Source organism: Ammospiza caudacuta, chromosome 3 (genome assembly GCF_027887145.1).
Source record: "Ammospiza caudacuta isolate bAmmCau1 chromosome 3, bAmmCau1.pri, whole genome shotgun sequence".
NCBI classification, from domain to species: Eukaryota; Metazoa; Chordata; class Aves; order Passeriformes; family Passerellidae; genus Ammospiza; species Ammospiza caudacuta.
In genome coordinates, this window is record NC_080595.1 from 1,829,688 (window position 1) to 1,901,401 (window position 71,714).

General features: G+C 47.3%; 1 protein-coding gene across 1 annotated transcript; it reads right to left on the reverse strand.

Moving 5' to 3' along the window:
* Nucleotides 1-51,589: 51,589 nt before the first annotated feature.
* Nucleotides 51,590-59,927, reverse strand: BMP2 (bone morphogenetic protein 2). The gene is made up of 4 exons (XM_058801945.1): nucleotides 59,847-59,927; nucleotides 56,898-57,323; nucleotides 55,738-56,096; nucleotides 51,590-53,564 (listed from the first exon to the last, which is right to left on the reverse strand). Exons 3-4 carry the CDS (start codon nucleotides 56,087-56,089, stop codon nucleotides 52,720-52,722), a joined length of 1,197 nt encoding a protein of 398 aa, XP_058657928.1. The 5' UTR covers nucleotides 56,090-56,096; nucleotides 56,898-57,323; nucleotides 59,847-59,927; the 3' UTR covers nucleotides 51,590-52,719.
* Nucleotides 59,928-71,714: the final 11,787 nt, after the last annotated feature.

Sequence of the window (71,714 nt, forward strand, 5' to 3'; positions counted from 1 at the left end):
AAACATTGCATGCTGCAATAAATCCATTATGGAGTCTTACCAGAACAAACTGATATTCCCATGGGGCCAATTTCAAGCTGGAAGGATTTGGGTTGGTTTTTGCTATTAATATTCTTTCGTAATGGAGAAGGCATTTTTCAACTGAATGAAAAACTTTGCCTCCAAAAATGTCCTGTTTCATTGAAAGATTTAGAAGTTTCAACAAGAAAAAACGAACACCAGCAATTCAATGATTGCCTGAGTGAGAGATTTCTTCAGTGTTCCCCCTCTCTCCATCACCTCAAAAAAGTCAAAAAGTAAAATATTAACTGAAAGAACCAAATCCATCCGTGTCATCAACGTTTTTCATTGGGGAGAGCCACAGTCCCTGGCTACCTCCATCATTTACTTTGCAATAATGATATGTTTATGTGTTAACCCCAGAATTAGCTTGGCTGAGCCAGGAATGCCCACAAGGAGTCTCTGAGGGACAGATTTGTACCTGCAGAGCAGGACTGGGAGCAGTCACACACAGGCACAGGCAGGGCCAGCCCAAGAGAGAGAGTGCCCTGGATTTGCAGAAGCAGAGCTCAGCAAAGCTGAATGGCACCATTTAGGCCTGAAAGGAGAGCCCAAGTGCCAGCCAGCACAAGGAGATAAGGAGCACCCTGGAGAAGGGCACAAAGGTGGCACTGATGAGCAGCGCTTGGCTTTGCTCCCACAGGGGTCACAGCTGGGTCCTCTATTAAATTTTTCTCAACACAGCAGTATTGAGAATTATACCAAGTTACTCATTAGTATTTGACAGTCCTGGCATCAGCAAAGACAGTCAAAGGCTCTGTTATCTCTTTTTATAAGCTGGAGAATTTGGCTCTGAGGAGACAAAGGTTCAGCAGAGCATGTGGGGAGTATCACTCATGTAAGTAAAGTGGTACCTTTGTCTCTCTGAAGGTGCATCCTGGGTTTAGCTACAAGAGCCTCCATCTGGAAATACCAGTGACTGGTAAAAATGTTTCTATTCTGAATTTTAAAAAAAATTATCTATTATACTAGAAACTATTTCCATTTCATTAGCAGTATCCTTTTGGAGCTGAGGCTCCTGAGTGCAGCGTTCAGGTTTGTCACACTAAATCATCAGTGTGGCAAAGCTGCTCCCAGTCATTGCTCTGTTTATTTTCAGTGTCCCATCCTATCAGCTCAAATTGAGTTGGGAAGAGGTAAAGCAAAGACAACCGGCAGTTTTTAAGGTTGCACCAAGTAGAAGGTAAGAAAATATAATAAATTTTATTTCATGCCTTCTTGCCAATTGCTAGAAATGTGCAGTCCATATGAATGCATATAACAAGGAGGGAATGTTGGGAAAACCAATAAAGATTTTGTGGTCTTAACTATAATGAATGTAGTTTGATATAGAGTCTGTTTTTCACTGCATGGCAAAATGAATCATAAAATACTGGACCTTGAAACTCCTGCATTTTTTAACAATAGCCTGGGGACAGTTTACAGTGTAATGAATTGTAATTAACCCACCTTCAAAATCTTTTATGAGTATTTTGCCAATTAGCTTCGCATGCTTGCTAATGACTCATGGCCAGCGCATGTCTTTACAGAGCAGGGTTTACAGCACACACCAGCCCGGGAAGGCAGCACAGGGACTCGGCATGGGGAGGGACATGCAGGTAAGACCCAACCAGTGCTAGCAACCTTCACATTTCTGCCCTCAAAGAGCCTCTGCTGCTCTCCCAGCCCCAAAATAACTGCAATAATGTATAGCGACGTCAAAAGGCTTTGGTTTCCAAAGGATTGCGAGGAATGCGAAGGGCTGAGTCCTGACATCTGTTGTTACTTAGTACTAACATATATAATGCTGCTAATTGCTGAGCCATCTTTGTTTTCCTTACTTAGCACTAGGGTTAGAATTATTTTATTTTTGTGGTTCATGGCTTCCTGCCACTTGCAACACAAAGTCCACTCTAAAGAAAATAAAACAACTACCAGGCTGCCTACTAACAGTGTGTGGAGGGCTGGGGCTGCCTCTTCCCCCTCTTCTGTTTCAGGTTGTGTTTTGGTTACTTTTGGGTTTTTTTTAGAATTAAGGTAAGAAGAGACAGCAGAGCTGGGACCTGACCAGTGTCACAGCAAAAGGCCACATGGGCCAGTATCCCATCTCCCAGTATCCATCTCCCAGTATCCCATCTCCCAGTACCCATCTCCCAGCACAGCCAGGAGGTGATGCAGGCAGAGCAGAATCCATCCCTCCCCTGCTGTACCCTCCTTGCTCCAGGCAGTCCGTGGTTTATGGACTTCCCGAGGCAGAGGCTGCCTCCAGACCAGTGTGTTTTAACAGCCACCCATGGATCCATCCTCCTCAAATGTTTTTGATCCCTTTCTCAAGACATTTATAACTTTTGGCCTCCGCAACATCCTGTGGCAATGAGTTCCACAATTTAATTATGCTTTGTACGAAAAAGTACTTCCTTCTGTTGGTTTAAACCTTCTTGTGTGACAGCACCACCAGGTCCCTCTAATTCTTAGGAGAACCAGTGAACAGCCAGCTCCTATTGGCTTCTTTCTGTGTCAGTCATGATGTGACAGACCTTTACTGAACCTCCTGCTTCTGTCACCCCTGTCCAGCCTGCAGGCTCCTCATCTGCTTATTTTTCCATCTTTGTGGAAGCTGTTGCCCATCTCTCCTCATGTTGAATGCTTTCCTTCCTGTGCTTTCCAGTTCAGCCCAACTCTCCTGGAGTTCCATGGCCAGAAAACTCTAGCATGGAGATGCAGTTTCACTGAGGAGTGTTGTAATGATGTTTTCTGATTTGTTCCTGCCTCTTTGCCAGGTCATTCCTAACATGATTGTTGTCTCTTCTGATGGACTTTAAATGATATTTGCAGAGCTCTCTTTGCTCAGTGTTATTTTTAGGGCTCTGTGTGTGGAAGTACAGTGAGGGTGAGTGTTGTGCATGTGCTCTGCCTGTGTTGACCCTGCCCTGCACCAGGGACCCTTTCAGCCGTACTTTGTGGCCACATTTGCATCATCTGCAGAATTTCTCTTCTCTCTGTTCATCCTTTTACCAGACTATTTATTGTTTATGAATATGTATGAAGACTATCAAATTAGTATTTCAACAACAGCTCAGTTCTAAGTAACACATGGAACCTCTCTCACACAAAGACGTGTGGCAGACACCAGCCAGGGCCTTGAGGGGACCCACCAGTGACCTCAGTGACTGTGAAGGTTGAGAGATTTATACCCGTCCTCCAAAAAGGAGCTTTTAACCCCTTATAGCTGCAGGAAAGAACTTTCTTTTGTCATCTCCTGTCATGAAGCCTTGTTGCGGATAGTTTTTAGGGATTTATGTTTATTGGCACAAGTCTCTGAACTCCTCTGAGCATGTTATCAATATTGAGTGGGTAAGCAGGAGAAATCAGTGATAAGAAGGCCCATCTGGTGTGTCAAGTATTTCATTCCCCAGTCAGGGATGTGTCATTTGTTGGTTTATTATGTTTAATAACTCGCAGTCTGTCCCTGTTGGCTGTGCAGACCATGGGCACAGGTTGGTAAGAAAGACTCAGCTCCACCAGGTACAGAATCCCTCCTGTTTAGAGGTGACCTGCACACCTTTGGCACTGAACTCCTGAAGTTCACCAGCCAAACCCCCAGAATGTGTCCTGAATGCCCAATTGCAGGAGAGCTGAGAGGTGGGCTTGGCTTGGGGTGCTGCTGGAAAATACCCAGTGCTGCTCTCAGATCCCTCCTGTCATGGAATTCTCAGCTGCACTGGACGTGAGCTCACCTGAAACTGCCCTGCTTGCACACTCTGGCTGAAGAGATTTTTCCCTTTGCCAGTTCTCCTGGAGGCTTATCCCTCATGGCAGTGTGAAACCCCACAGGGCAGTTAGCATTGCCAGGCCATTTCCTTATGTCACTAAATGTCACCTCTGCTCTGTTACCCCATGTCATTCTCACTTCCCCGTCAGTCTGCTGCCCCAGGGTTTGGCAGGAAGGGCCAAACTTGTGATAAACTTCACCTCAGCTTGTGCCTCATCCTTGAAAGCCCTGTGTTTGGGAAGCATCGCTGAGCGCTGTGACCCTGCCCCGGCTCTGTTGTGGTGCCATGTGGAGTTATGAGGAGTTTCTGAGTGTTCCCTCTCTGGGTGTTGCTCCGTGCACCACTCTGCACCTGCAGAACCTGTTTGCTGGACAGGCAGATAATCCACTGCAGAATTGTATCACAAACATGACCCTGGTGCTTGCAGAGAGCCTCAGTGGAAGGGGAGCCAAGATTTACTGCAGGAATTGTACAGTTCTTGTTGTGACTCTTCAGAGTCGAGCACCATGTTTGGACCACAACTTTTTCCAAAGAAAAACTACAATATCTGCATATTTCCAACCACACTGATCCTGCTGTAGTGACCTCAGTTGCAATCCCAAATCTTCAACCTGATTTTCCTCTTCTTAGTTTAGCAGGAGCTTTTCCTGTACTGTGCAGGACTGGACCATCTGCATACATCCAGGTCATGGAAAAATATTATTTCTGTACTAAATGAGATCCGTGTGTCCCCAGTGTTGAGGGACTGCATTTACAGCCCCAACCACTTCCATACACTTCCACTTTTCCTCACAGGGTCCTAATCCTGAATCAGGGAATGATGGCATTAAATTCAATCAGGGCAGGGTTATTGTACGTGTTATTTTATCTGATCTAACATGTCACAAAAATGTGTTGAATCTCTTTTATTTTAAGAGCAAAATAAAACATCTGGTTATGTGATCAGTGGGAATCACTAGACACCTACACAGGAGAGCTGCAAGCATGGAAATACTCGGATACATATTTGAAGTAACACCACAGTTTTTTTGGGTGGGATTCTTTGCCCTGCTGCACTATGTCTGGACAAATAATTTGGATGTTGGCCACTCAGGTAATGTAATCCAAAATCCTGTTGCCCGTGTTGCAAACAGAAGAGGAGGAGAGAACATTTCATTCCTGTCTCAGGCGGAGCAGAGCACAGCTGTGGTGTTTCATGGCAGGCAACAGCACTGCTGTAACCCAGCAGAGCACTGGTGGGGGGTGTGAACTGAAATTATTGCTCTTCTGCCAAAGAGCTGAGGCAGAATGAGTTCTTTTTTACTTTTTTTTTCCCCTCCTCATTGACTCCAAAGCATAAAAGCAATCAGTGTTCCTGCAGTGCAGTAGGAACTGCATGTGACATCAGCACCCTGCCATGCTGGAGCTGTTATTTCTGTGCACAGAGAGGGAAGTCTAACGTGGCTGGGTGGGAAGGGATGGAGGTGCAGGGGCTTCCAGACTGTCCAGCTGAATCTCCCCATCCTGCTGCTGTGCCTTTCACCAGCTGCAGGGCAGTGATCTCAGCACTGAAGCCAGTGCAGGTGTGCTGCATCACACCCTATCACACACCCTATCACAGAATCACTGAGGTTCAAAAAGACCTCTGAGATCATTGAGCCAACCTTGATCACCACCCTGTCAACCAGACAGTGGCACTGAGTGCCACATTCCATCATTTCTTCAACAATTCCAAGGACCCTGACTCCACCAGCTCCCTGGGCAGCCCATTGCAATGTTTACCAACCTTGCCACTGAAGAAACTCCTCCTGATGTCCAGCCTGAACCTATCAAAACTCTCAGGACAGATCCAATCCCATCACTGATTAGCATCTCCTTTTTTTATCTTCTTTAGCACTTAGCCTCTAACACCTGGTGGAAATTTGAAAGGCTGGAAGTGTCTACTGCACCCTTGAGTAAAACGCCATCCATTTTACAACAGACCAATTCATGCATTTGTCTGTAAATCCCACAGTGCCTCTTTGTTTAAATGCTTGCTCCTTATTCAGGATTATTCACTGAAGTCTTTTATTCCTGACATCCCCCACAGTTTAGAAAAAAACTTTTCTCCATGTTGACAAGCTGTACGTGAAGCAGCTCCTCAGGATGGGGCAGCTCAGTGGCTTCCCTTGGATGTGTAACACTCAGCTAAGGACAGGTTTTTTGGGAGGGTCTTTGTGGTTACCTGCATTCTTTTGGGCTAAGCATTCATTTCTTAGGCAGAAATAATAGACATAATTTTTATATTATCTTTTTTCCCTGAAAAACAGATTTTCTGTTGTCCTTTCCAAACAGTAGCTGGGAACCTGGCTCTCATTCCAGCCTAAGCCCATCTATGGCATGTATTACCAGTCCTGCACCACTGCACCCCTTTGCCTAAAGAGTTCCTCTTTCATTCTTTATTCAGAGACACAGAGCTACATCACACTCTAAGTTACAGCACTGAGTGACCCAGGGACTTCTGCCAACTTGGAAACAAGAGATGAACTAAAGAGTTTCTATTTTTGCATTAAAATGAAACAGGTGGGAAGGATGCGTGGAATTTATCAAGCCACATAAATACTTTTTTTCATGTTAAAATTTGAATGGAATGGAAATTACAATCTTCCACTGTTTCTGCAGAGCAGCAATATTGAGTTTCTCCTTACTCAGCCTTTAACAGTAAGGACCCAGGTGCAGTGGAGCTGGAGTTCTGGAATTTGCTTCCTAACTCCATCTAACTCTCTCCTAGGTCTGCCCTATTTTGAATTATTGCTCCGCCTGGCACAGGGGATGTTGCTGGCTCTGGAGAGAGAAGTCAAGTCTTGCAATAGTTTTTTTATAGATTGCTAGCTGGAGAATAAGAACAGCAATGAGCTGCTGGATGGCAGAAATCAGTGGTTTTCCCTTTTCCTACCTGATTTATGGCAGTGAACCTCTGCTCCCACGCTGAGTTAGGTGCTTTGGCTCCGCCCAGGTACTTGCAGTGTGTCAGCACTGAGCCAGCGTGAGGTGGAGAGACCAGAGCCACGCCAAAGCTCTGCCTTTTGAATCAGACCTCTCCCAGCCCCTTCTACCTCCATGGCAGAACAAAACCTGAGGGAAGTGCCCCAGCTGAGGTGGAGCGTGTTCCTAGGAGGACTTACTAAAGTAAAGCCTGCATCCAAAATAGTTTTTTAAATTATGACATAGTACAAATAAGACAGACTCTACCAAACACTTGGTTGTCCATTGCCCAGGGGGTAAGAGCAGCTGCAGCACTGGTTGGACAAATAAGTAACCAAATGGATGGACAGACAATCTAACAGACTCCTGATGCCTTCACTCACCCTTAATTAACGGTGTCCAGTAAATAGCCCTGACTCTGCCATTATTTTAGAGCAGGTAGGTATTGATCCAGTACTGCAAATATTGCCATCAGCCCAGCCACAGACTTCACCCATGTGAAATCCTACTGGAATCAAATGGATTTGTCAAACTGCATCTGTCCAGCTCAGCAAAGAGCCTGGGACCATGACCATGAGCTTTTCCAGTAAAATGTCCTGCATGGCCCATTCCATGGGAATATGCAATGTCTGCACTGCTCTGTGCCACAGGCACCAGAGCAGGCTGCTACTGGCAGTAAGCTCCAAGTCTAAATGAGCTTTAAAGGGGATTCAAACACTTCTCCTGTTATCAAGCTGCATTTTTAATTCAAAATAAGAACAGCTTTCTGTTATGTTAAGGTTTGGAGGGCTGGCCAGTCATATACATACATATTTAATTTTTTATAATTTTGTGCTTACTGGTTGTTTCTTGGTTTGCAACAGAATCTGGAATCCAAAGAGCAAAGTATTTGCAAAAGCTCTATGGTTTCAGGGTCTTTGCACTCCCAGCAGCAGGAGGAGATGAAAAGCTCCCAAGACAGGCTGTTCTCCTGAGGCTCCCAGCCCAATTTCCAGGAACTGGGGCAGGTCCAGTGCATTCAAGGGGATGGATTTTCCTTCAGAGGGACGAAATATTCAGGTAGGACTCAACTATGCAACCAAACCATTGACGTTTGCCTGTCACTTGTCTAGACACATGTTTCAAAAGGGAATGAAATAAAAGGAAGAAAAATACCCTGTCTGGGAATTCTTACCCAGAGACTTGCACAGCCCAAGAGCTGGGTAATTCTCCTCAACTGAATAAACATCAGAGGCAGTCTGAGAGCAATTTGGCTCCAGAACAAATATTGTTACTGAATTCTTTGCACCTGCAGTAGCCAGGGAAATGATAATACAGCCTCTCCACATCTTCCTGAGCCAGGCTTTGGAAAGCTGCTGGGAAGCATCTCCCATCTGCCACAGCACAGAGGGCTGTGTGGGCAGGGCTTCAGTGAGACCCTGCTGGAATCATCACATCCCAAAGGGAAGTGTGGGTGTCAGCCTCTCAGGGACCAGTTACTGGTGGCCTCCTTGAGGGACTCAAGGACCAAGCAACCGGGGAGAAGAAATGAGCTGTGGGTAATGGTCTCACCTGGTACCACCTCAGGCACATCAACACAGCGATGGCTGATGCCCCTGTGAGCACAGAAATTTGAGCTCATCAGCACCACAGCTGCTCAGCTAACATGGCCTCAAGACAGATAAAAATAGGGGGTAATTTGTATTTTAAGCTGTTTCTCCTATAAAAGAACTTTTTCCCTGGATGAATCCTAGGCAGAAATAGATTTTTCTAATAAAGAGAAAAATGGGTTTATGCTACTCTTTGAGAATATTTTACTGTATTTGCCCTTATTTTTAGTAAATTTAGTGAAATTGCTGTGCTTCTGTCTTGTATCAAGACAGAAGCACAGCAATTTGTGCTTCTTCAAGTTATTTGCATTTATCAAAAGCACAGGAAAAATGGGCAAACTCTGTGTTCCACTGGAATGGTTTGTGCACAGTACAAAAACTGTTGCATCCCAATTTGCCACCCTGCATTGCACTAGCTGCAGAATTCAGTCATTTAGTCCTGTGCAAACCCCAATAACTTGCCTTTTAAATATATAATAAATAAAGATGCATTTATTTATTACATGAAGCACATGTAGTGCAACAGGCTGGTGTTGAGGTGGCTTTGCTCACTCACAGCCCCAAATTCCTGCACAGTGGCAACAAGGGTAGGAATTTTATACTGTGAGGAACTCACTGCCTTAGGGGGGTAGTTTTGAATTTTGTCTTTAAATTTTACCTATAAATACACGCACAGGGTCCTTGTTTTCAGTCATCTCAACATTCTCAATCTCTGTATCATCTGGCAGATTTAAGAACAGGTCATGACAAAACAATTTGAGCTAAGAAAAAAATGGGTAAAGCAGTGAAAAGATCTGAAGACAGGGATCAGATTATTAGGAGAGAACAAAAAAGAGACAACACTGAATTACAGAGCCTAAATTCAAAAGAATTATGCCAATTTCAGTTAGCTAAGTAGCTGTAAAGACTACCAAATATTCCTTATGATTCTTAAGCATATTAACAGATAATTATTCATATCTGTCCATGAAAATTAACCCTCACAAGAATGCAATTTAATCACTGCAAATTCAGATTGGCAGAAAAAGCACTCTGGGCTTTGTATCACTTGACTGAGCTTAGCAAATGAAAACACAGGAGATTTGGTTGATCCTCCTCAAAGCTTTAGGGATGTGACATGATCAGAAAGGAGCAGGACGGTCTCGTGATGAGGTTTTGATTGTGAGATGGTGCTGAGCACTGCCTGGGCTGGTGAGCTGTGCTGGGGGATGAGCCCCGGCATGGGCAGGACCCCCCTGGCCTGTTCTGTCCGTCTGACAAGGAGCAGCACGTGCCCTGGCAATGGATGGATGGTGCTGCAGCAGCTCACAGCAGACTCAGGAGTGAGCCTGAACTAAACCTGCTGCTTTCTGCCCAGACAAGGGAAGGCCTGCAAAAGCCAGTGTGTCACGAAGTGTTCTGCTCCCCTCACCACGCTGACAGAGCCCCAGTCACCTCACCCACCTGGCACCCCCAACCTTTCATTCCTGCTGAAGGCATTCCCCTGGGAATAGCTGGAACATGCCAAGCTCCCTGAAGGAGCAGCGCTGTTAGCAGAGCCTCTGTTAGATCCAGCCCAGACTTCCCCACAGTACCACATCACAAAACCATCGTGCATCTGGCCCAAATTTAAGGCACAGTTAGCGGAATTGATACAAGAAAGAAACCAAGGACTGAATTAGTATCCCACAAGGTTGTTTGGGTTTTTTTTCCATGTCCCCGATGAAGTGAGGAGCCATGTGGAGAAGTCCTGTGTCCGCCTCCCAACCCTTCCCAAACGCTCTCTAGGTTTTACACCCTTTCAAACAACTTCATTACCTGCCCTTTTTTTTGTTGCCAGGAGAGGTTAACAAAATTACCGAGGGATGAAACATTCTTGAAACATTCTTTCTGGCTCATCAACCAGGATTAGCAGATGAATTGCACTGGGTGGTGCACACCTAAAGCAGAGGGGCCGTGGGGCTGCACCATCACCTGGTTCTCTGCAAGGAGTCACCACAGAAAGCAGGGTGTGGGTCTGGAGGGGAGGCAGAGGGACAAAGCCCCGAGTGCTGGGGCTGCACTGAGTGTGACCAGGGCTGCCATGAGCATGGCACACTCTGGGAAATCCTCCCCAGCACCTGTCCCCGTGGGCCTGCCTGGCTGCAGAAGGGCCAGGTGAGCCAGCAGGACAGAGCTCCATGCCTTGGGAAAGCTCAGCTCTCCCTCAGCCCTCCCCTCCTTGCTGGGGAAGGCTGTGCTCCTTGGCAGCACCAAGATGTGCCAACCAGGTGGTTCCAACCCCCAGCAGGGCATGGCCTGCTCTGCCATTCCCTATGAAAAACAGTGTTTCCAGCTTCCCACCGAACACTCTTCCTACCAAAATTTTTTTTAATAAACTGCACAGGTTTTCAGGACCTGTGACTTTGCACAGCAACTTTGCACCTAAGTTTGTTCTCTCCTTTTGTCTTTGCTTTTGATCTGTCACAGCCAGTGGGTTATAAAATAAAGCTCTGCACATCCCTTGACAATTATACTTATTAAGGTGGCCCTGGCAACCCAAAACATCTATGGTCACTGCAATTTAAAACATTTTGTTGCAGTCTTGAGTATCTCCTGAAAACAGAAATTAAAATGATTGGGAAACACAGATGTTTTATAGATTATATGTGTGTCTTCTAGAGGTAGTAGCCAGCTAAGCAGAAGGTAAGGGGAAAAAAGCAGAGATTAAAATCTAGGTCAGAACAAATGTTGGACAAGAGCCCATGCTGTCAAGTCCCAGGCGTCCTGCAAGAGAAGGAATGAAAGGGAGCAAAAAAGAATTCTTTTTCTTTTAGAGGTGGAATAGTGGCCTTTGCAAGCATCCCATATTATGGAAAAAAGGACATTTCAGAAATGCTATTGCTCCATTCCATCATCTTCTTCTAGGACAGCCATTACTGGCATATTACAGATGCTTTGTTACTTGTGCTGCTGGCTTGTGCTTGTCTTACCCTGCCCCTCACCTTTGGTTTGCTGCTCCCCGGTCTCACAAAACACCAAGGCCTTTGGCCTGCTCAGTCCTCACAGAAGCAAAACTACCCCCTGCCTCTCCTCCAGAGCAGCAGGACTCAGGTGCTCCCATGCACGGGTGGGCACCAGCAGCAGGACCTGTTTGCACTCCCTGTGCTCCTCTCTCAACGTGTAATAAGCCATGGGCACTAGAGCCAGTTTTCTGCAGATCCCAAGCATTTGGGTGCTGCAGATTTCACACCAGTTAACCCCACCAAAGAGGGACGGTGAGCCCTGTGGCTACTGCAGGAGGCAGGACCCCGAGCCGGCCCTGGCAGGGTGCAGGGATCAGAGCGAGCCGAGGCACAGCCCCTGCCGTGCCCACGCCTCTGCCTGCAGTTGGAGCGTGCCCAGGTGCCAGGGCTGGTGTCCCGGGGAGCAGCAGCAGCCGCTGAGCACGGAGCTTCATGCTTCGCTGAAGTCACGGCCTTAGGCTACGTTTCTTTCAAAAGCAGCAGCATTATTTTAAAAGCTTCACTTTCAGAAGTAACTTAAGCACTTCAATAGTAAGTCTTGCTGGCTCACAGTGAGGTTTACACCCTTAACTGCCTTAAGTTACCCCTGGGATAGGCTCCAGGCTCCCACCATTTCTCTGCTTCTCTGACTGAGCTACCAGATCTTCAGGACAGGGACTCTCCATAAGATTGGGTTTGAATATCCGTGCCTAAATCGCTGGCTTGTTTGGGTGCCAAGATGTCCAAAATAATGGTTGGTCTTTTTGTTGTGGGGCTGACCCTGCATTGCTCGTGGGGCCAAAGCTCCTCTCACTTCTGAAAGGTGCAAAGAAAAGCAGCCCACCATCTTGTTGCCAAATCATTCTCCATGGGAGATTTGATTTGAAACTCACAAAATACCAGGATTTATGAGGAACTGGCTGCAGTGTGATCATAAGAACATACCAACATTGTAGCTCCCCATCCTTTGATCTTGGCACTTTAATGATTAATTAGTGCTAAAGCACTGGAAAAATACCTCACTTGAGGCAGTTTAAAGCTTCTCTTTGTATAGATACAAACTATGACTCACATGAAAGGATAACCCAGAACTGCAAGAGGGTGAGATTAACGCAGAAGCCTCTGGTCACATGCAGATGTTTGCCCAGCTGGACAAGTGGCACAGTCTGCTCAGCTTTAGGGACTGTTCCCATTAACTGCCTACATTTTCCACCATGCACTGCAAGAAACTCTCTCACCATGGAGGGAAATCCGTCCCTTAGAAAGAGACACATGTTCAGGGAGGTGTGAGCCTTAAAGCATCACATCTTATGGCAACTTGCATAAAATATTCCTCACCTGGGGTGGTTGGAGAGAAGCCATTTTCCCCTTCCTCTGTCACAACTGTGCATTTAAATACTTCCAAATATGCTCCAAGGTGTAGGTCCCACTGCCACCAGTGCTCAGGACAAGGCATTACATGGGAGAGAAGGCTTTTCTTGTATAATCCTGCAGAGTTTATGTGTACTGCACCAAAAATTGGGTGCTGACCTTTCATGTTCACAGCCCTGCCTCTCACCCTTCTCCAGCCATCTGTCCCTGTGCATGCAACCACTCAGGGACATGGGACAGGACGAGAGCACTCAGCCTAATCAGAAATGGCTGAAGTGTCCCCCAGCCAAAACCCACTGCAGACCCCAGAACTGAAGCTGTCTGTAGCCTCTCTTCTCCCAGAGACCTGTGGGCCAAGCCCCCCAGCACTGGGGTCCCTCCAGGCTGGATTTCCACCTCTGCCTGCTGGTGGGAGCAGCCACAGCTTCCTGCAGAGGGACCTGTGTCCAGGGGCTGTACATGGCCTGATAAGCCATGAGATCCTGCCAAAATAAAGTGAGTACAGCCCTTTTCTTTACCCCCCTTCCAGATGAGTGCTGCAAACACCTTCTGATTTCTGTCAGGTTTGCAGCACTGCACATGGAGCCTGCTGCTCACAGCCTGCAAGGGGAGCTGACTTTGTTCTGGGACAAATTTCAGGAAAAGTTTGCTTGGGGTCTCTTTTCTATATGGGAACTCTAAAGTGAAGTGTTTGACTTGGACTCACCAGAGCAACAAAGATGCTTTGCTGAAGATGCCATAACACCACTTTTAGTTTGGATCTCTCCCACCTCCATCACTGCCAGGCTCTGGGCCCTCACGATAGGGCACCATCCATTAGGGCACAGTGAAGTTAGGATTTATTTCTGCATGCATCCAATGTTTCCATCCACAGCATGGGATAACCCTGAATTGATTTGCTTTGAGATCATCACATCAAAGGTACCCTTGAAGCACAGATCCTCAGTGCTTTATTGGCAGTTAGTAGGTTTTAATATTTGCTAGCAGAGCTACTGGAAGTGCTCTTGGTGGAACCTGAAAGGCAGAAGCATTGGCTGGACTTTGTGTTCCTTACAGGAACTGAGGCTGAGCTCAAGTCCAGTGGAAGTGCAGCTGAGGTGGAGCACAGGTAACAGAGGGGCAAGGCCAAAGGGATTGTGACACATCCACATCACATGAAACAGGGAAATTGGTTTTTTGGATTTAACAAACACACTTGGCCTCAGAGGAATTCCACACAATCCCCAAGTTGAATTGAAATCTGAGGTGGGAATACAGAATTCCTAACCTGTGTAATGACAGCTCTCTGCTCCCAGTTCTTTGATCCTGTCTCAGTTAAAGCAGAAGGGAAAAGCTGATATAAATAGCATTAGCTAGGAAACTCCAGCTAGGAAGATTTCTAAGCATTCAATGTGAATTTTGGAGGCTGCAAGGAGCTCCTCTTCCCTCAAAACAGGGCATTGGCCTAAAAGAGGTGGATACCCAAGGACAAGGGACTGATCTCAGCCAAGCACAGTCATTGCTCAGACCCTGGGTTCCCACATTAGCAGGAATGTCAGACACTAGGCTGGTGCACAGAAATACAGGGATAAGAAAGGGAGAATCCATCTGCTTCTGTCTGTCTGTATCCTTTCTCTTCTCCTCCCTCAATTCCATCTAGGACTAAGGACCTTATCCCTTCAAACAACCTGTCAGAAACGAGACTACTTCAGGGTAAAAATTTCAGCCTAAATGATGAGAAAGGTTCTTAAAAAGTCTAGGAATAAATATATGAAGATCCTTACTATTATGCACACAACAGCAGCTGCTTTCATCCTAAGCTTGGATGAAAATTGCAGGATGAAAAATACAATTCCCAGATGGATAAGCAGCAGTTGTCCTGCAATGCAAATGAGCCAAAGGAGGGAGGGCAGGGAATCATGGAGTTGTGCACAACTTCGGCTGGTGGCTTTGGTATCTCCCTCACCACAGACAGCCCAAAGAAGCTACAGAAGAAAGCATCTCCATGCCTGATTGCCAAGTAACAGAGGATTCCTGTGCAGAGCAGGGCGAGGGACACCAGGAAAGGCGAGTGCAGCACGGGGAGATGCAGGGTGTGCTCACCTTGTCCTGGCAGGTCACAGCTGCTTGCCATCCTCAGGAGAGGCCATCACCTTCATCTGCTTCCATCTCTTCTGGCTACAAGGAGCTGAAGGGCCAGGAGCTGGCCTTTGCAGCAGGGCTGTGCATGGAGCCCAGCATCAGCCCCACTGCTTGCCTCGTGCTCTTCCAAGCATCCATTCCCATCTCCCTGTGGCAGCTCCTTCAGGGAGTGTGATCTGAGCTTTGGGTCTGCTGTGAAACTCTTAAGTCTTGGCAGATTCCTCATGCCTCTGATTTCAGAGAGGACACCTCTGCAGGTCTGGGATCCATACTGGAAACTGGCCACTGCTTGTAAGACATGAGTGCTTCGCCCTAAAAATAGTTATCAGCGCATTCAGAGCTGGAGAGAACAGAAACAACACTTCTGAACTCAGCTCTGAGCACTGTTTACCCCTTAGGATATCCAGTAATGTTTCCTTCCAGGAGTAACTGCTGGGAGATATCCACACATCTGCCTCGCTTGCAAGGATGTCAGGAGAAAAGCTCTCAAGGAAGGAAGAGCGGTATCTTACATCACACCCTGCATGCAGGGAGCCCCAGGGCTTTGGCATACCTTTGTGAGGAGCACATTCCTAAATCGAGGGCTCTCTCTTCACAGGAACACCCTATCCTCCAGCACCAACACACTTAATCCACAGCCCCACGGGCAGAACTCCCCACCACCCACAATTCCTGGGTGATGCAGTGGATTCTGTTTGTAGCCAGATACACCGCTGGCAACCAACTGCTCACCCAGCAGCAAAAAAAAGCAGTGGAATGAAGTCCAAGAGCCGTGTCCCAGTGCCAAGTTCCCCAACTCTTCCTCCATCTCCCTCCCTCTGTCTCCAGAGAAAGAAAACCAAAAAGAGGTGGCATGCTCAGCACATTGAAGTGCTCTGAGACTCAACTGAGTCATCCACGCATTGTTTTTCTTTTCAGAACTCAATAAACCAGGATCTGCCAGTATTTCAAGACACAAAATGCAACAGGAGTCTTTAGCTCCTGAGGTTCCATATTCTCTAGGTGTTCCTGTGCATTTCCCTGTAACAATTTCAATGGACTAGTCCCCCTTTTTTTTGTCCTGGTTCTCTTTGAGAGGTTTATCAGAACAATCCAGACTGGTTTTGTAAATTTGAGTGCCACTGGTGATGCAGATAGTTTTTTAGTTTGACACAATTTTTGGAAGGAGGAGATTCCATTTTCATGTATTTTTCTTAGGTTCATTCCAAAAAAAGAAAGCCAATCCCTGCCCTATTTTGGACAGGTGGAGAAGAAAAATGGATGTAATGGACATGTACCAAAACACATGCTGCAGAACCAGGCTCAGTTTTGTCTGGCAGGAGGCCCTGATGTGTGTGAAAAAAGAGAAAACCCCCAGCCCCAGCAAGAAGAAACAGGAAATCCCAAACCCCAGCCTTTGGGGGCAAGAGGTGAATTGGAGCCCTGCTGGCCTGTGCTGCTCTGTGCTGAACTCCCCGTGGGCTGGTGCTGCCTGGGAGGAGCTGTTCCCTGGGCTGTGGCAGCCAGACTGGTTTGGCGACTGCTGCATTTGCTTCTCCCTGGCCCCCCGCACTCCAGGTGCTGCCCCTCATAATCCTAATCCATCCCCATGGTGCAGGGCCCTGTCCTGCCTTCCTGCACAGCACTGCAAGCAGCTCCTGGGTTTTCTGTAGGATCAAGAGGAGGAAGATGATCCTATGGCTGCAGGGAAGGATTAGAGGTTGGAATCTGTGCCCTATTTCAGGCTATGCTCTTGGGCAAATTGAATTATCTATGCTTTCCATAGTTCCTTGTAAAGAAACTTTACACTTGGAGATGAGGACATTATCCCACTTCCTTCCCCCTCTGAATTAAATATCTGTCAATTCCTTGTGAGATGTAAAGGGGCCAAAATCCCACACAAACACGCCTGCAGATACTTTTCAATGGATTTTATACCTGGAGGGTCCCATTGAAATGCAAATATTGGGCCCTTCCCAATGAAACAAGTTTCTGTACCACAGATAACCTAAGCTACAGGAAGTAGAATAGTCCATATGGAAATAACCTTCCCATTTAAAACATGATTAAAACGAGTACCTTTCAGTGCACCTGGAGAGGGATTGGAGATGGCAAGGCACCAGTGGAGCACAAAGCCAGAGGAAGTGCCTCTTGGAGCCACCTTTCTGTGCTGTCTCCAGGTCTTGGGAGCTCTGGAGAGACTCCAGCAGGGCCATCACCTGCCCTGAGCTGGCAGAGGAAACAGGGGGACCTGAGCACCAGAGGTGAGAGGATCCATCCCAGCTGCCACAGCCCTGTCAGAGGTAACAGCCAATCCTGCTGGAACTGCTTCACCCAGGCTGCTGCTGGAGGTGGCAGAGGCACCCCAACAGGAAAGTCTCAGAAAAGAATCTGCTGTACCATCTCCTGCCATCAAAGCTGAGTCAGAAAACTGGATTTGTGTGTGTGTTTTCCTCAAGACACACAGCCCCTACATGCTGAGGACTCCAGCCAACAAAACTACTGTTTGGTTCAACTTGTTCCTGGAAGCGTGTGGGACACTGACCCCGGTACCTCAAAGCAAAGTCACAGCTCTTCTGCAAAACCTGTGATCATTTTTTCCCAAACAATGTCCCATTCCAGCAATGGCAAATCTCTGTCTAAAGGTGCATATACCATTTTTCATCAGTGTAACAACAGACAGGGTTGCAGCTCGTTTAATTAAGGAGCCTAATTTCCCTCAATTGTCTGTTTAGGCATTACACAAGTGTTTCATTTCAGAGTGCATTATTAGTACATGAGGCTCTAAGCCTAAAAGCTAATTTTTAACCTAACCTAATAATGTTAGTAATAACGACCTGTGATTATTGTCTTGTGAATCAGAACCTATGATACTTAAAATAATTAGCATCAAAGCCTAACTAGTACCTTGCTAAATTCATTATTAGACCTAAACCCTCAGCACTGAATTGAACTTTAAAATGAATGTTGGTGTGGGCTTTCCCCACACACACTGGAGGCATCATTTTAACAAATTTAATTTGGAAATGTAGTTAAAGTCTTGATCACAAATCTTTTCTTGGAGGAAGAAACTGGCATTAGCACAAAGTACAATTTGATTAAAGAACAATGATCTATTTTATGTGGTCCCTGCTACATTTGGAGCACACATTTCCCTCCAGCTAGGGAATTACTCCAGGAATACTACACTGCCCCAAACCTGTGGCCAGTGAAGCCCAATAAACTCTCAGGGGACATCTCTGGGGGGCTTCTGAGGGTGACAGAAACCAGTTGGCTTAGGGAAATGAGGCTTGGGTAAGTCTTGGCACAGGGGAGTCCTCAGTGCCTTTCCACCCCAAGGTAAATCATATCCTCACACTTTTTGCCTCTTTTTTTGACAGTCAGCCTTTCCTCCGAGGTCACACAGAGACTCAGTGTCCTCTGTGTCTGGAAAGGACAGAGGAGGTGGCTGTCACTCCTGCTAAGTGAAGCAGTGAGAAGGGAGGCTCAGAGCCCAGGGACTGGCTCCCCTCTAACAGCTGCAGGAGAAACAAAAACCTTTTCCAAAGCACAGTCAACAGCAAAGGAGACAGAAGGGCTTTGAAGTGTAGTTCTCCCTCCTGGATCCAGTGGGAAGAGGTGGGATCACAGCAAGGGCCTGTGAGCAGCAGTTATTGTGGCCAGGAAAGGGGGATGGCTTGGAGGAGGTCAGGAGCCCTCAGCAGAGCGTGGCTTCCCCCAGGACCCTGCAGCCCATCCGTGTCCATCTCATTTTGTGCCTCACGTGCCTGCTGCTGGCAGGAGCAGCTCCCAGCTGATGCCCCCCCCAGGGAGGGCTTTGGAGGCCACACCTGACAGGCAGAGCCAACCCAGGCTTGTGGCTGCAGCATCCAGGGCACCAACCCCAGCTGGGAACCAGAGACAAAGCAGAGGAGAAGCTGCTGAAGTGGCAGGAACCACTTATCCTGTGCGTGTGCCACAGAGAGGAACAGCCAGAATGGCAGACCCTGAGCAATAAACAATATTTCAGGCATTACGAACACAGGAGAGCTCTGCTGATGAAAGATTTGTAGTTGTTATTAATATCTGTCGGGTCCAAGCTCAGACCTGAGCTCAGTCTGCACTTGAACCTTCTCCAGGTGCTCAGGTTTCCTGATGTAGATCTGCCTGACAAAACAACAACAACAACAAAGGCCTGAAAACATGCTGTTCATTTGGAGAAGAATTTCCTCCTTGCATCCAGGAAAGTTCAGAGAAGAAATTGCTCACCTGGGATGCATAGCTGTTAATACCTTCTCACAAGCCTTCCCACCCACAGAACGAAAAGCAAAAACCAGTTGGCTTTGGGGTATAAACCAAATTAGAAACAGGGAAGGGAAACCTACCCACTACCCACGAGGAGTTTGGCTGAAGAACTGTGATGCTTCTGAACATTTTACTTGATATTCTCCCACCGAAAATGAGAGGGAGGCCAAAGCCTAAACATTCAATTGCTTTTAAAAATGCTGCTTTAAGCCAATTTGGGAGATTGTGCAAATTTTGTCCTGATGTGATAAAAATAAATAAAAAATTCCCAGTACTAATCATGTTGGAAGTCAGATATCCTAAATGTCCTCTTTCTTTTATTTATCCCAGCTGCTGCATTATCACAGCCCAACATGAGCAAGCCTAAGACCAGTTGTGGTCAGTATCTGTGACAAGGATCCTTAAGAAGACAAAATCTCCTGGGTGTAAAAAGCTAAAGATGCTGCAGATTGTTCCCACTTTGTTAGGACACAGCATTGCTATGGGAGATCCTCACTGTAAAAGCCTCTCAGAGCTCACTTGTGTTCACAGAAGGTCCTAGAGGAGGTTTTATATGATTATGAGCATCTTGGCCAATATTCACCCTGGACAATTAGAATTTTGTTTTTCAATTATATTAATTACTGACAAGGTCCAGGGCTTTCAGCCCAAGCCCCCTGCACAGCCCTGACTGCTCTGAGGTTCGCTTCCCTCCAGCACTATCCTCTGCAAAGCCTCTTGGTCAAGCAGGCCCTGCACCCTCCTCACTAGCAGGTGGAGTCCGGAGCAGCTCTCCTGCCCTCCCAAGTCAGCCAGCAGAGTCGGCAGCTCCCTGCAGGGCTCCTAAACCTCCTGCGAGGGTGGAGCAGGAAGAGGCTCCCGCAGTTCCCCTGCCGGCTCTCAGGAGGGATGTGCAGCCCCAGGAACGGCAGAGGCGGGCAGCCATGAGCCGAGTGGATGCTCGGAGGTGAAAGGGAAGAGAGGGGAGGGAAAGGAAAGGAAGGAATAGAAAGAGATGCAGGAAAACTGGGCTAAAAAAAAATAATTAGGTGTAATTAAACTACTGGAATGTGCTTCTGCCCAGTTTCCTAGGGATGGTACATGTAGAACAGGAGTGAAAATGCCGTGAAAATAACAGCAGCAGATGAGCAGGTCTCTGGTTCACCTGGAAGGAGGGAGGTGCACAGGCATTTACGTAGCCTGTGTGAAAGAAAAAAATTGGCCCTGAAGTGTTTGGCATCCGCTCCTCAGCATCTCCACAAGTGGATTTCCAGTCTTCATGCAGAAATCTTTGCATCCTCCCCATAGAAAGCCACACCTGAGTTACATGCATGAATCCTTGACAGTCACATTTCATAACCCCACTCATTTTCCTGCCGACAAATGAAATGTCATTCACTACAGCTTCATAGGACTTGATTTAGAATGGAATGAATGTAATTCAATGTGAATACAACAGTTTTCAGCAGTTGGAGAAACTGCCCATGGGGACCACTTTGCTTCAGGCTTTTGCATTCTGGGCACCATGGGAAATGGGCTGGGGGCTGGGCACGAGTCACTTTCCACAGGAGTTCGTGTGATGGTGCTAATCTTCATCTTCCAGCTCACCTTTGGACAGCAGTGTGGGAGGAACTGAAACGTGGGGCAAAGACTCACATCTGAGTAAACAACATCAACAGCTGAGGTTTTACACCCTGTCTGGCCTTGGCCAGCGATGAAGGATTTCACTGCAGCTACAAACCTGTTCCACCTCTCTCCATACCCAGACCAGTGCACAAATACACACACAGAGTCTGGGGGCCCATTCTTACGGGTCAGCCCTTGCTTTCCCCCATCGCCCGTGTCCTGTGGCATTGCTGCACTGGCCCCAGTGCTTGGTGACCCTCAGCCGCTCCTTCCCGAGGAAGAGGACGAGGCTGCAGCTCCCTGGGCTCTTCCTTCCCCCCCAAGCCTGCCTTGCAGCATTCAGGCATCCCTGTTGATGTAACCTGCCAGCTCTGGGTCAGCCTCTGCCCCGCCCAGGGCACAGACCCTCAGGGAGTGTGAGCCCTTGGCACCTGGCTGCAGAACGGCTGCGGTGGCTCCATGCCATCTGCTGCTGCAAACAATCCTTCCAGAATCCTTTCAGGTGTGTTACTGGTTCACAGGGAAAACTGTGGGGAGATTTTCATTGCATAACACAGGCAACCTCAGGACCAAAACAGAATGGAGGTGTTTAATCTGAGCAGTCCCCTCCAGTTCCCACGGCAGGGAGCTGAGCCAGATCTACATCTGAGCTCTGCTGCTCGCGAGCCGAAGGGACCTGGGGGTTCTCCACGCTGCTTCAAGCATCCATCAAAACAACTGTAAATGAGTTATGTTTCAAGTATGCAAGAACTTGCTTCTCCATGCCAAAAAACTATTAGTGTTCTCAGGCTTCCAGCAATGCAAAGCAGAGTCTGCAATGTCCTGATGAGAGATAGATGCATTTCCTCTTAGACAATTAATATTAGGGGTGGGTTTTGTTGCCATTCTTTTTTATGTTGTTAACATCCTGCCCTCTTTCCTGGTTCCTCCCAAAGAGCTACAATGCAATTTGCAAAACTCCCCTTTGTAAGATGTAAACATTTACTAAACATTGTCTTTCCACTTTGTATTATGACAAAAGAATAGAAGTCAAGATGTTAAATATATTTCTGTATTTGCATCTGAAAGCCCCAGGCCTTCCTGAACATACTAGCAGATAACTTCTATTGTTTGCAGCACGTTGTTACCTTTTTCTGTGGATCATCAGCTCCGTGACAATCCAAGGCAAGGTCTTTGCTGGAAGCCTGTCCAGGAGCCTCCCACCACCAGTGCCTCAGCAGTGTGTCCATGCCATATGCTGATCATTCATGTTATTCCACCCGATTGGTTCATCCTGGGACAAACCCAGCCTGGCCTCCAAACACGTCACTGGGATTTGGGAGCCAGACCTTTTCTGCAGGACAATCCAGCCAAAGCAGAGGCTGAAGCAGTGACTGCAGAGGGCGTTCCTAGAGCCACCAGGCACCAAGGCCTCTGGTGATGGGAGTGATCTTGCTGTGCCTTAGGGGTGGCCAGGCTGTCCCAGCTGTCCCAGGGCTGTGGTGCTGCAGGACAGATCCCGAGTGCAGAGCACAAACCACCAGCACACCAGAAACCCTCCTGAGTGTTCTCTGGAGCCAGGAACACCTGGAAACACTTCAATCACCTCCCTCACGTCTCCACGAGACAGAAATAATCCAGGGGCTTCATCAACAGCGCCTTTGCTAGGAGCAATGGAAACAGGACCTTCAGCCCAGTTTGGATGGAGCTGGAGTGCCCAAAGCCCCTCCCTGCGCCCCCAGCAGAGCGTGGCCACCCCAGCCCCTGCAGCAGCACGCCCACCCTGGACCTGTGCTCTCTCCTTTTGTGTTTGCCCCTCTCTCTGCTTGCTATAAACACCATCCTGTATTTTACAGAGGGCAAGAGATGGCACCACACTCATTGATGTTGTAACATTCTCCAAGGGTGCAAATTAAAACCAGTTTTGCATTCCATATCCCTAAGCAAATGCCTTTCCTTTCCCTTTCTTCCTGGTTATTTTGTGCATGTGTGTGCACATGTATTTTTTCAGGAGTAAAGAGCATAGTTTACCCCATTATACATGCACACACACATTCTTTAGGCGCAATTATTTGGAAAATTTCCTGTTAAAATTCCCACTTAATAAGTAAACATCATTTAAAGAAATGCTCAGCATCACCTGGGTGTTTTTTTTTTAATAATAAGAAAATCCAAGACACAAGGGTGTAAGAAGACATGCCGAACCTGACTCTGTAGTACAGATGTGACTTCAGGATATGAGTTTACAAAACTGATTGAAGCAAAAGAGGAAAGACTGATTTTTTCTAGAGCTATAGGGACAGTTTCAGAGCTTAAATATTTTTTAAAATCACACCACAACCGCAGCGGCTGAAATCTTCCTGAAATTTTTGGAGGGAGGTGGGGCTGTTTGTTTTAAATAGCCTGCTAACCTCATCTGCTACTGCAGACAAAGCCTTAGGCCAATCCTGCAAACACCTCTGGTATTGTTCAGAGCAGTCACTTTTGCACCTGCCAGGAAATTTGTAAGATCAGAGATGCAGATCCACCTCCTGCAACCTCTCTGCCTTCCTGGAAACTCCCCCAGCATAGCTGACTGGGTAGGATTAGGCTCTTGCTACAGAGGTTGATTATGTGATCTCTGTTTCTTCCAGCCCTGCCAGGCAGGGCTTACCTCCAGATGAGTATTTCAGCACATGCTTAACCTTCAGCAATGAGATAGTCATGCTTATAGTTAAGTGTAGGCTTAAAAATTTAGTTGGAAGCAAATCACAAGCACGTTCTTACATACTTCTCTGGGCTGGGCCTAACCAGAGCTCTCCTGTTAAAACAGACTTTTTTTTTCTCCCAACACTTATCCCACCACTGTGATTTCCCTCCTCAACTTCCCACTCCAGGTGCTTCATTGCAGTGAAACCAAGGGGAAATGGCATTTTCTCCTCCAGCAGCAGATCATAAATGACAACAAGCATCTGATTGGGAATGAATTTACAGCAAGAGGTGACATCTTCTACTTAGCTCAGCTATCCCAGGCTAACTGTACACATGGGTCTGTCCAAGGCCTGGCTTTCCCTAAAGCATCTCCTCTCACACCTCTTGCATCCCACAGCTCTGCAGGACTCCAGGCACACTCCGAGGCTTTATGGGGCTGGGGGGAAGCTGCCTCCTCTGTGAAGCATCCAAGAAAACAGAAGGAATGCAGCACATTGCTCCTGCCTAGCAGAGAGTTAATATCCTTGCACATGAGCCATTTCACCTACAGCAAGAAGTGAAAGCATGCGACTACACCCAGCAAATGATCACAGAGCAGCCTGCAGGGAATCTGCTTCCATTTCAAAGGGAGAGATCAAAACCCACAAAGAGAAGGGGGGGAAAAAAAAGGAAAGAAAGAAATAAAGATGCTCCCAGCCTGTGCATGAGATCAATGTTGGGCCCAGCCTCAGAAGTTTTCAGAGACGAAGGGAGAGACATGGACAGAAGAATCATAGAGCAGCTTCAGTGCCGGATTATTTATGTGCTAGGGGTTTGATCCTACACACCAAAATAAATGGGAGGTTTGCCACCAACTTCAATGGAAGCAGAAACAAGTCCTATCACCTTCAGGTTTATTGGCTGTCTGCAGAAAGTTTTAAATTTTATACAGAAATTAAACAGAGGATAATTTGACAGTTAAATGGTGACGTCATGGTTTTTACATTAAAAGAGACACAAATTTATCCTTTGGGTTTTGCAATTGTTTTTTCCTGCCTGTTGGTTTTTTAAAAGAAGAAATCTCATGTTTCAAGGGAAGACTGATAAAAATGGGACATTCCTGTGCATAAGAAAAAAAAAAAAAAAAGCTTAACGTTCAGTTGAGCCCTACATGCCTCACTCAGGGCTCGGTAGTTTGAAGCAGTTGGCATTAGTGGCAGCAGCAAATTAGCCATCCTGCAAGTGCTCCACTCCTCTGCCAAAAACAGAGACTGTCCTAATTTGAACTATGCCAAATAGGGCATTTGACCATGAAAAATGACTTTCAAGAGATGGAAAAAAAAATCAAACCCTGTATTTGGCACCCATTGGCTGGTCCAAAAAGTGAGGAATCTGCTGAGTGACAGACCAAGGCTCAGGACTCCCTGCAGCTCCAGCTCCTCAGGAAGTCCAGACCTAAACTGATGTGGAAAAGCCCAAGTAAATAACTTCCCTACCCTTTGCTCATTTAATCATTGATTATTAAATTAATCCACTCATTGAAGCCACTTAGTGCCAGTGCAATGAGCAGGCCCAGTAAGGCTGAGTTTGGGCTCAGCAGCCTGGTGGCAGATATTTAAAGTTAGGACAACAATCACACTCCATCAACATGCAGCTTAATCTCTCTCTGCCTGGTTTGGTTCATTGCTTTGGAAATCCAAGGTGCTCTGAGTGGCAGCTCCTCAACTCCAAGCAGACTGAGACAGGACCCAGAGTCTGTTCAGATCTGACATCCTGCAGCTGCACAGGATGGAGACCACAGGTGGGAAATTACAGGACTGGGGAGCAACAGGAGAAATGCAGGACCAGGGCAGCAACAGGAGAAATGCAGGACCAGGGCAGCAACAGGAGAAATGCAGCACCAGGGCAGCAACAGGAGAAATGCAGGACCAGGGCAGCAACAGGAGAAATGCAGCACCAGGGCAGCAACAGGAGAAATGCAGGACCAGGGCAGCAACAGGAGAAATGCAGCACCAGGGCAGTGACAGGAGAAATGCAGCACCAGGGCAGCCACCCAGCATCACCTGCCAGCTTAGGGAGGCCTTTTCCAGCCATGCTGTGGGACCCCTGGAACAAGGGGTCATTCCCTGCTCCCTGTCCAGCACTTGCAGGAAGGTGGCTGTGCCCACAGCTCTCCTCCCCTGCTCTCCACAGGGATATCTCCCTGTGTCCCCTCACGGACAGCTCAGTCCTGGGGACAACCCTCACCCACCAGCTCCAGGAGAGGGAGCAGCGCCTGGAGCAGGGGCAGATGGGGGATGGGAGGAAACATTCGGGGTTCACACAGGAATGAAAAAACTCTGGTTCTTCCTTCTCACACTGAAACATTCCACCCCCTAGGACTGCATTATTTCTTATGAAAATACAGGAGGATCCTTGTTCTGGGCAACAACAACAACACGTCTTTAAAATCAACTGCGGAAAATACAGCATGACCAAAACTATTTGAATTTGTGCCACGTTCTGTAATGAGTTTTTTTGGTGGTGTGTTTTTTTGGGTTTTTTTGTTTTTTGGTTTTTTTTTTGATTGCTGCTTTGGGGGATGAGGAAAGAGGAGGAACAGCAAAAACATTTCAAATCAACGTAAGAGGATTTTTCTTTTCCCTCTCCTGAGATTTTCCCACTCCAGTCAGCGCACCGGAGAACATCTCGCTCCCCCAGCCCGGCAGCAGCGCGGAGGCATTTCTAACACCAAATGGCCGGAGCAGGAACCCGTCCTGCGGCAGGGCTGGGGCTGGGGCTGCCCTCCCTGGGCCACAAGGACACCGCGTCTGGGCCCGCATTTCCCCGGCACAGCCCGGGGCGGCCTGGCTGCCCCCAGAGCAGAGCAGCTCTGCCGCTGGATGCATCAGCCCCCATTTGTACAGAGCTTTGAAAGGCATCCAACGCCCTAATTGGGAGGCCCTTAAATTAAAGTGGGGATGGGATTTGGAATCCACTTTAGAGCCTGTGGTTTGGAGGGAAGTATGGGGATCCATTTCATCTGTGTTGATATCAACGAGCCAAATATAAATGTTTTCTGGCACTTTTATTCCTCCAGCCCTGGGGCTTACACGAGGATTGGCATTTTGTTCAGGCTTTTTTCCTTTCTCTGTTGTTTTTTGCACTCTGAAGCCTCTTCCTAGGGTAATTTTGGAAGAGAGGTGTTACTGCAGTGTCTGGGGCACCACATTTCTCTCAGGTCTGGCTGCTGCACTGTGGCACTGCCCCATACCTGTCCCCTCACTGATGGCAGCTGCCCTGCCCAAAGCTGGGTTCTGGATGTGCTGCGAGGGAGCGGAGGGCAAGGGCAGCTGTGCCCATTGCAGCAGCCTCGGGGCTGCTCTCAGGGATGGCTCTCTCTCCCGAGCCTCAGCCCTGCATTTCCACAGCTCCCCTCTAGCCGGGGGTTGGGAGAATGGAATGGCTTTGTTGGCCAGCCTCAGGAAAGCCCTGCTGCCCTAAGCCACCACTCAGAGCTGAGGCAGAGGATGAAGGGGTGGGCAGGAGATGATCTTCATTTGCACATCTGCTTTTAATTGGACTCTGGTGGAATATTGAGCCATTTTGCATCACTCTAAACCTGGCCCACTGACAAGGATCCTGTGATGGAACATGCCCCACCACCCTTCACTCCCAGTGTAAACCAGCATTTTTTTATTCAGTAGACAAAGAAATGCCCACATTCCTGTTTCCCAGCATCCCAAAGCCTAAGCAGACATTTATTTCCAACTTGTCCCACTGTGGTGAGTGAACCCCAGCTAAAGCTGAGAGACTGCAAGGCACACACTCCCCCTCCCAATGTGCTTTTAGGTCTGACAGAAAACCTGCAATGCCTTGGGAAAGGAGGGCTCCGTGTGGGCTGTCCCCAAGCCCCTCCTCAGCTCTCCCAGGCTGATTTACAGCACTGGGAGCTACCTCAGCACCCTGACAGAGCTGGAGCTAGTCAGCCGTGGCTAAATGCGGCCACTTCTCCTAATCTTCAAATAAAATATTCATCAAGCAGCCAGAAGGAAAATTATTTGAGGGAGTGGGAGTTTTCCCAACTTTGTGTTTTCGGTGCCAGAACAGAGCATTGTTCCTCCTTGCTGCTTGAAGTGGTTTGTGCTCACAAAGCCCTGCAACAACAATGCCATGTGTGCACAGGAAATTCCCCTCACATCTCAGTGACACGAGGAGGAGGAACGGGGATTGTACAATGCATGCAGAAATATAAACATGAGAAATGACCTCATTTGTGCCAGCGTTCCCAATGACTGTATGGGTTCATGGCCAGAATTGCTCCTGTGGCCTGATTTCTGCTCTCCTCTCCCGTGTCCTGAGTGCTCTGCTCAAACACCAGGACAGGACCTTCAATGAGATTTGGCCTCATGTCCTGTGCTCTCCCTCCAACTCCGAAACCTCGTCCCAGCCAAGCTCCACAGGCATTCCCATTCTCCCAGAGCTGGGAGGGCAGGTTGCCTTGGCCCTGTCCCCACAGGGAGTGACTCTGCTGGCTGGATGCTCTGGTAGAGATTCCCTGGTGGGAATTACACACATGTATGAAAATAAGGGATAACCTTGAGGCTAAAGTCCTGGCATGAGAGGCAGAAAAACTCGCCCCCACCTGCCAGCCCTCCCTCGGTGACACCTGGCTCATGCTGGGAGCACACACCTTACCTCCATCCCCAGTGCAGCAGGGTGAAGGTTCCGGGTGCTTCTCACCTCTCCAGAAAAGCCAGCTGGGACACTCCAGTCCTTTGTGTGAGTGACCCGGAGCTGTGCCTCACTCAGGATGACCCACGGCTGAACACACCACAGCTCTGCACCAGCTCTGTCTGGCCAGTGAGTCACAAATCCATGGATATCTTAACCAGAGCAGAGGTGGCTGATCTGCCATGCTTCTATTTTGCAAGAAGCTGTGACATTTCACAAGTGTCTGTGTGTGGGATCAGCTTCAGAAGGGCAATTCCCCACAGACAGGAAATTAGAATTTTTTCATTTCATTTTAAGGGGAGAAAATGTGAAACCCTTCCACAGGATTTTTTTTTCCTTGTGAAACAAACATCTGGCTCTTTTGGTACCTAAGGATCTGCTACTTTACCCTGCCCTGGGTTCACAATAAGCATCAGGGACCCTGAGAGCAGACTTAGGAAGTCTCAAGGCTCCAGGCCGTGGAGCAGAGCCCAGAGCAGGAACATGGCCACCACTCAAATGGCTTCCTGAGTTCCTGCCTGGGGGCAGCAAAGGGGAAGGTGCCCCTGCAGATACATCCCATCAATCTTTGTGCCCGAGAAAAAAGTGCCCATAAGGTTACCTTGAAGCCATTGCCTTGAAGGGACCACGTTGCTCAGCTGAGACTCGCGGCTCTGGGGAGCTCCAGACTCGTCCAGCTCCCTGTGCAGGGCCGGCCCTGACCGTGAGGGGAGCCCGGCCCTGCCCGTGTGGGCACAGCCCAGCCCTGCTCGTGAGGGGAGCCCGGCCCTGCCCGTGTGGGCACAGCTCAACCCTGGCCGTGAGGGGAGCCCGGCCCTGCCCGTGTGGGCACAGCTCAACCCTGGCCGTGAGGGGAGCCCGGCCCTGCCCGTGTGGGCACAGCCCAGTCCTGCTCGTGAGGGGAGCCCGGCCCTGCCCGTGTGGGCACAGCTCAACCCTGGCCGTGAGGGGAGCCCGGCCCTGCCCGTGTGGGCACAGCTCAACCCTGGCCGTGAGGGGAGCCCGGCCCTGCCCGTGAGGGCACAGCTCAACCCTGGCCGTGAGGGGAGCCCGGCCCTGCCCATGAGGGGAGCCTGATCCTGCTCATGAGGGCACAGCCCGGTCCTGCCTGTGTGGGCACAGCCCAACCCTGCCCATGAGGGGAGCCCAGCCCCCGCCGTGAGGGGAGCTCGGCCCTGCCCGTGTGGGCACAGCCCGGCCCTGCCCGTGAGGGCACAGCCCGGCTCTCACTTTCCTCCACCGCCCCGCAGGACGTTACAGCCGCCCCCTCCTCCCAGGAAAAGGTGCCTGTCGCTCGTAGCTGCCTCCTGCTCCTCTGCCAGTCCCCTCCTTCATTAAATTAACACCTCGTTAGAAAATGCAAGCTGCTTTGTTCCTACAAATGGTGCTGGAGGGTGTTTACTTTCCTAATGAATATCCTGTGTAGAATGGAAATCTGTCCCTGGCAGTCCTTAACAAGTGCTTCATTAAGCTGTTTGAAAAAATGCTCCTTTCTGTTCTCCTTTGAACAGGTTACGCTTTGCTCTTTTAAGCCGGGTTTTGGCTGCCTCCCCATACCTGAGAGGTTGGGTGGAGAGGTGGCCATCTGCTCCCAGAGCAGCAGCTTTTCCAATCCCCAGCAACAGGAGCGGAGCTGAGACACAGCGCGGGCTCTGCCCCCTGACAGCATCGCCCTGCTGCAGGCACAGTCTGGCACCCCGGCAGAGCCGCACTCCCCTGCCAGCGGCTGCACACCCCTACAGCCCTGGCACAAAACGAGGAGAGCTCAACAGCAAACCAGAAATGGGGGAAAAAAATAAATGTAGGGGCCAGGCGACCCAAGTGATGTTAGGCTTAAAAAAGTTTTGAAAGTTAACAACAGATCCTCGGGTTTAAATATGATTTTGTCTGTGTTGGTGGTGACACTTAAAATTGCTTATAATTCGGTTTAATAAAGCTCAGGTTGAAAACTGAAAGCTTGGGGATAAAAGTGTGTTTGATGAAGCCTGTTCTCCAATCAGTTCTGGAAATAGGTACCACAGAGTTTGTCTTTCACCCCAAAATCTAAGAAAAGGTCACAGAAGAACAAAAAACACAAGGCAGGACCCTCCTTTAAGAGACCTGATCCTCTCTCACCCATACAATGCAGGTATGATAAAAGCCCAGAAAAACCCCATTTCAGTAAAATCCTGTGTTGTTCCTGTCACAGGTGGGATTTTTAACCCACAGCTTGGCACCAGTCACACAGCCCTGACCTTGGCTGGCAGGGCCTGCACTCTGCCCTGGGGATGTTTGCTTTGCCCAGCACACAGCTTAGAAAGCTGAGAGGAAATGTTTGCTGGCAATCAACCCAAGTGTTCGAATGGAGATGGGGGGTTTGTGTGTGTGTTTCAGGGTGTTTTAGTGGGTTAAGGAGGATTTTCTCCTTCCTTTTATTTCTTTTTGTTTACTACTGCATGGTGAGATGCTGCCATCCAGGTCACCAGGCAATCCCTACAAACCTGAGAGACGCACACGAGGCACACAAGAGCAGCAGTGAAATCAGTGTGCACATACCAAAATCTGAACCAAAACATGCAGCTGGACCAGCATTTGCAGACTGAGCAAAGCAGCCGCTGCCTAGCAGTCACCCCATTAGGACAAGCTCCCTTGTCACAGCTATACTGATAGAGGAGTGGATAATTAACCACCCAATGTCTGTTCTGTACCTCTGATTGTCCAGTGTTATCTGACAGTGGTTTCAGAGATAACACTGCACAATGGCCTGGCTGGAAAAGTGGGTAAAGTGGAAAGAAGTACTGGAAAGCTGCATGAAAAAAATATAATGGCACTATTCAGACACTGAGCTACTGAATTCAACTGTTCCACATAAATTCTCATTGCACTTGGAAGCTGTTCTAACAGAGGATACATAACTTTGATGGAAACACTGGTGTTCCAGTGGTTGCACTTTCCCTTTGCTCCATCTCTTAGTTCATAAGAGAGAAAAAGGAATTTATCTGCTGCTATCTGCCACATTAAAAGGAAGAGTATTTAGAAACCACAGTGTTGAAAGCAGAAGGAAGATAGCTGAAGCACCCCAAAATAGCAGACACAGAGCAAGGTGGATCATGTCAAGCAGTTCTCTCAGCAAAATCCAAATTCTGGCCACCTAATCTGGGAGACAAATTGTTCCAAACCGAGGGGAAAAAAATGTTCTTTGCTAACCAAGAGTAAATAATTTAAATAAACATGTATGTCCAGTCTAACAGCCTGCAAGCCTGTCTCAGATCTGAGAATCTCTGCTTTTCCTGTGGCCACATGATTCCAGCTGGCACATCCATGGGTCATCTCCAGCGCTCACACCAAATCAGCATTGCCATTATCTGCTAATAATGAACCAGGATTAAATACAAATAAACCAAGGTGGGCTACATCCTGCTCTAAGTGACCTATAGCCTTCCCAAAGCCACTGGAGTCACTCATCTCTTGTAACTGAGGTTAGAGTCTAATGTGATGACTTTGAGGATTTTTTTTGCTGCTCTCCAATTCACATGAGCTAACGAGCAACTTTGCCGCTATCAGGAAATTGGACAAATGTGGAATCCCACAAATTGTGTTTGCATCTCTGCCTATTCTACAGGTAAAAGATGCCCTGTGGATTCCAAAGCTTGTGTTTCACACACATTGTTCTAACCCTGCAGGGCAAGGTCACACAGGGAGGACAGGGCAGAGGTGGGACTGTCCTTACCACCAGGCCTGCAAAACCATCAACATCAGAATATCTGCACTGCTTAATAGACTAAAAAACATCTTCAAAGGCAGGCAGGAAACAAAAGTTAGCAGCCCTGTTCCTGGAGAGGAAGGGAAGGTATGCCATGGTAAAGGACCTCTTGCTCCCTATTCCTGCATGCCTTCAAAAACAAGATCTTGAACAGGTTTTATTGGACTTCTTCAGCTCCTCAAGGTTGGGCTAATGAGTCACATCTAATGCTGGAGACATTGGTAGGAAGTTTGTCAACCTGCTTCACATTTGATTAACTTGCCAGATTTGGGGGAAAGAAAAGGAATAGTACATGCAAAGAGATAGAGAGGGAAGAGGAATTTGTTCTTCAGCCAAGTGAAAAAACTGTACAAGAAGGGAAAGAAATCAAGCAATAAGCTCATCAATGAACAGAATTGATAAAAGAAAACCATGAAAGACTGAGCCAGAGCTGTCCTCACTGACAGCAGAGGAATCCAAACATCATCCCTGCATGTTTACAACAGCAGAGAAAAAGAGACACAGGAATGGCCCCTTGAGCCACCTTGCCTGAACCAAATTCCTACTGACTTCCTGCACCTGTGGAAAAAGCACAGTGGAATGTATCACCTTCTAGCTAAGGGGCAGCCCCAGCATCCCCTTCAGGAACCTGGAAATGCAGGATACTGTGTGGTAAAGGAGAAACAGTGACAACTTGGAGCTACGCGATAGCTCCTTGTGGCACTTCCTACACCAGATCTGACCCCATCCCCTTTCCTTCTTTCAGCTTCTTAAAAACACTGATCAGAAATTCCACCTGTTACAGCCTCCTACATAATTCTCTAGAAAACCAGGACAAAACCCAGTAAGTTTTCCTGCAGAGCTGCAGGAACAGCCCCACTATTGCAAGACAGCTCTCACAAGGCTCACCCGGTGGGATGAACTTGTCCCTTGGCTCACAGCACTGCCACCAGCTTGGCAGGGTGGTTTTTGGGGCCTCCCCCAGGGCTCTAGATTTTACCAGGGGACAGGAACAGCACGGGCCCAGGGAGTGGGGAACTGTGCTGCCACCCCCAGAACAGGAGGTTGCTGGCAGGGCAAGGACACCTGCCCAGAAAATCCCAAACATTTCCCTTTCTTCCCCTTACTGTGGAACTTGTTTCAGTCACTTTTTTCCAAGGAACTCTTATTTTTGCAAGAACTCTGGTGTCATCCCTATTAGATGATAAACATTTACAAGCCAAAGCACAAGTCCAAATCCTTAGCCCTTGGTTAAACACTAGAAAGTAAAGGTCAAATTGTAAACATGGGTATTTTTGTAAAGATTGCTCGCATTCGTGTTTTGAATTCTTGTTTTCCTTAAGTAAACCCCAGGCAAGAGATAACAGATGCCTAATTTCAAAGAGCCTGAAACGTCTCATTTGGCACGCAATGGCATGCGCTGCAGTGACGTCTACAGAAGCGCTCTCTGAAGCCTTCACACATGAAAAATTCAAGTGGAGAGAGTTTGTTTTATTTAAATCAAACCTATTTTCAGAAACCTTTTATCCAGCCATAAACTGCTGTGCAGCAGAAGATCAACATTTGTGCCTCCAAGTTTTCTTCCTAATAACAAGCCAGTAAGGCAGCGTTCTGCCTCAAAGGACCATTAGGAAAGTATTTTTTTGCTGGGGGGTGTATGGGGATGTTTGCTACTCAGACAGATAAAGACGACTTAATGTTCCTGTAAAGCCAAGCCCTCAAAAGTGAGAAAACGGCAGAGTGACGGTAAATGGAGCCGTTTTCCCTCTCCTCATGCATGTGCATGATGGCACAGCCCAGTCCCTTTTCCCGGCAGGGGAGAGAAAGGGGCTGCTCTGAGCCCCAGAGCCGTTCGGTCCTGGTGTGATGGGCCCAGAGCACCCCGTGTGCTCCCAGGGCTCAACCCAGAGCCAGGGCAGCAGTGCCGTGGTGTGCCACGGCCCTCTGCACATGGCACAGGTAGGAATTTATCTTTGCTGTTTCCAGAATCGAGAAAGGATGAGCTTTGCCCAATTTCACTGGCTGGGAAGCAAGGAAGGAAAAGGGGAGCTGAAGCACCCATGGCTATAGGGACCGTGCAATCAGGCATGCCAAAGATTTGGCATTTTTCAGAGCTCTACAATGCTATTTTCTACACTGCAGTTCTCCTGAGCTTCTCCTGCAACTCCCCAGGTTTTCAGGTCAGTAGCCCAAGTCTCAAGTCAGATATCCAGAATATGAGGGACATTTAAATTAGTGACCACCCATGAAGAGTTTGGTTTCAGTAACTTGCCTGGAATCACTCTGGCAGAAGCACTGAAAGTGCTAATTCCCTAGTGAACATCTGAGCAGCCTTTAATATTTCTTCCTCTTTCCACAAACCCCCACCTCACTCACCATTCATCCTTCCACTCCTGCCAGAAATGGGGTAGAGATCCTTGGACAATGGTGTCTTTTACCACACAACCCTGATTCATTCCCAAGCAAGTCTGTAATTGTAGTGGTCTAATTAAAGGCTGTATCACAGCACAGAAAATGGGAGTAGAGCTGGGAAGAGAATTAAAGTTGCAAGATAATTTTGGTATATCCTAAACTTTTTAAATACAGTTTGCACACATGTGTGTGATGTCCTTGACTTCAAAAAAAAAAAAATCAAAATAAAACTACAAAAATCCACTGAACAGCTGGAAGCAAATTCCATGAGGGCTGTGACCCTTGGAGCTGCTGAAGAGACTCCAGTAGTAGAAGTAAATGTAGGACCTGACCTGTGTGAAGGACAGCACGGTGCCTTTTGCTGCGCAGCCAAGAGGGAGCTGAGGAGCTCTGTCTGGGGCCTTTGGAAGGGAAAAATGCCAGCTCCACATCAGGATTCTGGAAGGAAACACGCTGAATCCAAACTTTTCTGTATGACCTCCCCAAAACACAGAAGTCTGGTGCTCCATTCCCTATGCATGTAGGTATGGATGCCTGGAGGGGCAGAGCACTCTGAGCACACAGACCCTCCCCAGCCGTGCAGGCGTTCCCGAGGTCACTCCCTCCTGCAAACCCAGCTGCAATCACACGGCAATCCCTCCCTCCATCTCCCCGAGGGCCAGACCCACCCTGGCCGGGGCTGTGGCACAGCAGAGCCCCGGAGCAGGGAGAAGCCCCCGGAGCTGGGAGAAGCCCCCGGAGCTGGGAGAAGCCCCCGGAGCTGGGAGAAGCCCCCGGAGCAGGGAGAAGCCCCGGAGCTGGGAGAAGCCCCCGGAGCTGGGAGAAGCCCCCGGAGCTGGGAGAAGCCCCCGGAGCTGGGAGAAGCCCCCGGAGCTGGGAGAAGCCCCGGAGCTGGGAGAAGCCCCGGAGCAGGGAGAAGCCCCAGGCAGCCCCACAGAGCCCAGGGTTTCCAGGGCTCCCCTCAAACATCAACCCAGCACTGCAAGGGGAGAGCTTTGAAATGTTCATTAAGTGGCCGAGTTTGGCAGCAAAGCAAAGTGAAAGTCACTCTGCTGCCAAATCTCAGCAGCACGGTGGTGCTAGGGCTGCTCAGACTGGGGATATCTCGCTGTTTCAAGGCAAGAAAAACTTCTTTTTCCATTTCCCAAAAAGCTGGTGTCAGTCCCACTTCAGCCACATGCCCCACACACACACAAAGAGTTCTGCCACTGAAACTCCTACATTGGGAAGAGTTTATCCTGATTTACAGCAAATGCCTGGAAAGTTTCAGAATTCAGATCCACCTATCATAATAACAGAAAACCCCACTATGGCTGAAATTCCTTCCTATAATATTTACAAAGTATTTCTACTATATGTGTCTATATGCCACTAATAAAGGTGACTTTTGTACCAGTCTAGCCATAGGCATGGTTGATTTTTTAATATTATACTTTTGATCAGCTGTCAGGCAAGGTTTTTTATTCTTACTTTTCCCCTCACCGGGCTGAGCAACTCATCATCTGCCTACCCCAAGCTGAGAACTTTCATTTTAGACTCACAAAGTTGCCTACATTGTCTTTGCAGATCTACTACACATCATAGGCAAATAAGAAATGTGCTAAGAAAAGCTGCAAGTGAATTAATTAGAAATAGACCCAGCAGACAAGAGAAGACATCTCTGTGTTTAAGCTGTTAGGAACAAATATCCATCTTGTTACATACAAGGTGCCTCCAAAAGCAAATTAACTGTCCATATTTGGTTCTTCAAAAGGAAGCCACCACAGAGACTGGGTCTACCAGTAAAATCTGGTTTTACTGGTCTCATGTTGGACAGTCAAGCTGGCTGCAGCTGCCAAAGCTGGCACTTCAAAGAACAGAGCATTTGCTGGAAAAGATTCAACCAAGCCCATTCCAGAAGCTCTCCCCTGACCCTACACAGCACCAGCAACACGAGAGGGAGGAGAAAAAAAAATGCTAATCCTCCTGCCTATTATGTACACTTTTGGGGCTTTAGAGTGCAATTATTTTTGTGAATAATTATAAAATTAGTGACTATTATACACACTTTTGCTAATTTGGACTAATTGCTTCTCATTGCCATGTTTAAGCTTGGAGCAAAGACTGTCCACAGAAGTCTGTTTTCTCTTTGGGAAACAAGTAAAGAACAAAGAAACTGAACCCAATATGATTAAATACTGGCTAAGGAGTATATTGTTTTACCAGACAGAAGCATTAATAAATCACTGTACTTCTCTCTTTTCTATCAAAGGAATTTTTTAGGACTAGACAGAAAACAGCTTTTTCTCTGAAAGCTTTAAGAAAAAACCTCAGGTCATTTGCACCTCAATTGCCATTCAACTATTACAGATATATTCTGAAAGTCACAAAACTTCTGCCTTTGGAGACCGCCTAAACAGAGCACTAGAGGAGCATAAAATGGAAATGTTTTGGGGAATGGACAAGAGCAAAGAAAAAAAAAGTGGGGGTTACAAGTGGTTACTGCATAAAACAACCCCTATCAGTATGAGTAGAAATCATCCCAGGGGAAAATTCTCACTCAGTTCTGCATTCAGTTCTCCCAGGACCTTCCTCCTTGCTCAAAACAACTATTGCCACTCCAAGCAAAGGTAAAGCAGAAAACAAGGGGCAACAGAAATGAGCCTGATTTACCAGAGGATCCAAATCAGGGCCAGCCAAAGGAACAACTCTTGGAGCTGTGTCCATGTAGAGACCCAAGGCCTGAGACACTCAGGGTTGCTGCTCAGATCTCAAGTGCTGGCCAGGGTTTTCATTTCACTCTGATTATTATTCTGAGGCAGCAAAACGTGCTTGTCCAAGCATCTGGAATTCCACGGATCCCTGCTGGCTCGAGAGTCCAGCAGGGAGAGGGAAGCAACCAAGCTTTACAATAAACACATTTTCAAGTTTGCAAACCTTCCACACACTCTGAGGGAAATTTTGGCCGTTTGCTGAAGCACACACTGCTTCAAGATGGGCTTGCAGCACAAGCCATGAACACTGCCCATGCCAGAGCTCTCACAGGCTGTACTGTGACCTTCCAGAGCCCAGTTTCACATTCACTATGCTCAGGTGGTTTGGATTCCACCAATTTTGGCTGGGATGAAGCAAAAGGCAGTACCAGACCCGTGCTGGTGTGAACCAGTCCCAGGCAGAGGAGCACTTGTGCAGCTGACACTTCCCTCCAGCACCACTGGAGGTTGGGAGGGTTGCTTTGGTGACCTGTGGCCTTTCTTTCTTCCCACCCGCCTCATTCTTTCTTTCTTTGCTATGTATGTTAATTTGGGGAAAATCGTAGCCTGGGGCAGCACACCTGACTGCTTCCCACCCCAAAATCATTTACCATTTAATGCACGGTTACATTCATTCTTCTGCCTTTATAGTTCCCTAATGAGCTTGAACTGCAATTAACAAAATGATTGTGTTCCCTTTAGTACAATGCACCTGCAAATACCATCATGGGAAGTCATATTTAAAACACAGAAATACACTCAGTACGTATTTCAGCAGAAGCCTGATATTCCAGCATGGGCTTGTGTTCTCAGCAGGTGCCAGTGGCTGCCAAGTACTTTATTTTATAAAATATTTTAACTGGTCAGAGATGTCCTTGTATTATCTTTCTGTCCAAGCTGCAATGACTTTGTAAAGAAAAAAAAATTAAATATTTTATTTTTCTGCTGAAATTATTTCCTATTTTGTACTGAATGATTTTTGTTGTGAAAGTCCAGGTCACACAGAGATTCTTTTTAATTGCTAGAATTCATTCAAAACTGCTATTTATGAGAACAAACACCTCCCCAAAATAAATGATTAGTTATAACTTACATTATTTCATTGATATTAGAGAGCAATTTCAACAAGTATGTGACACCCAGATCTGCACACTTCAGCACATGTGCCTACACCTTTATGATGATTTTTGGGGAGAAGAAAAAAACCAAAACAATGTTTTCTCTTTCTCTGCTTGCTAAATAGAGCACAAAGCAAAAGTGATGTGATGTACACAGAAACAAGAATTTACCATATTCACATTGCTTCATCTATTGCACTTGCTCAGTGTTTTTCTCTGTGTCAGAAAATCAGAAATGCCAATGAACCTCTGAAGCTCTTCTCATTCAGTCTCCTGCTCACAGAGCCAGTCCAACATCAGCTTCCATCAGGTTGTTCAGGACCTTTGCCGGCCAAGTTCAGGAAGTGAAAATTCCAAATTTTCCAAAGTGGAAATGTTACAATTTCTCGTGGCTTAAGTGCTAAAATATTAGTGCTGTGAAGGATTTTGTCCTTTTCTTTTGCTCTAATCCATGGCAGCAGCGGCCTCCTCTCCTCCTGCTGTGCACACCTGAGAACAGCCTGGCTCCATGTCCTCTCCAGCCCTCGGGTCACGGCGGTGCTAAATCAGTCAGGGCTCTCTCTCCCTGCTGTCACCAGCCCAGCTGCTGGCCCAGCACAGCTCCCTGGGACCTCCCCAGCGTGGATGCAGCGCTCCGGTGGCATCCTAGTGAGCTACAGCACAGGGGAATGGCCAGGCCAGGCAATCCAGCAAGAATTGCCTTTTACTCCTGCAGGAGCCAAGTCAATGACACACTGGATGTGGGGTCCAGCAGGACCCCCAGCTCCCCAGGTGAAGAGCTGTTACCCCCACACCTGCATAAGGCATTTCTGTACCAGATGGAGAACCTGGCATTCATTTCCCAGCTCACTCCTCTGATGGCTCCTCTGGCCAGCTCACCAGCCACTTGTCCTGCCCTGGTGTCCCCTGCAGACTCCCGAAGGATGCTCTGTATCTCATCTTCCACCAAAGAAGATGTTGAACAGTCTCAGCCCCTCAGTAGCCTCTGATCATCCTGACTGACCCCATGAGCTCGTAGTGACTCATTTACTTACGAGATCTTTAATTCTTTAATGTGTGTACCACCTCCTCCCTCAAGCTCTGCCACTGTGTGTAGAGAACTGAAAGCAGGTCTTGCTCATGAAAACCAAGACAAAAGACTGAGCACTTGAACCTTTTCCCATGACTTTCATCAGCTGCCTCATTCAGCAGAGGGCCCACATCTTCCTTGGTCTCCCTTGTGTTGCATGTAGAAATAACCTCTTACACTCCAAAAGCCTCATCAGCTCCAGCTGAGCTTCAGTTTTCCCAAGTCTGTTCCTACATGCCCAGGCAATATTTCTGTGCTCCCCCCTTTGGTTGCTTGTCTCTGCTTTCACCTCCATACTGCTCCTTTTTGCATGTGAAATCAGTCAGGAGTTCCCCACTCAGTCACGCTGGCCTCCTGCTACACCTGCTCAGCATCCTGAACATCAGGATGGGCTGTTCTGCTGCTTTGAGGAGGCTGTCCTTGAAGATCAAGCACCTTTCATGGGTCTCACTGCCCTCCAGGGCAGACTCCCAGGAGATTCTGCTTACCAGTTCCTTGAACAACTCAAAGTCCAATGCTTGAAATTTTGAGTGATTATTGTATTACTTGGCTCTTCTCATTTCCCTCAGGTTCTTAACCAGCCACTCCTGACACTGCAGCCAAGTATTCCTAAAACAGTTCCTCCTTTTTCAGGAGCAGCAGGTCCAGCTTCCACCAGTCAGCTTTGTCCAGCACCAGCACCAAAATGTTGTCCCTCATGTATTCCATACATCTCCCAAATTCCCCATCCCCACCACATGCCCCTTCCAGCAGGTGTGGGGAGGTTCACGTTCTGGAAGGGTTTAGCCTATGGTCAGAAAAACAAACCCACTTCTTGATAACCAGCCTTGTGCTTGAGTTAACAGCAGAATATTCCTATTGGGACTTCATAGGCCATATTCCTAATATTCCAGTTGGGACTATTACATACATATATATATCTATCTCAATTTTTCTATTGGGACTTCACAGCCAAAGTGCCTGCCATCAGAGCACGCTGTAGGATCACAGCTGGAATCCACACCATGTAAATGCAACAATCCCAGCCCCTTTGAACGAGGTCCATTTTGACAAATCCACCAGTGGAGGATCCCTGGAGTACTTTAAACAGCGTAGAAATACCAGCAATGCAACACAGAAGTGTTCACTGCCAGCCAGTTCAGGTGAGCAACACTGGCTCATTTCAGGACCTGGTAAGAAGAGGCAGAACATGACCTACCTGAGTGATGAAAGCTCCAAAGCCAGACAGTCCAGAGGGCAAGGCCAGGAAATGAGTAAAAGAAGAAATATTTCTGTACCTTGTGGGCTCAGTGCCCAGCATCAGTCAGTTCCAATGACTGCCAGGGACTTCCATTCTTTTACAAATGACAGGACCTGCCAAACTGCAGCTGCATAACTTAACTTTAGGAACCTGATGCTGTATTTTAATGAACCTGGATACTGGCTGCACCTTTGTGGTTTATAAATCAGGGAACAAGTAGGTTTTCTGAACTTTAGCTGAATTCCCCCTCATAATCATGCAGCCTCAGTCAAAGGAGAGTAAGTATGAGGCAAACCTGGCCCTGAAAAAGGCTGGTGATGTAAAGGAGCACGATTTGACTGTGACTCACTCACCCTGTCAGACAGCCCCAATGACTGGCCTGGCTCCCCAGCAGGAAGCACCTCAGGACTCGGCCCATGCATGCACTGACTCCTGAGCCATTCACATCTCTGGGCTCTGAGCATCCTGCTCCATGGCACCATTCTGCTCCATGGCACCATCCTGCACCACTGCCACCATCCTGCTCCACTGGCACACCATCCTGCTCCACTGGCACACCATCCTGCTCCACTGGCACACCATCCTGCACCACTGCCACCATCCTGCACCACTGGCACACACCATCCTGCACCACTGGCACACACCATCCTGCACCACTGGCACACACCATCCTGCTCCACTGGCACACACCATCCTGCTCCACTGGCACACACCATCCTGCTCCACTGGCACACACCATCCTGCTCCACTGGCACACACCATCCTGCTCCACTGGCACACACCATCCTGCTCCACTGCCACCATCCTGCACCACTGCCACCATCCTGCTCCACTGGCACACCATCCTGCTCCACTGGCACACCATCCTGCTCCACTGGCACACACCATCCTGCTCCACTGGCACACACCATCCTGCTCCACTGGCACACACCATCCTGCTCCACTGGCACACACCATCCTGCTCCACTGGCACACACCATCCTCACTGGAGCACCTGATAAATGCTCCTGAGTTTATCCCACAGCAGCCATGCAGGATGGATTTCCACCATGTCAGTGATAAGGCAATGACAGGACATTAAGAAGCAGATTTTGTAAAATGGAATGTGGTCCAAGTTCCAGAGTTTCAATAAAGCTTTACTTTGCCTCTTGAGCTGGTTTGAGCTCACTTAGAGCTCCTGGAGTTCAGGCCATGTGAAAGTGCCAAGTTTCACACTGTTCTGCACATGAAACCATAAATCCCTCTCCAGAACCCTAGGGGCATGAGGGGGGTCGCTGCTCACAAGGTTCATGAACTTTGATAAAATCAGGCAGATATCAGAGTTTGTAACAATGTACTAAATTAAGTTCTGACCAAAAGTTTTTCATGGGCCAAGAGTACAAAATAGGTAATAAGAACATGAAAGTTTTGCTGAATCAGGCCACTAGAAGAAAAGTCATTGCCATATTTAGTTCTTTCTCTTTTTCAGTCAATTCATTGCATTATTTTTCCCTGGAAAATACAAAGGCACTTTTCTTTATCTAAGGTAATTTTAACTTTTGGTACATATCTAGCCCTAATCTCTTCTTCTTTTGTTTACTTTTGTTTCTAAACTGTGCACCTACCAAACAGAGATAAATAACCACGTTCTAGGAAGTGAGGTTATCTGAAAATGTTTAGTTGACTAATCCTAAAGCAGTTGTTATTCTGCAAAATATTTAGAGATTATATTTGCTTGCACACATATGTAGTAATAATTTTACAGTATTTCTCACCAGCTCACTTTCAGTAAAAAAATAAATCCAAGAAATAGGAAAATCTTTGAAAATAGCAGTTACCACCCCAAATCCTTTACAACTCTTGGGTATCAGTTTTCAGTGACAATTACAACCAGAATTTTCACTATCTTCTTTCAGTGAAGTTTAGAGCAAAATTTGCCATTCCATGTCCAGGATGCTCAGAACACAGAATCTGGAATAAAACTGAGAAATAGTTACTCACCCACCCCACAAGCACATTAAAGAAACTCTGGTTCATGGCTGCTTTGAACCCCAAATTTCAAGGGGAGAAACCTATCCTGCCAGGCAGATTTGAGGGTTAGTTATGATAAGCAACAAGTTGCTCCCTTGCCAGCCTAGCACAGCTCTAACACAAAGTGGGAGCCAGATTTTCTTGCCCTCAGAGCAATGATAAAGGGCCAAAGGATAGAGGAGTGAAGAGGTCTCTGATTTGATTCATTCCACAGTCACCCATGCAGCTGATTCAGGGGAAGCTGTTTAGAGCATCAGCTGTCTCCTTCCTTCATATTTAAATATGAAACCTTATTTCAACATCTATTTACCACTGGCATATTGATTCATTTCTTAATGAGCAGGATCAGGTGGTCTGACAGCTCATAACACTTCAGGGTTTTGCAAGCAGTTTACAAAACCCTTTACTCACTGGGTAATGGTCAGTGAGGAACCCAAGATCCAGGGAATTGGAAATATTTCCCCACCCTGGCAGCCATTCCTTAGGGATCAGCAGCCCCTATGGACTCCAGACATCCAGCACTGGGCTCTAGGAGCAGCACCAAACTGACACGACTAAAGAGTAGTGAAAAAATGCAAAATCTGAAGGAACCTTTAATCTCTTTGGTAAAAAAGAAAAAAATGCAACCACTTACTAATGGAATGTTAAGATTGTGTATTAAACCCACAAAAGTCAGAAAATGAAGGAATTAAAGACTCCCTTGGCTCTTTTAACCCTTCCCTCTGCCTGTGTGCACTGCAGGCTTTTCATTACACAGCACATAACAGTGGGCAAAGGGACAGAACCAAAGGTGATGGAAAGGGGGAGCAGGGCTGGTTATGGGGGCCAGAAATGGAAATGTTAATAACTACTCATATTGTCTTGTAAAAGTTTAATGTTCAGCATTAAAGAACAACAGGATACTAAAGAAACAGCAAGATGTTGTTACGGAGCAGAATGAAATCCTGAAGAAATGAGCTGTTGCTCTCCATGAATATTTTGGTTGCAGTGGTATTTATCCCCCATGAACCAAGACAAAGGTAATGTATAACCAGTAACTGCCCCCCAGTTCCTGCACAAAGCACCCACACCTGGATTTAAACCCCTCACCAGGCCTGCAAGCTCCAGAGCAGCTGCACACTTCCCAGTCCCTGCTGCACACTTCCTCCTCAGGAGCAGGGAAATATTATTATCCTGGCTTTCCAAATGAGAATCCTAGGCACAGAGAGATTAAAGCTGAGCATTTCAAAGCATCCCAGTTAATTAAAATGACTGGAAAATGGGTGTCCAAATTGTTTAGATACCTTTGAAGTCTCAGAATAATTATATTGCTCAAGGTCACACAGGGAGTTTATGGCTGACCCACAACTTGAACCCAGATTTCCAGCGTCCCACTCCAGCACCTTAATCACAAAGCCATCTTTGCTTTCCAATTCAATACTGGCCAGACCTGGTCCTCATGCAAACTGGCTACCAAGGGATGGAACCTGTCATTATGCCATATAATGGAGCTATCTATCTCTACCCTACAGGATAAACAGCAGTGCATTTGGGCATCTCCAAATTCTTTCAGGTACATATCATTACAAAACACTTAGGAGGCAGGAAGAGCTATTTGGGAATTAGCACACAGGGACAGCAAGGGACTTTTCCAGCTCCAGCTCCTGTCCTTGGTCTGGAGGCCCCACTGCTACACTCACACCTCTTTTCCCTGATGTTGTATTTGACTAGCAGCATTTCCTGTTAAGTTTTACCCCCAAAAGCCCTTCCCCACTGCTGTCAGCCTGCCTCTGAATTCCACTACATTTCGTGACCTGGCCCACTTGACACTACAGCACCAGTGGTGCTGTTTCTTGCCATCAGACTACAGCACAAAATAAACTCCCAAACAGAGACTTCAGCAAAACAGGATAATGGTGGAGGAGTCTTGTCCCAAAGGAAAAACTCACAAAGGACCTTTTGGAGAGAGATCCACACTGTAGAGTTTCTGTGCAGCACTGCCAGACACTGCACAGAATGACACCACACTCTTGCTCTGGGGTCCTTGGTGAGGGCTGTACTTCACAAACCAGTTTTGACATCCATTAAAAGCCTTGATCCCAATTTCTCCAGAGCATCCCCCCAATTGCATTAGGAGCTGCAAGCCAGAAAACTGCATTTCCCAAATGCTGATTCCTATCATTGGCACAGAGCCCTCAGGCCTTGCTATGAACAGATGGAGACACAAAACAAAACTTCCCAGATAGGATTTGGTCTGGGCTTCTCCCTAGACACACCAACACCCTCCAGGATGTGGAATGCAGTGGAAAACAGATCAACATAAAACAGTACACACACACATCCCTACCACGCTGACTTTTCAGCAGGGAGGTTGCTAATTCCCCATGCTAAGAACAACCTTAGGAGAGAACATGAATTATGCGTCTCATTCCGAGTGCATCAAAGAGCAGACAGCCTTTTTAAAGGAGTCAAGATCACCTCAGCTGTGCTTTTGTTATCTAGCCCAAGGTTAAGGATTTGGCCTTGGGCTAACAATTGGCTCAGAAAACCAGGATCATGTAATGAGAGTTCCAGGAAGAGAGAAAAGCCAAAGCTTGGTAGAGGCACACTCTTCAAAGTGTCCCAGTACTTGACCTTCTTTTCTTCCCCTCCCCTCCCCCCGAGATGCATGGGGTAAAGAAGAGAGGAATGGAGCCTGACACCCTGAAGGAAGTGCTCCATTGAGAGGAGCTGCAAGGACCTCCCCAGATTCTCCCCAGACACTCAGGCTCACAGAGAAAGGCCTGACAACAAACTTTGCTCAGCACTGAGATGGAAAAGCAGGCAGCAACCCCCGAGTGGCTCAGGGCTCAAGAAGAGACAGCTCTTCAAAAGGACAACACTGTGATTATTTCCTTTGCTATGAAACAAAAATTAAGCTGCTTCTATTTGAAAATTAAATGCAACCCTCAAGAACAGGCTCAGACCCTCCAGCAGGCCCGAGCTGCAAGAGCCATCAGCCAGCAGCATGGCCTGCTGGGTTATAGGGGGCTCCCTGCAAAATACTCCATTTTTAAAAACATTTTTGTTGGTTGGGTTTTTTCTCAGAGCCTGCACACAGGAGAGTCACAGGCCATTCTCTCCATTTTTGCTGCTCACAAAAGGCAGAAGGCTCCACCCAGCACCATTTTGCCAGGGCTTGGTCCCTCTCTGCAAGGAGCTGGCAGTGGGCACGCACCAGTAACCCAGCAGGTGTGCAGGAGCTCTCTCTAAATGACTCTGCCCTCTAGGGTACATTTGGGTTATATTTTCAAAGATGAAAATCTTTTCATCTACAAACCTGGGAGACTTCTTTGCCCAACACGTCAAGAAGCAGTTAACCATTAGCTATTTCTAAAACAAAAAATAACACAAAAGGAAAAAAAAATCACCAGACCAGGAAATATGAATCAATTAGTCTTTGATCCTCCCCTCAGTAATAACATCTAGAGAACTCGGGTTGCTGCTAATCCTAAACAACTGAAAATGTTGATGGATTTTAAAAGTACTAGTGGTTAAGCAAAGGAGAATTTCAATTCCATTCCCTTCTGATCTTTGAGTCTCAAGGTGCCATTCTGAGGCCTCTCCCCAGAGAATGTGGGGAAATTTTCTTTTCCTCATGGTGTCCTCATGAGATTGAAGCAAGGGAAGAGTCAAAGTAATCCTGCTGTAAGCCTGGACACTGAGAGCAGTAAAATAACATATTTGTCATTTGAACAACAGGAATAAAAGAGTAACAGTAATACCAGAGTTTGCAGAACAAAACCACTCATTTTTTTTCACTTAAAGCTATTAGGCTCACCTTTCATTTACAGTGTCAGAGCTAGGAAAGAATATTTCATGTTTCATTTCATTACAACTTGGTCCAACAGCAGACTGTGACATCAAAAGTGCCTTCATTCTACCATTATGATGTCAACTAGAAAATCAGGATTCTTCATGAAAATGACAAAATAAATCTGGACTCAAAGTGAGGGATTGCTTTTAAGTAAAAGGTTTTTCATTCAAAGGAAGAGAGGAAATACAAGAAGGAAAAAATGTTGTGTTAGAACCACCTTTAAAATAGAATCATTTAACAAAACAGGCCAGAGGGATGCTTATAAGAAATAATACAAACTCTGTCTCTCTTCCTAACTCTTAAGGCATCAATAGCTCCCCTGGTCTATGAAGTCCTATATGAAGTTATCAACAAATCCTGAGAAAAAATGCAAAATTTAAGTTTATCATGGATTGAATCACTGTTTGTGGCTGTAAAGCAGAGGCAGCCAAGGGCAGAGAGCCCTTCTCCCTTCCTCCTCCCATCTCCACTGGCCTTGCAATTAAGCTTCACTATGCCTGAGAGTAGATTATTGATGTGGAAACAGCCATTTCCATCAGCCGCAGACATTCTATACTTTTGAAGTCTGTGGTTACAGAGTCATTATTCCATACAACACTTTCCCATCACTAGGGTGTGCAGGATGCCATAAAAAGTGGTTTGTGCAAGTTCCAAGCTACAGCAGTTATGTCAATGGTTACCTTAAACACATTATTTTTTCTACGTGGTCACCCTGCCTCCTGGGGAGTGCTCTCATAAAAACAACTGGATTGTCTGAGAACCAGCTCAGTAGAGCTCTGCTGATTTGCAGATCTGGTTGATGTTTCCATCTTTTAATCTGCATATTGTTTCCAGGAAGATGATGATGATAGTAATAACAGCAGTAGTAGTAGCAATAAAAAAAAAAAAAAAAAAAAAAAAAAAAAAAAAAAAAAAAAAATTTGCTCCTGTTTGCAGTGAAACACTGCTGGAGTTGGAGGCTTTGTTTTAATGAGACACACTGAATGAAACAGTGTCCTGCAGTGCAAGAAGTACATGTCAGCCCTGGCATTAGGAGGCAAGCTACAGTACAATATCCATAATTTTCTTGGTGATCTCCCAGAAAAACCTTCTTAATTTAATCTCTAATGGGATTATCAGCCTCATTAAATTGTAAACCTTCCTCAGTCCAGCTGTTGTGGGAACCTGAACTTTCATAACGTTATCAATTTGCTGCTCTGCTCTCCCGACCTGAAGTCCCCTTTGAAGCTTTTAACACTGCCCTACCTTCCTGATGAAATTCCTGCCCTTTTTCAAACTGACCCTACTGATCTTCTCCCTTCCACTGCAGACGTTGCCCAGGGGCTCTGGACTAATTTCAGTGGAGGCAGCCAAGCAGATTTTGGTGCAAGAACCAGCTGTGAAGAGCAAAGCCACCTCTCCTGAGCCAAGAACCAGGCTGCCAGGTACTGACAGGAGGTGCTCCCAAAGTCAGATTCCTGCTGAAGGCTGGGACAAAGTCCCCTCTGCAAAGGACACAGAACCAGGACAAAGCCAGGGTAGCTGCTTTTCTAAGTGACCATTTCACAGGGCTCATGGACAGAAGGCTGCTAAATCCTGGAGGGCACTGACAGGTGACAGGATTCCAAAAAAAGAAAACTCCACCTTAGGAAGCCATTACTGTTTGTTGCAGGCAAGGCTCTCAGGAATACCAGTAATGAAGGATTAGTACTGGAGAGACAGGAAAGTAGTAATCTTAAAACACTTTTAAATTTCTTTTTGTGCCTAAGCAAGGCAAAAGCAGTAACCATGTGTGTGCCTGCTTTCTCACACACCTGCAAAACCTCTTTGGAGAAATAAACAAACAAAAAAAATTGGAGTACAGCAAAGTCATTTTCTGAAGGAGCTGGGATTTTTTTCCTTGTACACAGTAGCCTAACAAAACAAACCACTGTTGCTTGTATCCAGCACCCTCCTTACTGCACTAACATGTACAATCCAAGTGTCCTTCTGAACTCAGCTACTTGTTCCCTTCCTATGTAACTAAAAACAAAGTGGTCTGTGCCTGTAGCAATCTTTAAAAATGCATTTAATGCCTTTGGCTTTTTTGTTATTATTTTCAGCAGCTTAAGTCAACTGGGAACAAGATTTGTGGTTCTCCTGTTTTAAGATCACATATCGAGTTCTCATAGCAGCAGCCTGCCCTCCCAAAAGGGCTTGCCTTGATATAAAGGAGAAACTAAACATTCCATATCCATAATTAGATAAATAATACTTCAGGCAAGATATGGCACCTTTAAAAGTGCCTTTTCAGGCTTGGATTTTACTCTGCTTGTTACTACAGAAACCATCTAGCAACCAGAATCTAACACAGACTCCACCCAAAACAGAGAAAAACAATATAGGCAGAGTAGGTTTTTCTGTCCCTTTTTTTTTCTCCTTTTGACCCACCCCCCTCCACCTTTTTCTTTTTTTGACAGGGTGGGTAAAGGCTAAGGAAAAGTATCTCACTGTGCAAAGGATAGGAGCATTTAGCACGCAGCTGAAACAGTAAAGCTCTGATTACAGATGGCAGCAATGAAAGCAGCAGTGAGTAATGAGCAATGAGAAATGCGTAATGCGGGATGAGGATATAATTTCCACACATCGGCTAAAGAAAGGTTTACACTCTTAAGCAATAAAAACAAACCATTAAGCCAGACCTGCACTGTCAGGAAGTATAAAACAGTTCTTGAAACTCTGCAGTTACTATACAAAAGCTTTTGTTTCATAAACTTTTGTTTCCTGATCTTCATAAAACATTAACATCAAGCTGCCACATGGCAATTAGCTGCCTCCTGAAATCAATAAACCCCCCCAAAAATCAACAACTGAGAAATAACCAATCAATGAAATAGCTCAATAATTATCCTCTTCTAATAGTGTAGCAAAGTGGGTCTGACACAAACGCAGTGTGGATGAGCCCCTCCTCCACAGCTGAGATACCACAAATCACGTTCCTGTCTGAGCCTCGGGGGGGGGGGTGAGAGCCTCACCTGCCTGGCGGGGAGCAGGGATGTGGCCCCCAAGCCCTGCAGGGGCAGGGAAGGGTCCCCAGCTGGCTGTGGGGAGCCAGCAGGGCAGCCCTGCTCGCTGGCCATGGCCACTGCTCTCGGGAGAGCTTACCTCCACTGAAGATCCTCCTCTACATGCTGCTGACCTCAGAAGTCCAACTGAATTTTGCGCAAAAATTATCAAGCCACTCGGCAAAGCTGCTACTGAGTCTCAAAAGGACAAGGAGACATGCTGATCACATTTGTGTTTAGAGAGATGCTTATCTGAAATGCACAAAGGGTGACATTATCTATCACAATCTCTGCCTATATAGATCATAAGTGCCTAGAAGCAAAATGTTTAGGAGCTATATGGTAACAAAGGCAGTTTTGCCTTCAAAATATTTTCCTTTTTCTCCTCTTAAGAGGAAAAAAAGCTCTTTTCTCCTTGTAGAGCACTATAATACTAATAAGTACTAAAGAACTAAAGTAAGTACTAGTGTGCTGTGCTAACAGCATACCTTTAGTATTTAGCATTATTTAGCAGTCATTACCAGACTTTCAAAAGATGCCAGAAAGCCCAAACCTTTCAGAAAGGCTGTCTGATCATCAACTCTATCTAAAGACTTCAGGAAGCCAACTGATCTCTAGGAGAACTTCCTACTACTCATCTGTGAAAGTTTGTTCTGTTTCTTTTACTTTAGTCCTAAGCAAAGCCTTTAGTGCAGCACTCTCACACCTCCAACCTAGAGAGTGAGGTGAAGGTTAAGGCTTTAAAGGTACATTTCAAAACCAGTTCTGCAGAAATTTATGGACGTGCTGGGCTTGACACCTGCATATTTCCTCCTCAAAATCAGCATGGAACTGATGATTCTGTGGCTAACACTGAGCAGTTACAGAAATGCTTACAAGAGTGGGCCTTAGCAAGTTTGCAGCGATCCACTGGCCTCCCAGTGCATCTGACTGAGGATGCAACTTCTTGTCAAGCACAGGAGGTTTGCCTGCGCAAGGAATGCGGCACCGCGCCACGAGCCAGCTCCTGCTCGTGCAGAGACAAGTGCTGTAGCCAAGTTTTGGCAACAAAATGAGCATCAGTGAGTTCTCATGCCTTACAGGAGAAGTAAAGCAGTCACCACTCTGTAAAGAGCCTCCCTCAGTCTGGTCACACGTGAAGGAGCTGTGAGACTTCAGCTTTACAGCACCAGAGCTGAGGGTCTGGTTAGAAGTGCTGTGGGTTCTTTACAATTTCACAGGGTTGGGATCACACCTTTCATGCTCATCATTAAATTTCCAGCACTTGTCAGCTTCCTCAAGCTTAGGTTTTACAGTACAGTAACACAGCTCTGACTTGACTGCACCACCCCACATAGTACAAACACCAAATCCTTGCTGAACCTCCACTGCAGCCCTGACAACCTTGCCAAAGCAACACCACAAACTCATCCAGCACCAGGAGAGCTGGCAAGAGGCAAACCAAACTCCTGCACATGTGGTAATCCATCCCTAAAGACATCAGCCACCAAAACAGCACCAGTGCTTTGAAAAAGCACCTGGAAATGTCCACCCAGCCAGCCCACAGCTGCTATGTAGTATCAGCATGACCAACATCAGCAACCTCTCAAAATTCAACAGAGCCCAACTGCAGAGTGGTGGACTGTTCTCTGACAGCTGCTAAAACCACTGCTGGTACAAAGAAATTCATCAGTTTTATCTCACCACAGGGCCTTACAGCCCAAGAAATTTTTAAGCTCACAAGAAAAAAAAAACAAGAAGCAGCCAACAGGTAATTAGTTTTTCACTCCTATCCTCTGTACCCTCTGCTTTTTGTGATGAACAGCAGTAAAGGACTGCTCTACAAGAGGACCTGTAACACATCACCAAGTTGGCCTTTCTGATCAACCCACCCAGTCAGTACCATTGCTCTAATCCAGACAATTCTGGTAACAAAAGGAGGAGCTTGGGGAAGCCAGAACAAAAAAGAGGGGTTCATTAACAAAACATCAGGAGGCCCAAAACAGAGATTCCCACAGCTGACTTAGAGAGGTCCCTGCAGGGCCCATGGCACACATGGCTTCAGGAAGTGTATCCACAGTTCACCAAATCCAGAATTGGACCCACAACAGAGCTCGAGGCAATGACCAAGAAGCTGATTTCAGCTCCTCTCTGCTCTCCTGTTCCAGCACAACTTCCACACAACACGCCCAGGCTCTGCCTGCCACACCAGCTGTGGGACATGCAACAGGCACAGTCGGGATCAGCTTTAATGCTCTGTTTGCCTACTGCAAATCCCACTTTGCCCCTTGCATGAAGAATTTAAAAACCAGTACAATGATGCAAGCACAAATTGTGATGACCGCACAAGTGAACCATTTTTTCTTACAGACTGGACTTCTCAGAAAGAAATATCAGAATTCTATGGTTTATTATCCGAAATAGATTTAAACATTTGGGAAAAAAAAAAAAAGGTTTCCAACACAAAACCCTGGAAATGAAGAGAGGCTAATCTGCCAAACAGCAAAACCATCAGCTGAGGTTAGAGAGGAGGCTGCATATGACAACAACTTGCTGCATGTAGGGCAAAAATTGCAGATTAATTTCACTGTAACACTCCACAGAAGTGAGCTCTCATCTGAGGTGAGGAAGTATGCAAGGCTTTTCCAACTGTTAAAGACAAGGGCCGGTGCAAATTAGGTAAGTGTTCCTCTTTAGCATAGATAATCACAAAAAAAAGGATGACATTTTAGTTTTTATTATTTCATATTTGGCCAGGACTTTTAAAGGAAGGACTTTTAAAGGAAACATCAAACATTCACTTTTCTGTAGGTCTAGAAAGGATTCAGTCTTCCCCCACCCCCACCCTCCCATAGGATTTCTATTGGCCCTTATATTCACACTGCAAATTAGTTGGGAATAGCAGTATTTATACTAGATCAGCAATGTCTGGTTCTTATCCAAATGTTCCACCTAAAGAGGATGCCAGTTCTCATGGATTGGACAGCCCACCCTGCAGCATTCCTGAGAATTGTACAATATAATCTTGAAAGTCAGCAGAGTGGATTATCCACTTTTTTCTGGACTTGAACTTGTGACCTTAACAGTAGCACAGCAGAAAGCAAATGTGCTATGCACTTTGCCATAGTAACCTTCCATGTATTCTTTTCAACTTAAATACACACAATTGAAACAGCTACAATTTTGGAAAATTATGTACAAACCCTATATTTTTTTCTTTTTTGATTACATATAAATACAAATTAGCTATTCTTCTAAAAAGTGGTTATAATAGTAAATAAATACAAAATAAGAATCTGACCATTATACTTCATGTGCTGGGGTTAAACCCATATAAAATGTACAACTAAAATACATTTAAAATCTTTAAAGGAATATTTCTCTGATTAAAATATTTGTTTTCCCAACTTTTTCGTAGACATAAATATATTTTCAAAATAGTTGTGTTTTTTTTTTCTTTCCATTTCATTACATAAATAAAGTCTTCATTGGGAAATATTAAAGTGTCAGCTTTTTTTTTTTTTTTGCATTTGTCTAATATATTTGCTGTGTTAGCGGCACCCACAACCCTCCACAACCATATCTTGATAGTTCTTTAATACAACTTTTTCATTTTCATCAAGGTAGAGCATGGAAATAGCACTCAGTTCTGTCGGCACACAGCAAGCCTTGGGGATTTTGGAATTCACTGAATTGACCAAAGTCTGAACAATGGCATGGTTGGTTGAGTTTAGGTGATCTGCCAGAGGGAAGGGACATTCCCCGTGGCAGTAAAAGGCACTATACCCCGGCGGGGCCACAATCCAGTCATTCCACCCCACATCATTGAAGTCCACATACAACGGGTGCCTTTTGCAACTGTATTTGTGGCGTTTACGCTGTTTGTGTTTCGCTTGACGCTTTTCTCTTTTATGGAGCGGGTGTCCCTTGCCATCATGCCCAAACGTCACTAACAATGGCCTGAGCTGAGACCAGCTATCTTCATCCTGATGTAAAGACCTGCTAATCCTAACGTGCCTCTTGGAGGCACTGTTCTCTTTGTCCAAGTGAACCACCTCTACCACAAACCCATGATTAGGTTGTCCATGTGCAATCCACCTCAAAACAGCTGGCGTTACATCAAAACTTTCCCATTTACTTGCATTATGATGCACCAACCTGGTGTCCAAAAGTCTTGTGACAGGGTCCTTAGAGGTGGCCGTGGCTGGCTTTATAATTTCATAAATATTAATACGGTGATGGTAGCTGCTGTTGTTCTCAAAGGCTCCGTGCACCTGTTTCCGAAAAATCTGGAGTTCAGCTGAGGTGATAGACTCCTCACTGGGAATGGAAGTTAAATTGAAGAAGAAACGCCGTGCTGTTTTCCCACTCGTTTCTGGAAGTTCTTCCAAAACTTCTAATTTTATTAAACAGGGAAAATAAAAAAAGAGAAAAAAGGAAAAAATCAGAAACTGAGACAATCAATCAAACCCCCTAAGACTGTCTGCTGATGGCAGCTTTCTAATGACAGCTACTACATGTGACACACAAGACCTGAAAGACTTTCAGGCATAAAATACTGTGTCCCCTGTTAGTTTGTTTGTGCAAGCACGTACAGCACAAAGTTAAAAATGCTTCATTCACTTTACACATTGGATTGAATCCTGGTGGCCTTTGCCTTCCAGAAGCAAGAACTATACAGAATAAATTTGGACTTCAAGGACATGAATGAAAAGCTCAAGCACTGGGGAATTATTAAAACTGGTGGAGGACTTTGGATAACTGTTGCATTTCTGATTTTTTTCTAAGAATACAGCTCTAACATCAAACCCTTAAACTCCTTTCTGAAAAACATTACTCTGCAATTTAGGTGACCTAAAAATCGTAATGCATAAATTTTTGTGTGTTTAATCACACACAATCATGTATCAGCACCCATAATGGTACTTTACAAAGCATGCCCCAGAATTTACCCAAAAGGGCCATAAAGAGCAGCAGGAAGATTCAACTGCTGAAATAGGGGTGGATGAAAAAGAGATAATGAAACAAAGTCCCCTCCAAAGAAGAAGTTTATAAAACTACCAAAACCAAACATTCAAGGAGTCACTAAACTCTGGGCCATTCCCACCTTTGAGTAACGAGAATGGAGCTTCAGGAGGAGTACAATATACCTAGGCTTGCTAAGTACATTATTGGTACAGACATTAAGAAGTTAAGTATTTCCCAAACTAAAACTCTGTCATGGTTTTTAACTTTGGTGCTAAACACACTGAACTGAAAAAAAATTGACCTTCTAAGGGGGAGCCAAACCTGCTATTAGCAATTCTTAGTGGTGTAACCATTCCCCTTTGAATCCAGCACAAATTTTTGCATAAGGTAAATCTCAGCCTTATGGTATTTCACGACCAGACCAGTATTTGCCAATATGCAAATATTTTTGAATGGTTACAAGACAAACTTCTGCTCTCAAGAAATCACTAATGCAGTGAGAACTCAGGGGGAAAAAGGGAGTCACACTGATTTTCTTCCAAATTTTTAAAAAATTTAACATCAATTTTCTAACAGAATCTGCTTTTGCTGTAATCATATGACGACTTCAAACTGCAGATTTTTACATTTGCCTAAACCTTGTCAACTTTGCCCTTTTAACTCCTCTCTCACTCAGCCCCTTGCCCACAGTCCTTGGGTTTAACACGAATGACCCACGTGCTGGCTAGTCCCCATTAACTGCCAGGTTCTTACTTCCCGCGTAGGGAAAGGTGGATGAGGAGAGGTTAGATTGCACCATTCATCTTCCTCACGATAAGGCTTTTCACTAAACAGCACATCCACCTCTCAGAGGCCGCCGCCTTTGGGAAACTTAAAAACTAATTAATATCTTTTCTTGACACAGTTTCACTCTAAAAGCAGTGGGAAAACGCTTTTTCGTTACTTTAGCAGCGGGGCCGCTGCACGGCAGCTCCGGAGAGCCGCAGCCAGGAGCAATTACAACCTGGGGAAGCCTTCCCAAAAACAGCACGTGAGCGACACGCGCCCCACGGGCCCGGGCAACGCCGCAGCCGCTGCCTCGGCCACGGGGGCCGGGAAACGCCGCCGGCTGCGGAGCGAGGCTCTGACCGAGAGCCGCCGCCTCGGGAGGTGCCGCAAGGAGCTGCTGGAGGGCTCGCAGGTGAGAGCCAAGGGCACCACGGGGCTCTGCTCAGCCCGAGCGGGCCGGGCTGCAGCGCTCGTCGACGGCAGCCCCCAGGATGTCGCGGCTGATTGTTCCACTGATCTCTCACGGGGATTTGACCGGGATTAGAAACCTCCGCAGCGGCCCGGCTCAGCCGCGCGTTAGGGAGCCTTCCCTGTTTCTAGCCCCGCAGGACAGCAGCGACCTGTGGGAACGCTTAACGCGGAGTCGCGCTGGTTCAGCGGGCGGACAAGGGCGGGGAGAAGGGAGCTGGCAGAGCCCGTCGGGCAGAGCACCCGGCCGGGAGATGCGCTGCGCGAACCCCGCGGTACCGCTGCAGGAATCCGCCCCCCGCTCCTCCTCCGGCCCTGCCCTCCCCGCCGCTCCCGCAGCCCGCGGAGCCCCCACCCGCCCGTACCTTCGTGGTGGAAGCTGCGGACGGTGTTGGCGCGGCTGGCCGCCCGCTCCAGCGGGAAGCCCAGCGCCGCCGGCTGCCCCAGCTGCTGCCCCGCGTGCAGGCGGTAGAGGTCCAGCATGTAGGGCGGGATGACGACGTCCTTGCCGGGGCTGGGCCGCCGCTTCAGCCCGAACATGTGGAGCAGGCGCAGCTCGAACTCGCTGAGCAGGTCCTCGGGGCGCTGCGCGGCCGAGGCGGCGCGGCCCGGCTCGCTGAAGCGCCGCCGACCCACCTCCGGCATGAGCCCGGCCGCGCCGCCCAGCAGCGCCTGGCAGAGCAGCAGCGCCAGGAGCGAGCGGGTCACGGCAACCATGATCAACCTGCGCGGAGGAGGAGGAGGAGGCGATGGGAGCCAGTCAGCGCGGACACCGCGCCGGGGGAGGGGGGGACGGGCGGGGACGGTCCGCAGGTGGGACCCACCCGGGTGCCGGGCCATGGCCGGCGGAGCCCCCGCCGCGGACCGGCCGGCGGAGCCCCCGAGGGGCCGCTTCAGGTGCGCGGCGGCACCGAAATCCCCGTGGCAGGAGATCAAAGGGAGCGAGGCGGGACGGGGGAGCGGAGCGGGGCGCTCCGCAACAAAGGAGCGCGGAGGTGAAGGGGAGGAGGGCACGAGGCCGGGGGCACCGCCGGGGCCGGGGCGCAGGTGTGCGCCGGGCCGGGCCTCCCGTCGCCGCGGCCGACACCGCTCACCGGGAAGGGAAGGGAAAGGGAGGTGCTGCTTTTGCCCAGCAAAGCCAGCTCCCCTGTGCGCTCCCGTCCCGACCCCCGGGCTTCCCCCCACACACCCGCTGAGCCGAGCCGCGGGGGCTCGGGGCCGGCTCCGCTTCCCCCGCGGCGGGGCAGCGGCTTCCCTCAGCGGAGGGAAAAGGAGAGCTGCTTCCCTTAGCGGAGTGGAAGAAGGGGAAGGAGGAAAGTACATATCCTGCTACGTCCTTAGCCAAACCCACAGGATGACATTCTCCCCCGTGAAACTTTGGGCTGGATTATTATAGCAGTAATAATCGTTATGATTAGTGTCCCGTCCCCCCTCTCTCTTCCAGAGCGCTAGCACCTCCGCCGTGGCCCACGGAGTCATCCTGCGGAGAAGGCTTTCAGCGGATCTGCGACCGCCGGAGCTATACCTGTGTGCAGCAGCAGGGGTTGTGTCTGCAGGAGGGTGTTCTGCTCTCGGGGTGTTTTTCCCGCATCACTTGGTGTTACTCCAAACTTCGCTGCTGCTCCTCTACAGCTGCCGAGCAGAAAATAGAAGTTCCCTGAAGTGCAGTCCGCCTCGGAAACATACTTTTAGCAGCTGGTTGAGGAGGCAGGAAGGCAAGTCCCAGCCAGGGAAAAAGCTTCTCCCTTTTAAAAGCAGCGATCGTGAAGTTGCTTCTTCTTCTTCCTCCTCCTCGCGTGTGTGTGCCTGCCCGTGAATGGGTCCCTACGTGTCTACGGAATTAAAAGGCTCCTTTTCAAAAATGTCCTTTGCATCACGCTCATCAGACAGATGGACATTTACCGAGACTCCAGCAGCAACATCAAGATGAAGCCTGATTTGTCTCCGCTCCCTTAAAAAAGAAAGGCAAAAGGAGGGAGGAGGGTAAATAAAAGAGGAAAAAAAAAAAAAAAGAAAGAAAAAAAAAAAAGGGGTGGGGAGCCGCCCGCCGCCGTCCCGCGTGGAGCGGCCGCGCTAGGGCACCGCGCCGGGCTCCCCGCCGGCCCCGCACCGCACCATGGCCGGGGGTGGCCGCCCGCCGCCGCCGCCGGGGCTTTTTGTTGCGCGGCGATGTCACGACCCCGGAGGCTCGGGGGCCCGCGCCAATCACAGCCGCCCTGTGGGAGCGGGCTGCGGCCCCGCACGGCTTTTAAAGGAGACGCCGCCTCCCTCCCTCGCTCGCTCCTTCCCTCCCTCCTCCCTCGCCCGCTCCCTCCCTCGCCGCGGCTGCCGCCCGCGCCCGGGTCGCGGTGCCGCCGGGGCGAGGGATGGGCCGGGCGGCTGTCCCGTTAAACTCTGCTACCGGCGGCCGATCCGATGCGGGAGACCCCCGGCCCGCCCGGTCCCGCTCCGGGCGGCGGTGGCGGAGCGGGACCGGGCCGGGTCGAACAATGACCCATTGTACAGACCGAGCGCTCCGCCGCCGCAAATCGGATTAACGCCGTGCCCCGGACTGCCGGGGTGGTAAGGTGCGAAGGTCACGTAAGGTACCGGGAGAATCCCGGTGCTCTAGAACTACTTAAAAAATACATATATGTACTTATTTACATTGCTCCCCCCACCAGAGCGCGGAGCTCGCTGCCCGAGCGGGGGCGAGGGCTGGGAATGTGGGGGTTTCCTCGCTCTCCTCTGCGAAAGAGAAGCGCTCGGACTCGGGAGAAGTCTCCTCCCGCAGCGCATCCGATGCGGGCTCAGCCCCGTGCGGGCGGCGGAGGGGTTGGGCCGGGTGGTTTCTTTAAGATGTGGCTGCCCTCCAGCGGCGGAACGGCGGCGGATCGCCCGGCTCGGAACGGCGGCCCCGGCGCGAACCGCCCGCCCGCGGCCCCGCACCTGCCCCGGGGCCGAGGCTCCCCGGGCTGCAGCCTCGACAGCTGTGGCATCGCCCACGGAGCGGGACAGCGCTGGCACGGGTGGAGAAGGCGGGTCCGTGCCCAGCGCGCTTGTTCTCCCAATCCCAAGTGCATCCCTCGATCCCTGTCCTGACGCTTCTCCCAATCCCAAGTGCATCCCTCGATCCCTGTCCTGACGCTGGCAAATCTCCTGACGCAACGAGTAACTCGCGAGCAGGGCTGTGTCCTTTGCCCCGTCTCTTGTTTGTCTGCCTGGGCTCTGCGGTAGGGCCAGGCCCTTGCATAGGTATGCGACACCTAGCAATTTAGGGTCCTCATCAAAGCCAAAGCCATCGGCACACCATCATTAGCCGGGGTCCTGCTGCCTTCCCGGCAAGGCAAGTGCTCTGTGCTCCACCTCCTCTTCCCAATATATCTCAGGGGCTTCATTTGCAAAAGGCACAGCCAGCCTGTGACACCTTGAATTACTGCGGAGGAGGACTGAGAGCAATAACAACTGAGACCGCTCCATTACCAGCTCCTCCTTTGGGAGCGGCCTTTCCCCTCCAACTTGCTACTTCTTAGTGTAGCAAGAACACCGATTTGAGACAGGAATTCAGCCCATTTGGGCAGCAATAATTCCTCCTGCGGACCTTCTTCCCTTGGCTTCCCTATCACGACTCCAGCCATTCCCGTGAAGCGTCCCTGCAGGATGAGGAGCTCACCCAGGGAGGTACACAGCAGCAAAACAAACCACCCCAGACCTGTACCAGAGAAATTAAAAAGCTGCTAAAGCTCCCAACACCGCTAACCTGATTCTCACTTGTGCACACAGTGGGAGAGAGGACACGGAGCAAGGTGAAATCCCTCAAAAGTTGAGTTCTTTATCCCTTGCATTCCAGTGCAGATAATGTTTAATTTTATGACTTCCTGCAAGTCTTTAGCATGAACTGAAAGTTCGTGCAGTGTGACTTCAGGGTATGCCAATTATGTAAATCAGCACTAAAATAACAATGGCAACGTAGTTTACACATCACTGACATTAAATGAGCACTTCAACTTCTAATTGCCATTCCAGTTCAATCTTAGTGGGCCATGCCAGGAAAAAGTCATTTCTTGCCTCAACACTTACTGCCTGTGCCTGGAGCAGAGGCTCTACTGCATGCCCAGCACAGCCTTATCTCCAGGAGCTCTCAGCTATGATAATGAGCCTTAGAGGGGAGAAATGTCTGTGTGGTTGCTCTGAAGGCCTGCATACACTCTGATCTGATATCAACAGGGTCTTGTAGGTTTACCCCTCTCTGATTTTAAGTATAAATAAGCTCTCAGACACTTCTCTTGGCCATAAAACACCTTGCCTTTAAACTTTGTCACGTCTCAATCTATTTTAATCTGGAGCTGCCGAGGCAGCAACTCTGCCTTCCTATCCGTTTCATTGCAGGCCCAAAAAACAAACACCAATAACACATTCCCTGAGTGCACTGGCACCCACCCACAGCAGAACCCCAGCCCTGGCCCCCCACCTTCCCCACAGAAAGATTTCTCACCAATGCAGATCTAGCTCCATTGAGACAGTATCCTGAACCATGGAGGAAAAGGTTAAAAAGTGTTATCCCTGAAGATTTGGTTGTGGTCTGCATCTCCTCAGCACAAAAACTGACTTAAATTCTGCTGGGGCTGTGGGTTGCCTGCTCCACCCCAACCCAGCACACCTGAGCTCACCAGCTGAGAAGCATCTTCCTGATTACAGACAGAATTGGAGACAGGTGCATTTAGGTATCATGAACTGGGGGCAAGCACGTCTGGATGTGCCCCCCCAGACTCCCAGCTCCACAAACCAGCCCTTGTCCCCTTCCCACTCCACAGCAGCACACTCGAGAAAAGAAACTAAATCCCAACCCCATCATTTCCTGCAGCTGAAATTCCTCACAAGCTCTGTGAAAATGATGAGTTGAGTGGTATATCAGCTAAATATCCAGCCCCATCCAGGAGGGCTCCCACAACGTCATTGCATTTTACAGAATTATTTCAAGAGCAATCCTGCTCTTCAGCCCAAGCCCTGCCAGAGTGAGAAGCCACCACTTACACTGAAAAGATCTGTGTTAGTAAAGCTGACTGTGCATATTTGTTCATCTCCTTTGTGAAATTTCACTTCTGCCCCTCAAACTACACTGATTCATTTCTTTCTTCTTTACCACATGCACACCTTTTTTGTCTTTTTTTTTTTTTTTTTTGGGCAGGTGTTTAGGCAGTAAGTACTCAATTAGCGGCACCTGCTGCTAATGTTTCAGATCCAGGTGTTCCTTGCTAAGACCCAAACACAGCTGATAGCTATCAACTTCAGGTGTTGTTGGGTTTTCTTAGTAAAAGAGTGGAAAAGTATCCAAATAAGGACATCTTTTACAACAAGGAGAGAGTCCTTTTTTCAGGGTAGACAGGAAAGAAGAAAATATTTTCTTCCCTCAGAATTTTCTCTTACAAATCCTGTACAAAATCACATTTATACACTGCCACAATGCAGTGTCTTTTTTCCCAACTTGGTTACACTGCTGGTGGCTGTGGGCATGAGACTTCAGCTGGAGGACCTAGATGAGAAAGGGTCCCTGGGGTCTGTGACCACAGCTTGCAATCCTAAACAAAATGGCCTAAATTCTGGTCTAGTTAGAGACACAAGCCTGCAGAAACACTTGCATCACTCCGTGCACGGTGATACTCAACATTTACTACTGGCAGCAGCAGCCCCGTATGACCAACGTGGAGCATTTTTGAGATTCCCACTTTAGACCACTGTCTCCTGGATATGATAAGTATGTGAGATATGAAATATTAATGCTAGTGAGCTTTTTTTTATGGATTTTGCACGTTTCAGTGAATGAAGCTCTTGATAAAAGTCTGTGCTGAAGTATGAAACATGTACATGGTGCAGCATCAAGTGTGAGCAGGGCGACAGCCGAGAATGAGTTAAGATGTGTCAGTGATGTTGAGGTTTTGCCTTCATAATGGGTAGAGATTATCTGAAAGCTTTTCTTTTCCTGAGCTGTGCTTCCAGCTGGCATCTGTGTGAATATGATGTGTGGCCATTCTTTAAAATATTACTTAATACTGTTTTCCAAAGACACATTTGCCTTTCGGTGGTTTGTCTTTTAACATCTATCAACTGGCTCTGCTGCACAGCCTGTCTCCTGTTCTGTGAAGGATGGATTCTCACCTGAGAAGATAATTTACAAGAAGGTGATTTGTTTTTGAAGAGAGGAAAGGCAGCTTATTCAGAAATGTCTATTTCTTTTTTATTCACCTTTGCTGAAATCTGGCAGCTCTTCAAAGCTGTTGCTCTGTTTCGCAGTGAGTCTCAATTTCGTTCATCAAATCTCAGCTTGCTTTCCATCATAGTGGCAGGGAAATTGGAATTTATCAGGAAATACAATGCAGACCCAGGATTTTCTCAATTTCCAGTATGTCTCCACTGCTGGTGAACGATAGCAGTTGCTCCCAGCTCTGTTACATCTGCAAATACAGGCTGCAGCCATCAGTTCACGTGGCTGTGCAGCTTTGAAACTGCAAGACAAATTCCTACAATTTGTAATAAAATTACTGGTGAAAGAGGAAAAGGGGAGACTAATATAATAACCTCCTTTTTTAAAGTGTTTTTTCCTTTGATGCTGCAAAGCTCCAGATTTCAAAAACCAGCATTTGACCTGTGGCTTTTATGAAGAGGTGAAAATGCCACAACACCTCGGTACAGCCTGGAGAAAAACCAAACCATCACTGGACAGATTCTGAGGCAATGCAACACTGATGGATGTTTAATTCCATGCAGTGGGAATGGTCACAGACTAGGGCAATTCAGTAGGCCCTGAGCTGATGCAGAAGATCCCAGTTCTCTTCCCAGCAATAGGAATGTCCTTTTACTTTCCACAGTGCCTTGGTTTTCTCACCATGGAAATGAGATGATCACGCTGACCCTCACTTGTAAGTTCCTGCAAGACCTTCAAGTAAAGGCACTAAGGGTTAGTCACTGCAATTGTTTGGGGTTAAATATTAGGTTAATAATAATCTCAAATAATCTCAAATATCTTGCCTCAAAGACAGTGGCAAAGTTCCTACTTGTTTTGGTGGTACAGGCTTACATGTTTAAGCAATGAAGAGACAGGGATGCCAGCTCTTCTGGTCAGAAGATTTGGAACAAAGTGGGATTTTTTAATTATATAACTCTTGTTAGGAAGACAATGAGGTGAGGGTGTTCTCCCACAAGAAAGGGAAATGGCTGCGTCATAGATGGTCCACTTCAAGAGCTTAGAATTTCATCACTGCAGAGATGACGTCAAGCAAAATGGAGGATAAAATAAAGTTACGCATATTGTCTTAAGCAGCGCATATTTTAGCAGTGAAACTGGATCATGTTTTGCAATTAAAATAAAATAAAGGCAAGCGTGACGTTCTGTGTAAGCAGATTGTGTGTATGAAGGCTTTATTGTAGCTGCAGATTTAGGGCATATGAAAAGGTTTTCTGTGCTCAGTTGCAGGATGAAAACCATTGCATCATCAGGCATTCTAGTTCTCTAACACTTCTTTGCCTTTGGTAGTGAATGCTTGCAATTTTATTTTCTGTTGTAAAGTCATGTTTGCTCAGGTCATTATGATTCCAATTTTTAAATATCCTCTTATGAGTAGGCAGAACTACAGAGAGCAACAGTGAAGATTTGTGCTGGGCACAAGTGATCAGCAGCTGCACCTGCTTTGTGCTGCCAGGAAAGCCCTTTGCCAGCTGCCTTCAATCCCATCCCTTGTTCCCAGCCTCCAGAGGGGCTCTGATGGGCACAGCTCCCCATTCAGACATCACCATGGAACTTTATTTGGGAGCCTGTTTGCTTGTGTGCTACAGAATCCACTGGCTTAGGAGAACAGCATCCTTTGACTGCTCCCAGGGTCTTGTCTGCTCCAGCACATTCCAGGTTGCAGGGACTAATTATTAGCAGCACACATTCAACTGCTTCAAGGTACTGTTTATCCTCAGAACATCTGTAACCTTAAAGTTATGGAGTCACAGTCAGAGTCATCTCCCTGTATCCAGCTCCACAGTCCTCTCCAAGGGGAGGAATATCCCCTTGATATTCCTCCATCACTGTCTCCATTTTACAGAAGGAAAGAAGGGACAGAGAAAGGCAATTTTACAGAGAGGTACACAGAGGCCCAAAGACCTGAGGAGGTCACACTCAGATTTTCAATAATGCATAAGCAGGTTAGATACAGTCCTTGGGTTAAAATCCCTAAACTTCAAGTGAGATGTTCAGCTCTCAGCTCATGGAGACATTTTTTAAAAGCCTGATACAGAATCTATTATCCAATAGTTTCCTGACAAATTCCTGCAGTGCCTTGTCCACAGTTCTTACTGCAACCCACAAATCCTAGCAGGAATATGATAATCCCATTCAACTACAGAGAAAAGCTCTGATGTGGTAAGAGTCTATTTACACAGAAGAGAGAGGGGTTTTACAGCCTTGGTCAGGAAAATAAAGGACTCATCAGGGTACCCATGTATAGATTGGCTCCAGGAGAGGGACACCCTGAATTCCCTCATTTGCTGTGCCATCACCTCCTCCCTGTGCTTTTTTCCAGCCCCCACTGCAGGATGGGCATTGTGTAGCCAGTCTGCTCAGCACTTTGGGGAAGCCTGGGCCAACCTCTGTACTCCTTAATACCTTTAACTGCCTTCCCTCACCCAAGCTCAGCTTTTTTCTAATATTTGCTTTTTTTCCAATAGTGACCCATCTACCCTCACTTTATGTGCTCATTAAAGTAAGCACATCCATCAGTCTGTTCAGGATTAGCCTGGAAAAGCAGTGCCATAAAACACCCATGATGTGCAGCATTGTCCAATTACTAATTCCACTCAATTACAATTCCACTCCTATCAATTCTGCTCGCTCTCCCTGGACTTAGGCCTTGGTGTTGTGTTACTGTGGGAGATTTCCCTTCCTTACACTTTCTGCTTCCTCTCCAGTATTCAGGTGTAGAGGCTCAGCAAACATTCACATCCACTTCATGTGGGTGTACTAAATATTGCACACGTTCCTTTAGTCAGCTGTGGAATAAACTCCTTTCAAATAAATCAAAATACTAAACAAACAAACAAGCTGGGGAAGCATGGAATAAACTTCATTTACTTTGTACCTCAGACTGTCTTCCTTGCTTTCTGCTTCCCTTTGTACATCCCAAACCTCTGCATAAGCCCTGACAGCCAATGGGTTTCAAAAAAGGAACTGCCCCAAAATTCCTCCTGCCCCTCTTTGCCAGAAAGGGCAGCCAGCACTTGAATCAGGAAAGATGTAAGATCACCATAAATCCCAAATGAATACCTTAAATAATGTTAAACAAACTGTAAGTCCTGGTTCAGATGCTCACACAGCCTAGGAGGAATGCTGAGGACCTGAAACTCAAGCTTGTGAATAAATCCTTGGAAAATCAGGGCTGCTCCCTCCATACCAGTGGAAAATTGAAAATCCAAGTTGTGCAATCGAATGTGACATTCATTTCTGCAGCTGGTGGGAAAATAGTTTCCTTACAAAATAAACTTAATAAAAAGTAGGGTGTTTTGTATAACTTTTTTTCCCCTAAGCAACTTCTAAAATGTCAGACATTAATTCTGAGGAACTCTGATAGATTAAAAAAATACACTGCTGAAATAATATGTCAATATTATTTTTTCCTTTCTTCCCTTCATTTATTTACAACATTGGACACGTTCTGATAAAACAAGCTCAACTTTCCAGGTCTAAAACTATGAAAAAGCTTTTCTATGAACTCTCTGAAGGAACATCTACTTATATGATAAAACAAAGATTTATTCCTCTTAAGATGAAGTGAAACCACTGCTATCCCAGCTGAATGCCCTTTGCTCTGTGGCTCTCCCACACCCCATGTGGAAAGGAGGCTTCTGAGCTGCCACACAGACATCACTGAAGTTTTTAAGCTTTTGAACTTTTAACATTTTTAAGCAGAGCAGCAGGTTAGCAGGACTATCACCACTGTGTTCAGAGAAATAGTATTTTCCAATGTTCTTCAAGAGGGGAATAACTGCTCCTGGCAACCTCTCCATTAGTCCTGCTGCTGATAAAAGCATTTCTAATACCACTTCTGTGATATAAAAAAATGTAATAAAACCAGGAAAAGATACATAACTCCCCTGGATGAGGAGTCTTTTAAGCTTTTCTCTAATTTTAATATTTCCCACCCTAAAAGTGGAAGAAACCACAGCAACAAATCCCATCTTAAGGGGGAAAGCAACCCCCAAGTTAACTGTGGGGAAGTGTTCAAGGCCAGGCTGGGTGGATCAGCCTGGTTTAGTGGGATGTGTCCCTGTCCAGGGCAGGGGTTGGAGCTGGATGATCTTTAAGGTCCCTTCCAAGCCAGCTCTGTGAGCCTCTGCAGGGAATCTCTGTGTCCCCCTCGCTAAGGCAGTGGACAATTGGAGCCTGGCACCTGCAGCCACCCTGCAGTGCTGAAGGAAGGCAGGGATTCCCACCCTGAATGGGCATTCAGGGGCACAGTGCCTCCAGCTTCTTCCCAGGTTACTGAAACTGCAACTTCTCCTTCACTTGTGTGGAGAACTAATTATACCCACCTTAGGGAGTTAAACAGAAATGCAGCGCAGCAATGCCCAGGTGATCTGTCACATCACTGACCTCAGAGCCCTGACAGACGTGTCCCTTGTTCCCTGCTCCTTCTCTTCCCACAGCTCCATGTTCCTCGTGAGCCCACTGCATTTTCAGAGAAGCAAAACCCTCTCTTCCAAAGCCCAGGGCCAACTTCCATGGGAGCAAACTAAACCCGCAGCTCTGTTTGCATCTCTTCCTCTGAGGCTGCATCTCCACCAGTAAATCCAGAGTGCCTGGGAATGTTCCTGGCCACGGAGGCCAGCTGGCATGGAAAAGCCTGCTGCACTGCTGCCTTCCTCAGCAGCATGGCTGCATGCAAACTGCTGTTGGGGATGGTCCCAGGGAGGTCAGGCAGTAAGAAAGCACCTGGGAAGAGCTCCTGGCCTGGCCCAAAGGCACACTGGGGTGTGTGACAGCCCCAGCATCGCTGCCTTTGGCTGTGCTCCCAGGCACTGCAGTGCAGGAGCTCCCAAGGCTGTGCCCACCTCTGCCTGCCCAGGATGCAGGACCTGGGTTAAGGCTGTCCCCACCCCAGACAGCTGCTGGGGATCTCACTGGTGCTGAGCACACTTTTATCTGCACAGGAGCTGTTGATAAAAGGTGCCCAGAGGGGAAACCACTTGAAAGCAGAGCTGTGGTGATGCAGAGAGCAGCTCTGGGGCAGGCTGAGGTGGGATCCCAGGCAGCCACAGCTGTGGGGAGCTGACAGGGCTCCTGAACACCCAGAGGGGCTGAGGGCTGTGAGGTGAGAGGGTCCCCAAAGCCCCAGTGCTCAGCCATTCCCACAGAGGGCTGAGGGTGTTTGCCACACACTGTGCAGGGCTTTGCCAGGATCGGTGGAGCTCTGCACTGGCACACCCATGGCAGCAGCACAACAGAGTTCTGTGTTGTGTTTGAGCCACGAGCTGGTCCAAACTGGCACCCAGCTGTGACTGGCATTCTCTTCACTGGAGTGACACTACAGCCATGACCCCTGTCTTGGTTGCAGGGAGCAGGGAAAGGGATCCCCTTCTCCTCCCACATCCCCACTGAGGGCCTCCTGCACTTCCCACACTCAACCATTCCCTAACTCAAGTCTCTCCAAGTTAGGATGAAACTTCTCCAGACATTTAAGCTCACTCTGACTATTTTCTCTAGATTAGGGAGCAATTGTACACGCTTCTCTGGTGGCAGTGAAAGGGAGGAAGCTCCAGGGAGAGGAGCAGGGATGTTTGACAGAAAGTGCTGCTGCCAGCTGAGGATGAGTGACCAATACCTCTTTGGGCAGGTTTTAATCTCAGTTTTGTTTTCCTTTTAAGAAAAGCTCAGTGATGGATGTGAAGATGTTCTTACTCAGTTCACCAGATGAATATATGGTCTCAAAAGCAATCTGTCCTAGAGACAATTATTCAGTCAAACCTCAGTCAAATTGGGCAGGAGGTATCAGGGTTTCTGCACAACCACAGCAAAGCCACTTCTCCCATCCTGCTGCAGTTTGATAACTCCTTGTTTGAATTCAGGCTTGGCATTTCCCATGGCTAATTTATCCCAGAGCTGAAGGACCCTTCCCTCCTTGCTGCACCTGCCCTCTGGTCAGCACAGGAACTTTCTGAAGCCAGCCTGGCTGCCATGAGCAGAGTCCCAAACAACACAGTTGATCAACACCCAGGCTGCCACCATCCCTCCCAGCAGATAGAGAGCTCCTTCCCACCATCCCTCCCAGTTAAAATCTTTACCTTATAAACCAGGATTTAAAAATCTCCAGGAGCCACGTTCCCTTCCCTGCTATAGCTGAAGGTACAGTAGCTAATGTTTCAGCTAACCTTTTGTTCCAAATCAAATCAGGTTCACATTAGGCCCACAAAAGGAAATCATGACTGATGATCTGGCCTGCACAACTACAATTCTTCTAGTAACAAAAATATTTTGTAAGTTCATTTATTATTGAGATCAAGCAATGGGTTTGGAGCTACATAAAATGGTTCCAATTAGATTCAAGTAATTGCCATTTTGAGTGAACATAAGCTTTTCTGGATAAAAACAAAGGGCACTGAAAGCTCAAGTATATTTAAGCCTTCAAAGCTTTTTTGCCTTTTTTTTTCATCCTCTTTCTCTTTTTAGTGGGAGAGAGGTACACACACAGGAATGGGGGGAGGAGCAACAAGGATGCATGAAAAAAGAGGAGTGATTTTCCCAAGCTGATGTCCTGGGTGACCCAGTCTCCCTGGGAATGCTGCCCATGTGATCTGCACCAACTGGATCAGCAACAGCACGAGGACCCAGAGCTCCCACCACACCAAAAGTGGCAGAGGGAGGAAAACCCAGCAAAGCACAAATTTCAGAATTTCACCACAGAAATTCTTAGGAGGATCACAAGTAATCAAGGAGTTAGTAGTGAGGAAGAGAAGATGAATTATTTCTGATTTTTTTGCCCAAATGTCATCATTAGATATTTAATCTCCCATGCCCACTCAAAGGTCTAAAAAAATAGTTCTCTACAGCCTCTACAAGAGACTTAATCTCTAGAGTGAAATTTGCTCCTAATTACAATCAGATCATAACTACAGATTCACATTTTTGTATAGCTTCTTTTGGGTCTCAATATGAATAGTGTCACACGGAACAGTTTTTGCTTTAGCTCAGCTTTGGTTTGCAGCTTTTTAGTGTTCCTGTTTGAAGTCTTGGAGAGGAATAGGAAGCCTAAATCCAGTGAACTTATAAAGCTCAGCTGAAACTGTGACCACTCACCCTAGCTGGAGACCTGCTCCTTCCTAAAACCAGTTGTTACAGTATCCTGGTATTTCTGGGACTCATCCCAGACTGAACATGACAAAACACCAGGATCTTTGCCTCAAAGAGTCTCCCATGATCCCCATGTGGGCTCTTGCTTTAAACTGTCTCCTAACTTTGTAAATATTTTTCCTTAACAACGGTTCAAGAACAAAAGGTTTAGCAGGCAGGAAATGTCAATATTTGGTTTTGATGAGAAACAAGTGTCTCCTTTCTCTTACTTAGAAAAGATTGTCTTTTATAGGCAGTTCTGCCAAGAAAGCAGAGGAGCACTGGAGTGCCAAGGCAGGTAAGCACAGCCACCCAAAGCACTGCTCTGGAAACTTCTACTTCTTTAAAGAAGTACACAAACTAATTTTTCACTAGAGAAACGCATTTAGCAAATATTTCCGTGAACTTGGGAATGACAAATTCAGAGTGCTCTGCAGTAAAGCCTCAATTACCTTCAATAGCAGAGACCTCCTCTGAAATGGGCTGAACAGGACCAATGCACATATTTTCACCATGTCTGATGACCCCTCTTCTTTTTTTTTTGAGATTGATTCAAATAAATAAACAAACAAACAAAAGCAAACCATGCCTTTCCCTTTGTCTGCTTAGTAGAAGTCAGTACCCTAAATAGTGGATGGAGAATAGAGAACTCATTGCCCCTGGTTAGTGGGAATTGAGGCACAGGGAGGTTTAAATCACATTTTCCCATGGATTCATGTCTTTTTGTTGAGCCTTTTATCCAGGAAAAAAAGAGGCTCTAAATGCAGCTGGCTGTCTGCTCCACCACAGTTCAAGTGAATTGACTGCGCCGGGGAGTCTCAAATGTTTTCTTTCCTCATAAATTACCTTCATTAGCTATGTAAATAAAACACTAATGAGATACTAATTAGCTGTTAAGATTTCGATCTCAAATAACACAAACAGTTGTGCTGTAACCCTCTGTTTGTGTTTGCCAACTTGCAGGCACGTGCCACCAACCTGCCAACCCCACGGGGTGCAGCCCTGCCTTTGCTGCCCCTGCAGGGCTGAGATGGGGCTGGGGTGAGAGGGGTGGATCAATGCCCCCAGCTTGCTCCCCAAGCTTCTGGGGCTGCTCCTCAAGGGTTTGTGAGGCTGCACCCTCAGGTCAGCTCATTTGTTCTTGCTTCTCAGGCTACAGAAGTTTTTCTTACTGCCATTTTATTAGGAGAGCTGAAGGAGTCCATAGGGAGTTGGTGGACTGCCTAAAGGAGGATTTCACAGAATCATAGCACAATTTGGCTTGGAAGGGACCTTTGAAGGTTGTTCAGTCCAGCCCCCCAGCAATGAGCAGGGACATCTTCAATTGGATCAGGCTGCTCAGAGCCTCAGCAGCCTCACCTTGAATGTGTCCAGGGATGGAGCACCTACCACCCCTCTGGGCAATCTGGGCCAGTGTTTCACCCCCTCATCATAAAAAAATTCTTCCTTATATCTAATCTAAATCTACAATCCTTTCCTTTAAAACCATTACCTTATCACTATGGGTCCTACTAAAAACATCTGTCCCCATGTGTCTCATAAGCCCACTTCAAGTACTGAAAGGCTGCAACAGGCTGAACAACCCCAACTCTGCCCAGCCCTCTGCCTGCCTTTACAGCCCTAAATTTCTCACTGGTAGCAACACAAGCAAAATTGGAGAGCCCAGCAGGAGCTGCCATGGATGTGTATCTCACTAAAATGAAGTATCAATAACCTAGCTCACACTCGATGAAAGAGCCAGTCTGAATTATTTACTCTATGTCATACTTCAGGTTTTCATTTCAATATATGGTGAGATGTATGATAAATTATTCAGCAGCATGACAAATTAAAATGCAGTTTCAAACCCCATTGTATTTCCTACTCTTAGGTTAACAGTCCAGTTCACAGTGATGGCTTGCTAATCTATTTTTGCAAAGGGTTTTTCAACCAGAGAGGCACAGAGGCACACAAGTTTTCCACTGCAGCAAATCTTACTCAGCTTGACTCATTTAAGAGCCCATCCTCCTTGAGATACACTAATGAAATACAGCTTGGGCAAGAGGGTCAAATGTACCTGCAGCAGGTTGGCCCAGGAGGCAGCAGTTTGTTTGCTCCAGCTTTTCCCAGGGCACTTGCAGGGGTGTGAGGGCTCTTGTCCTCTCACTTGTGTTATTCTTCTGAGTGCCAAATAACTTCTTAGAGATATTTTACTTTACTTTCTACCTTCTGCTCTCCGTGCATGATGAGTTTTGTAGTAAGGTCTGGGAGACAGAGCTGGTGTTTTAACCTGTCCAGGCCCCGTTCTTTTGTGTGGGGATGACAGGGAAGAAGTTTCTTCTGTTGCTCTGAACAGTCATGGCTGCAATACAGGGATTGTTCTTGGTGTTGCAACTCATTTTTAGAGCAGTCTTGCAAAGTTATTCATGTCCACTTGTCAAGATATTTTCCATCCTCTTTTTGCAAACAAAGGAAGGAAACACTTGTCAGTATTCCTCCTTGGGACCTCCTTGGGGACATCTCTTCAGACAGAAGTCCAGGTGACAGTGATTCAAGTTTTGTTCCTCAATGGTAATACCTCTGTAAAATCACAACCTCCTGAGCAATAGAATGTGCAATATTCAGCCTTGCAAGAGTGATAAGTCTAAGATGCAATATTTCCTGACTCATCAGAGCTCACAAAGGAAATCTTTGTACTGTCTGAGGAAGACATTCCAAGTTTCTGTCCATAACAGAGCCTAAGTTTTTTTTAAAATCATGACATGTTTATGCAGAGTAAAATAATTTTAGGTCAGTTTAGGACATTCTGTCCCTCCAAAATCTGTTCTGCTGAACTTGTGTCCAGATGATAGGAGGCCTATATGCTGTAACAAGAATGTTTGACAAAACTACATTTAAAACAAAACCTTCAAAGCCTTTGACCCATACCCAGGGCTTTATACAATGGTCTGCAAACAAAACCTTGTTTGCTGTTTTGTTTATAACTGGCTATGGCTCATCTCTTCTGAAATCTGGGCCTAC

Bases quoted from the DNA above. Each gene is read 5' to 3' on its own strand.
- BMP2 (XM_058801945.1), bottom strand. From the start codon at position 56,089: ATGGTTGCCGTGACCCGCTCGCTCCTGGCGCTGCTGCTCTGCCAGGCG. The intron at 53,565-55,737 runs GTACGGGCGGGT...TAATAAAATTAG, and splicing joins CCGCAGCTTCCACCACGAAG to AAGTTTTGGAAGAACTTCCA.